The sequence below is a fragment of the Phyllobates terribilis genome, unplaced genomic scaffold (genome assembly GCF_046119375.1).
Source record: "Phyllobates terribilis strain yellow unplaced genomic scaffold, ASM4611937v1 Scaffold_3__8_contigs__length_932513732, whole genome shotgun sequence".
NCBI classification, from domain to species: Eukaryota; Metazoa; Chordata; class Amphibia; order Anura; family Dendrobatidae; genus Phyllobates; species Phyllobates terribilis.
Window position 1 is genome coordinate 455,138,135 of NW_027362763.1, and position 72,089 is coordinate 455,210,223.

A 72,089-nucleotide genomic window follows, 5' to 3' on the forward strand; every position below is an offset into this window, starting at 1 on the left:
GTCACCTTGCCGCTGGTGGGACGGCTTGTATACTTTTTTTGATCAAAAATAGTTCACTAAGTACCCTATATTTATTATGCAACTTTGCTTTACATTTATATATAATGATGGTAGGGTATGAGATATATTTTTGTCTTTTGTCTTTTGCAGGTTTTGCTTCTTTTTGCTAGTGTGAACATGCTCCTAATTCTTGCATGTCTACCATCTTAGACCTCAGTTCACATTGCTTGGTTTTTTATCTTGTTTGCATTCTGTGCAATTTAAGGGTGTGTCATTCCCTTTTGTTGAGCTGACTGGTATATATGTAGCTTACCACGGGCCTGGGTGGTCTGGAGTTGGGACCCGGTCCTATTTGTCTACCCTTTTATATGCATTGCTTCAACTTTGATATACAGTAAGGTTTTTAATATAGGCAGTATAGGTACCGTCCCAATTTAGGGTCACCTTGCCGCTGGTGGGACGGCTTGTATACTTTTTTTGATCAAAAATAGTTCACTAAGTACCCTATATTTATTATGCAACTTTGCTTTACATTTATATATAATGATGGTAGGGTATGAGATATATTTTTGTCTTTTGTCTTTTGCAGGTTTTGCTTCTTTTTGCTAGTGTGAACATGCTCCTAATTCTTGCATGTCTACCATCTTAGACCTCAGTTCACATTGCTTGGTTTTTTATCTTGTTTGCATTCTGTGCAATTTAAGGGTGTGGCATTCCCTTTTGTTGAGCTGACTGGTATATATGTAGCTTACCACGGGCCTGGGTGGTCTGGAGTTGGGACCCGGTCCTATTTGTCTACCCTTTTATATGCATTGCTTCAACTTTGATATACAGTAAGGTTTTTAATATAGGCAGTATAGGTACCGTCCCAATTTAGGGTCACCTTGCCGCTGGTGGGACGGCTTGTATACTTTTTTTGATCAAAAATAGTTCACTAAGTACCCTATATTTATTATGCAACTTTGCTTTACATTTATATATAATGATGGTAGGGTATGAGATATATTTTTGTCTTTTGTCTTTTGCAGGTTTTGCTTCTTTTTGCTAGTGTGAACATGCTCCTAATTCTTGCATGTCTACCATCTTAGACCTCAGTTCACATTGCTTGGTTTTTTATCTTGTTTGCATTCTGTGCAATTTAAGGGTGTGGCATTCCCTTTTGTTGAGCTGACTGGTATATATGTAGCTTACCACGGGCCTGGGTGGTCTGGAGTTGGGACCCGGTCCTATTTGTCTACCCTTTTATATGCATTGCTTCAACTTTGATATACAGTAAGGTTTTTAATATAGGCAGTATAGGTACCGTCCCAATTTAGGGTCACCTTGCCGCTGGTGGGACGGCTTGTATACTTTTTTTGATCAAAAATAGTTCACTAAGTACCCTATATTTATTATGCAACTTTGCTTTACATTTATATATAATGATGGTAGGGTATGAGATATATTTTTGTCTTTTGTCTTTTGTCTTTTGCAGGTTTTGCTTCTTTTTGCTAGTGTGAACATGCTCCTAATTCTTGCATGTCTACCATCTTAGACCTCAGTTCACATTGCTTGGTTTTTTATCTTGTTTGCATTCTGTGCAATTTAAGGGTGTGGCATTCCCTTTTGTTGAGCTGACTGGTATATATGTAGCTTACCACGGGCCTGGGTGGTCTGGAGTTGGGACCCGGTCCTATTTGTCTACCCTTTTATATGCATTGCTTCAACTTTGATATACAGTAAGGTTTTTAATATAGGCAGTATAGGTACCATCCCAATTTAGGGTCACCTTGCCGCTGGTGGGACGGCTTGTATACTTTTTTTGATCAAAAATAGTTAACTAAGTACCCTATATTTATTATGCAACTTTGCTTTACATTTATATATAATGATGGTAGGGTATGAGATATATTTTTGTCTTTTGTCTTTTGCAGGTTTTGCTTCTTTTTGCTAGTGTGAACATGCTCCTAATTCTTGCATGTCTACCATCTTAGACCTCAGTTCACATTGCTTGGTTTTTTATCTTGTTTGCATTCTGTGCAATTTAAGGGTGTGGCATTCCCTTTTGTTGAGCTGACTGGTATATATGTAGCTTACCACGGGCCTGGGTGGTCTGGAGTTGGGACCCGGTCCTATTTGTCTACCCTTTTATATGCATTGCTTCAACTTTGATATACAGTAAGGTTTTTAATATAGGCAGTATAGGTACCGTCCCAATTTAGGGTCACCTTGCCGCTGGTGGGACGGCTTGTATACTTTTTTTGATCAAAAATAGTTCACTAAGTACCCTATATTTATTATGCAACTTTGCTTTACATTTATATATAATGATGGTAGGGTATGAGATATATTTTTGTCTTTTGTCTTTTGCAGGTTTTGCTTCTTTTTGCTAGTGTGAACATGCTCCTAATTCTTGCATGTCTACCATCTTAGACCTCAGTTCACATTGCTTGGTTTTTTATCTTGTTTGCATTCTGTGCAATTTAAGGGTGTGGCATTCCCTTTTGTTGAGCTGACTGGTATATATGTAGCTTACCACGGGCCTGGGTGGTCTGGAGTTGGGACCCGGTCCTATTTGTCTACCCTTTTATATGCATTGCTTCAACTTTGATATACAGTAAGGTTTTTAATATAGGCAGTATAGGTACCGTCCCAATTTAGGGTCACCTTGCCGCTGGTGGGACGGCTTGTATACTTTTTTTGATCAAAAATAGTTCACTAAGTACCCTATATTTATTATGCAACTTTGCTTTACATTTATATATAATGATGGTAGGGTATGAGATATATTTTTGTCTTTTGTCTTCCAATATCAGGAAATATCGTATCGGATTGGATCGAACCGATACCCAAAAAGTATCGGATATCGCCGATTCAGATACCGGAAACCAATGCAGGTCAATGGGAAAAAAATATCGGAATGAAAATAAACCCTTTCTTTCCTTGTAGGTTAATTCTACATGAAGTAAAACAACTAAGAATAATGTAGAATGTATTACATGAAAAGCCGGCAATTCATCAGCGGCATACACCGGTACCCGACAATTTACAACAGAAAGAATAGAGCTTCACACATAGATTAGATAGATAGAAACATGTCAGTCACATATATATGAAGTACAGTGACAGTGTAGGTTACTGTACTTGTCATTTAGTGTAAAGGATTTATTTAAAAAAATAATAGTGTTTTCATGCACCGTCTCTTTAAAAAAGCCGGCCGGCAATTCAGCAGCGGTACCCGACAATTTATAACAGACAGAATAGAGCTTCACACATAGATTAGATAGATAGAAACATGTCAGTCACATATATATGAAGTACAGTGACAGTGTTGCTTACTGTACTTGTCATTTAGTGTTAAAAAAAGGATTTATTTAAAAAAAAATTGGCGTGGGGTTCCCCGTAATTTTAGTCTCTAGCGGAGGTTAAGCAGACGGCTGGGGCAGATGTTTGAAGCCTGGGAAGGGGGTAATACCCACGGAGCTTCCCAGGCTACTAATATCAGCCCCCAGCTGAATACCTAGCCTTTACTAGCTATTAAAATGGGGGACCCCCTCAAAAAAATGACGTGGGGTCCCCCCTAATTTAATAGCTAGCAAAGGCTAGGCAGACAGCTGGGGGCTGACATTAATATCCCAGGAAGGGTGCCATGAATATTGGCCCCCTCCCAGGCTAGAAACACCAGTCGTCAGCCGCCCCAGAAATGGCGCATCCATAGGATGCGCCAATTCTGGCACTTAGCCTCGCTCTTCCCACTGCCCTGTAGCGATGGCAGTGGGGTAATAGGGCTGGGGTTGATGTCAGCTTATAATGCCAGCTGACATCAAGCCCAGGTTAGTAATGGAGAGGCGTCTATAAGACACCCCCATTACTAACCCCATAGTCAAAGTTAAAAAAAAAACACAAACACCTAGAATAAAGTCCTTTAATTGAAATAAACACACAATTCTTTATTGTTCTAAATTAAACTCTACTTACCATCACGCCCATTCCAGCTGAAGCCAACGATCTCCTGCAATAAAAGAAAAATAATAAAGCAACCTCATCCTTACCTTTCCATGGTTCCCAGGACAGCTTCAGCTCTGCTACATCGAGATGACAGGCTGGACCGCAGCAGAACGCTGCCATCCAGCCTGTCATCCCGCAGACACTGAGAAGCGCAGGCATGCTTGCGCTCCTCAGTGTCTCTCTGTGACGGCATCCAGATGAGCCGAGTTCATGTCCAATGAACTCAGCTCACCTCATGCACGTCACTGACAGCGTGGGAGAATTCTCCTGCACTCAGCGCTTCAGAGTGAGAATTTTCCCACGCTGTCAGTGACGTGCATGAGGTGAGCTGAGTTCATTGGACATGACCTCACCTCATTCACGTCACTGACAGCGTGGGAAAATTCTCACGCTGAAGCGCTGAGTGCAGGAGAATTTTCCCACGCTGTCAGTGACGTGCATGAGGTGAGCCGAGTTCATTGGACATGACCTCGACTCCTCTTTATGCCGTCACAGAGAGACACTGAGGAGCGCAAGCATGCCTGCGCTTCTCAGTGTCTGCGGGATGACAGGCTGGATGGCAGCGTTCTGCTGCGGTCCAGCCTGTCATCTCGATGTAGCAGAGCTGAAGCTGTCGTGGGAACCATGGAAAGGTAAGGATGAGGTTGGTTTATTATTTTACTTTTATTGCAGGAGATTGTTGGCTTCAGCTGGAATGGGCGTGATGGTAAGTAGAGTTTAATTTAGAACAATAAAGAATTGTGTGTTTATTTCAATTAAAGGACTTTTTTCTGGGTGTTGTGTTTTTTTTAAATACTTTACTAGAAATTCATGGTGGTCATGTCTAATATTGGCGTGACCCCATGAATTTTGGGCTTAGGGCCAGCTGATAATGCCAAGCTGGCCTTAACCCCTTTATTACCCAGTGAGCCACCGCACCAGGGCCCTGGATGAGTTGGGTACAGCGCCAGAAGATGGCGCTTCTATGAACGCGCCATTTTCCGGGGTGGCTGCGGACTGCAATTTGCAGCGGGTGGGGCCCAGAAAGCTTGGGCCTCCCTGCGCTGCGGATTCCAGCCCCCATCTGTCTAGTTGTACCTGGCTGGACACAAAAATAGGGCGAAGCCCCACGTATTTTTTTTTTAATTATTTCATAAAATTCATGAAATAATTAAGAAAAAAAGGGCTTCCCTATATTGTTGTGTCCAACCAGGTACAAATAGGCAGCTGGTGGTTGGGGGCAGCCCGTTCCTGCCTGCTGTACCTGGCTGGACACAAATATAGTGCGAAGCCCCACGTCAATTTTTTTAAAATTATTTCATGAAATAATTTTTTAAAAAAAGGGCTTCCCTATATTGTTGTGTCCGGCCAGGTACAAATAGGCAGCTGGTGGTTGGGCGCAGCCCGTTCCTGCCTGCTGTACCTGGCTGGACACAAATATAGTGCGAAGCCCCACATCAATTTTTTTTTAATTATTTCATGAATTTCCTGAAATAATTAAAAAAAAATTGACGTGGGGCTTCGCACTATATTTGTGTCCAGCCAGGTACAGCAGGCAGGAACGGGCTGCGCCCAACCACCAGCTGCCTATTTGTACCTGGCATAGGATGCGCCAACTCTGGCACTTAGCCTCGCTCTTCCATGCTGCCCTGGTGCGGTGGCAGGGGGTAATAGTGGTGGGGTTCATGTCAGCGCCAGCTGCCATGAAGCCCTGGTTAGTAATGATGGGCGTCTATAAGACACCCCCATTACTAACCTACAAAGTGTTAAAAAGAAAAAACACACTACACCCAGAAAAAAATAATTTATTTGAAATAAAACACACAATTTTATTTAATTCTTAGTTTACTAAAAAAAAATAGTTACCTGTCCACGTTCCTGCGCTGATCTCCCATGCACAGCTGTCACATCTGGAGATGGTGACAGCTGTGCATGGCTGCTGTAAGCTCACACTGCCGGGAACACGTCCGCTCCCGGCAGCAGGAGCCACTGACTGAGGTCACCGGAGTGCATTCAGGCAGCGCAGCTCCGGAGACCTCCTATACGGCACTGCTGTACCATGGGAATTTCTCACGATACAGCAGGGCCGTAAAGGAGTTAACCGGAGCAGCGCTGCCTGAACTCCGGCGAACCCGCTTATGCAATGACAGGGCTGCTTTACGGCCCCGTCATTCTAGCGGCGGCAGCGGTTCAGAGTGGTCACATTCTATGTGGCTGCTCTAAACTGGAGATCATCGTGGGACACTCGTGGACTACTACGGAGGGGTAAGGATAAGGTTGTGGTTTATTGTTTTATATTTTATTACAGGAGATCGATGGCTTCGGGGAATTAGGTGTCTAGGTGAGTATAGGTGTAGTTTTTTATTTTTTACTTTATTTTAGGTGGCGGTCGGCGGGGACAGGTAATGTATAAACTAATTTATTTTAGGTAACCACTGGCCACCAATGACATGTATTTAAAATTTATTGGGGATACAGTAGGGCAATTTAAATAGCAGGATCAGGCTGATAGGAACTACTGCTCCCATCGAGCTGATCCTGCTGGCACGAGTGGACGGGGGACAGACATAGGCCGATGGGAGTAGTAGTGTCACATCGGCCTATGTCTGCCTGCACGCACACACCCGCAGACATCGCACAGACACCGCACACACTCGCAGACACACGCACAGACACCCCGCACACTCTCGCAGACACCGCGCACAGACACCCACACACATCAATCATGATAGGTCTGATGGTCTGGGAGGTGAGGCTGACCTGTGCGGCCGTGGGAAAGTTCATGTGAGTTCATGCAATGCAGTCAAGCATGAACTCACGTGAACCCTCTGAGGGCACCACGGCGACTTCAAATGAACAGCTTATCAGCATCACCTGATACCTCAGCTGTTCATTTGAAATAACCGGCGGGAAAGCCGGCAGTGAAGTCTTTTCACTGCCAGCTTCCCCGCCCGGGTCCTTCGCTCCCCGCTCCTTGGTGCTGCGCTCCCCGCCCGGTCCTAACTTACGATCGGGATGGGAGGTGGCGAGGGGAGCGGAGGATCGGGGTGGGAGGCTGCGGGGAAGCAGTATGGGGCTGAGTGATTGTTTAAAAGCCGGCGGCTTTTTACCGCCCGCCAGCTTTTAAACGATCAGGAGAATTCTCCCACGCTGGGATGGCATTCTGATGACAGGCTGGATCTCAGCTGAGCGCTGCCATCCAGCTTGTCATCCTTCAGAGACACTGCAGAGCGCAGGCATTATGGGAACTTCCGATTCCGGTATTCGATATTGTAAAAGTATCGGAATTAAGTATCGGAATTCCGATACCGCGAATATCGGCCTATACCCGATATTTCAGTATCGGAATGCTCAACACTAGTCATTAGTGTAAAAGTGAGTAAAAAACTGGGGAAGGTTTTCTAGAAGTGATCAGCTACAGATGCCTGTGTGTTTCATTCTGCAGAGACAAGTCATAGCTGGAAGAACTCATAGTGGTCTGCATCGGATGAAGAAGAGTGAAGAAAAATTACTTTAATTTGAGATGCCATTGTTAAGTCACTAGATTTACCTATACAATTACAGTACATTATACACTAAAGTATATACTATCTTCAGGGCTCTAGTGTATAATTCCACGGCTGGTAATAATAGTGTTAGCACTGTGGTCTTAATGATAAGCACACCATTGAACATGTCAATAGAATCAATCCACGAAGAATCAACTTTGAGTTGAACGTTCTGAAGTTGGCAGGTCCTCCTCGAACTCGAATAGTTTGCAATTCAATTTGTGCTGATCGGACAAAAAAAAAGAAATGTCTGCCACCATTTCACATACTGCAGGGCCATAATTCACTGCAGCTTTCACTTCACATGATCTAGAACAACCAATCAGCACAGTGCCATTCTATGCTTTTACAATGTAGGGATAGACAGTTAGAATGCACAGCTCAATTTTACATAGCGACAGAAAAAGGCCAAAACTGCATTGTGTTGTACAATCTGCACAAGTGTTGTCAAATCACATTAAAAATGGGAGTGGTAGTCATTCTGTGAATAATAATCCAAAGATTCTTATAGCCATATCATAAGTAGGAGTGCTATTCATGAAAAACACAGATAGCATTTGTACAAGAAAAACTAATGTTTAAATGAGCCCAAAGGCTCCAACAATGAATATTTGTTGAGTTTTTGATGTTACAGACAATTGGCAGCATTTCTGCAATCGTTAGGTAAATTATGCTATTTGCATTTTTTCATTGCAGTTTTGAGTGTATTTTTTAACATGCATTATTATCGCCTTTTTGACGCTTTGATTTTTGCCTCTTTTCAATATGTTGTATTGTAAATTAAGCTGCTATGTTTTTTATGCTTGCTGGTACTTGGCTTTGACAAAACTTTATTGATACAGTCATGTGTGGCTCACTTGCATTTTTAGTGAAATTTCCACAGTGGAACGCATTAAAAATGCATATGTGTCTTTTTCCACATCAAATGCAATTCTATGGAAAAATTTGCACATAAAACTTAGCATACGTGCAAAAGAGACTTGACATATAGTAGATTTAAAAAATGCAGGTCACTTTACACTGCCTAACAAAAAATCCCACAGGAATGAGATTTCTATAAATCCAATTCATTTTGATGGGACTGTAAGACGCTGCAATTTTTTGCTCAGTGAACATATGCATTGTCAAAAGCTCACAAAAAACTCATCGTGAAAATTTAAAGAAGAATACTGAAACCTAGGCTTGGGTATCACAAACAAGGAAGCCATAATTTTTTTTTAAAAAAATCACAAATCTACAGAATTTAAAATTTTATAATCAACTGTCCACCTCACAAAGTGTGCATGCTGTTAAATATGTATATTTTTTTTGCATACTTCTTTGTAGTAGAAGTCAAACATTAGACTTGAGTACATCATCAAAATAAAGTGATCTCTTTCATGTGCTTGCTTTTTGGAGGCAAAATTAACCAGTTTTTCTTGTCCCATTATTTTTTGGGGAAATTACCAAGGATGGTTTTTTTTTGCAACATTGCATTTTTGGTTCCGTTGAATTTTTGTTCAAGGTATAAAAGGAAAAATAAGAGAAATAAATACATACAAAAAGGTTACGTTCATACAAATGTTTTAAAGGTTGAATTTAACAACCATACTTGCCAGAACAAAACTTCTTGTTGGCATAAATTATATTACCGTGCGTGTACCTAACCTACCTAATAACATTAAGTATTTTAAGGGCTACGTACGTTGCATTTTTTTTGCAGGGTGATAAATTTAAAAAAACAAAAAAACAACAAGATTCTGGTTTTACAACTGCATTATTAGTCAAATTTAACAACTGCACATGCCACAGCAATACTTCTGTCTGTTGCAGCAAATAACTTTCTGTGCTTACACCTACCTAGTAACATAGTGTTTTTGCAATTTCACTGCACTTTCAATTGTTTTCCCATTTTCCAGTCCAACATATGGTAAAAGCAATGGTGTCGTTCAAAAGTACAACTTGTCCCGCAAAAAACAAGCCCTTACATGGCCACGTTGACAGAAAACCAAAAAAGTTAGGTCTTTGGGAAGACAGGGAGCAAAAAAACAAAAATGCAAAAATCGAAAAACCCAAGGAGGAAAAAGGGTTAATTGTCTGTGAGTCGCTGGAGTCAAAGTAAACAGAGTCTGGCAGAATAAGTGAATATCACTTCATTTTTTACCATTTCTTCCAAATAGAAACAATTCTGAGATCATGGACAACCCCTTACATGGTTGATTGGTAGAAACTGCTCTTTTTGAAATGTATTAGTATAGCTTTTTTTCCCTAAAAAGAATGCACAATTATTGTACACATTTTATGATATTATTATTTAATTATTATATATTTTTTTTTTTCGTATTTCTACTTTGATTTCCCATGAATGTTCTCGGTTTCTCGAGCTCTAAGCTTGAAAATTGAAAACAAATTGTGTGTGACTTTACTGCAGGAAGGTGAAGATGTCATCGTTACGGCTCAAAGTGCAGTAGGTTACAATTACGGTAATATATTCTACTGCTATTTATTTTCCATATTTAATCAACACTTTTACTCGATGTAGTTTTGAGATGTAAAGCATTTTTTGTACATTTCTCTTGTGTGAATATTTTTCCTGCACATAACAAACAGGAACATTTACTCTTAGAGCAGGCAACGAATAAAATATGTTCCTGCACCTAAGGTTTGCTGTCTACATAGACATGAGACATAAACCAGACATAGTGCAGCACTTCTCTAATGTCTATTTATTGATTAGAGATCTTGTTTTTTTACCTGGAAAGAGTGCTTTTCAATATGATGGAAATAGTTTTATTTTCCCACTGCATGGCAACCACAGTGTGAGCACAGAATACTTAACAAGACACAAATTGAAGCAAAGCATTCATTATTCCCTGTTTCCTGTTTCAGCAAGTGAGGTGCTTCATTTTAATCAAAGCATGTGTTTTTCTATATAGTAAAGTCTTCATTTGATAACTTACCTATGACAAATGTGACATTTTAACTTATTTTTTACAAAAACATCAATTGTGTGCATTTTGCTGTGTAAATATCCAGTACATATAGCTACATCTTCCCATACATATACTGTAGAAATAATACATCTCAGAAATGGGCTATTATCAGGAGAAAAGTGTAGTTATATTAAATAAAAAAAAAAGAACAGAAATAGAAAAGGTCTACCTACATTTTTCCAAAGGAATGAAGAAAGCATTGATGTAAATAACTAGGTAAAATAATTTTTGCCATAACATTTCAATACTTGAATAGATCATTTCCATTGGTGTAAGGGGTCTACATGATTCTACATATTATTTGTTTAGTCATATTATTCATTAGAAATATGTACTCTATTAAACTACATTTATTCAAAAAAAAATCCCTCCTCAGTCTGTGCGCCGAAAGCATTTCTTCGTTGTTGTCACTTCATATTCTGAAACAAGAATATAGCCTCATTGGAGAAGCTCTTAATGCAGACCAATGGTCAATAAGCCAAGTAAAGAATAGAAGGGATGATTTCAAGTTCTGTGGATGCCAAAGGGATATAATAAGTGGAAAAGGAATTGAGGAACAATTTTAATTCAAATTTAACTCCTTACCGACATCCGCTGTACATATACAGTGCAAGTCGTAAGCGGGTGTATGGAGCAGGCTCACTGGGTGAGCTCACCCCACATTTGGCAAATAATGGCAGGACCTGCCTCTATTAACCGTGGATGGTTTAAAAAAAAAAAATGAAAAAATAAAAAAAAAACTAAAAATTTAAATCACCATCCATTCCCCCCATTAAAAATAAAGCTAATGAAAAGATACACATATGTGGTATCGCCGTATTCATAAAAATCTGATCTATCAAAATATAAAAATAATTAACCCAATGGGTAAACATCATAAACGCAAAAAATTAAATAATGCCAAAATGATGTTTTTTTGGTCACTGCAATAACACAAAAAAATAAAATGTCATATCTATCATAAAATGGTATCAATAAAAATGCTATGTTGCCCCGCAAAAAATATGCCATAACACAGCTCCATCGATCAAAAAATGAAAACGTTACAGGTCTCAGAAAATGGCAACACAACCATAATAACTCCACAATCATGGGGAAGACTGCTGACTTAACAGATGTCCAGAAGGCAGTCATTGACACAATCAACAAGGAGGGTAAGTCACTAAAGGTCATTGCTAAAGAAGCTGGCTGTTCACAGAGTGCTGTATCCAAGCATATTAATGGAAAGTTGAGTGGAAGGAAAAAGTGTGGTAGAAAAAGGTGCACAAGCAACCAGGATAACCGCAGTCTTGAAAGGATTGTTAAGAAAAGGCCACTCAAACATTTGGGTGAGATTCACAAGGAATGGACTGCTGCTGGAGTCATTGCTTCAAGAGCCACCACACACAGACATATACAGGACATGGACTACAAGTGTTACATTCCTTGTGTCAAGCCACTCATGACCAATAGACAAAGCCAGAAGCGTCTTACCTGGGCCAAGGAGAAAAAGACCTGGACTGTTGCTCAGTGGTCCAAGGTGTTGTTCAGATGAAAGTAAATTTTGCATTTCATTTGGAAATCAAATCCAGAGTCTATAGGAAGAGTGGAGAGGCACATAATCCATCCTGCTTGAGGTCTAGTGTTAAGTTTCCACAATCAGTGATGGTTTCGGGAGACATGTCATCTGCTGGTGTAGGTCCAGTGTGTTTTATCAAGACCAAAGTCAGCGCAGCCATCTACCAGGAACTTTTAGAGCACTTCATGCTTCCCTCTGCTGACAAGCTTTTTGGAGATGGAAATTTCATTCTCCAGCGGGACTTGGCACCTGACCACACTGCCAAAAATACCAATACCTGGTTTAGAAACAACAGAATCACTGTGCTTGATTGGCCAGAAAACTTTCCTGACCTTAACCCCATAGAGAATCTATGGGGTATTGTCAAGAGGAAGATGAGAGACACCAGACCCAACAATGCAGATGAGCTGAAGCCTGCTATCAAAACAACCTGGGCTTCCACAACACCTCAGCAATGCCACAGGCTGATCGCCTCCATGTCACGCCGCATTGATGCAGTAATTGATGCAAAAGGAGCCCCGACCAAGTATTGAGGGCATTTACTGAACATACATTTCAGTAGGCCAACATTTCGGATTTTAAAATCATTTTTCAAGCTGGTGTTATAAAGTATTTTAATTTACTGAGATAATGACTTTTGTGTTTTCATTGGCTGTAAGCCATAATCATCAACATTAATAGAAATAAACACTTGAAATAGATCACTCTGTTTGTAATGACTCTATATAATATATGAGTTTCACTTTTTGCATTGAAGAACTGAAATAAATTAACTTTTTGATGACATTCTAATTTTGTGAGAAGCACCTGTACTAGGAAACTGGTGTGAAAAGGCACCATTCTGTGTACAACAAGTAGTTTGTGATTATTGCTGTTTTTTAGTGATGAGTGAACCTGCTCGCCACTGTTCGGTATTCACCCGAGCATCACTGTGCTCGACAAGCTAGGCGCTCGGCGAGTATTTCCGGGTTGCTCGAACGGGAACTCGGGTACCTTCCCTGCATATTTGGCCCTCTTTAGAGAGCCAAGGAATACGCAGGGTTTGCCTATCATGCACTGTAATGCCGTAGCCATGTTGGTTGTGGGAATTACAGTGATTGGCTGGCCGCACAGCATCATCAGGTCTATATGAGACCTGGCGCCGCCATGCTCGTCACAGTCATTCCAGAATCAGGCAGAGTAGGGAGAGCTGCTGCTGCGTCAGGGAGAGCTTTGCTTGGTTATAGTTAGTATTGGTATTCCACAATATATATCTACAGGGTGGGCCATTTATATGGATACACCTAAATTAAATGGGAATGGTTGGTGATATTAACTTCCTGTTTGTGGCACATTAGTATATGGGAGGGGGAAAACTTTTCCAGATGGGTGGTGACCATGGCAGCCATTTTGAAGTTGGCCATTTTGGATCCAAATTTATGTTTTTCAATGGGAAGAGGGTCATATGACGCATCAAACTTATTGAGAATTTCATAAGAAAAACAATGGTTTTCTTGGTTTTAACGTAACTTTATTCTTTCATGAGTTTTTTACAAGTTTATTACCACTTATAAAATGTGTTCAAAGTGCTACTCATTGTGTTGGATTGTCATCAATGCAACCCTCTTCTCCCACTCTGGACACACTGATAGCAACATCGCATAAGAAATGCTAGCACAGGCTTCCAGTATCTGTTGTTTCAGATGCTGCACATCTCGTGTCTTCACAGCATAGACAATTGCCTTCAGATGACCCCAAAGATAAAAATCTAAGGGGGTCAGATCGGGAGACCTTGGTGGCAATTCAACTGGCCCACGATGACCAATCCACTTTCCAGGAAACTGTTCATGTAGGAATGCTCGGACCTGACACCCATAATGTGGTGGTGCACCATCCTGTTGGAAAAACTCAGGGAACGTGCCATCTTCAGTGCATAAAGAGGGCAACACATCATCATGTAGCAATTTCAGATATCCAGTGGCATTGAGGTTTCCATTGATGAAGAATGGCCCCACTATCTTTGTACCCCATATACCACACCATACCATCAAGATACTAGATGTGCAGCATCTGAAACAATGGATACTGGAAGCCTGCTATTTAAAACCGTGGTTCTCTGTCAGACATATTACCTATAAGACTGTTCAAAAATCATACATTTCTTCCATTTTCATTCCGTTGCAGTGTGTCGGTCAAGCTATTCACACTAGGTCTCTGTGTAGAATAATATTAGTAAATTACAGCCCTACTATTTAAAACCATGGTTCTCTGCCAGTCATATCACCTATAAGATTGTTCAAAAATCATACATTTCTTCCATTTTCATTCTGTTGCAGTGTGTCGGTGAAGCTATTCACAATAGTTGTCTGTGAAGAATAGTATTAGTAAATTACAGGCCTGCTATTTAAAATGTGGGTCTCTGTCAGACATATCACCTATAAGAGTGTTCCAAAATCAGACATTTCTTCCATTTTAATTTTGTTGCAGTGTGTAGGTCAAGCTATTCACACTAGGTGTCTGTGAAGAATAGTGTTAGGAAATTACAGGCCTGCTATTTAAAATTGTGGTTCTCTGTCAAAAGTAACATATAACTGCGTTGCAAAATCACCCATTTCTCGTGAACGTGGAAAATATTGTCCTCCATTAAAAATGGGCAAGGTGAGTGGCAAGGGACTGGGAAGTGGACATGATGGTAATGGTGCATGCAGAGGCCGAGGCCGAGGACGTGGCCGTGGGCTAGCTGAAATTGTTCTGCAACAAACACCCACATGTTGTCGCTAGTGGTTCAGCAGTTTCTCAAAACCTACCCGGATCTGCCAGATCTGCTTGTCAAAGTAAGCCTCTTGTGTGCCCATTTTGGAAAGTCAGCTACAGCTTCCGCCGCCCTTGCCGTGCTTCAGAAGCATTTGCAGCTTCCAGCTCACAAACTGATCTGCGATGTCCCCACACATTGGAACTCTACATTGCTGATAAAACAATGTTAAACACAATTTTCGCCCTTGTAGCTGACAACCATTTGCTTCTGGTTTACTAAAATCACCAGGAAAATGTTGGGAAGGATTTGTGAGCAGAAGAGGGCAGTTGTTGACTACCAGCATCAACAAGGGCATTGGTATTCAGGTCAGACTCCACAAATAAAACCTCAGCAGTGGACATGTCAGACATTTGTACCATCCTCCAAAACTTTGAGGACTCCACCAAGATGGTGAGCGGCGATGATGCCATAATTAATGTCACCATCCCGCTTCTCTGTCTTCTGAAATGCTCTCTGCTCGCAATTAAAGAGGATGCATTGCAAGCTGAGCATGATGAGATGGAGGAAGGAACCATACAGGGTGATTCCACACAGCCCAGCCTCATCTCATCCCATGATGACAGGATGGCCTGAGGACAGGGAGGAGGAGGAAGAGGAGGAGGAGGATAAGGAGGAGAGCATGGTCAGTCATCCTCTTGGTGAGGACACGGGAGTCTTGCCTCTTTGCAGTCTGGCACACATGGCTGAGTTTATGTTATACTGCCTTTCCCATAACCCTCGCGTTGTTCAAATTTTGGGTGACAGTCAATATTGGTTTGTGACACTTGTAGACCCACGCTACAAGGAGAACTTTCTGTCTCTTATTCCTGCGCAGGGTAGGCCTAATAAAATGGGGCAGTACGAGAAGGCCCTTGTTGTGGAATTATTAAAAAATTCTCTCCTGAAAACGTTTGCGGCAGAGGTCACAGTTTGTTCGACAACGAAGAAGTACAGGCGAGAGAGAAATAAATGCAATCCAGCAGAGGCAGAGGAACAGTGTCAAAGTTCTGGGACAGTTTTCTCAGACGCTCTCATCACACAAGCCCTTATGCGCGGGGTACTCTCCCAAGAAGGGAAAAGTTGTGTAAGATGCTGAGGGAGTACCTTGCCGACTGACTCTTCTAAAAATGAACAAGGGCTGGATTGGGCCAGTGTCTTTTTTTTTGGAGGTCTAACTCTATTCCCATGCACCTCTGTCTTCACACCCAGACATGGGTATACGCTTCCTGATTTTGCCTATTTGCTCTTGTCTTCCTCCTTCAACGCATCCTCATCCTCCACCACCATATCACCACCATATGTACCATATCAACATATCTACGTCTCTTGCTAGGTACATTGGAGTTACTCCAAATTTTTGGCAGCCGTTGCTTCACTGAATAGGTAAAAAGTATGGGAGACCCATTTCCTAATAATGGGAGCATTGTTTTCAGTAGGCCCTCCGACCTCTACGTCTCTTGCAAGGGGCATTGGAGTTCCTCCAAATTTTTGGCAACTCTGGCCTCACTGCATAGACAAACAGTATGGGAGACCCACTTCCTAATAATTGGAACATTGTTTTCAGGAGGTCCTCCGACCTTTACATCTCTTGCAAGGGGCATTGGAGTTCCTCCAAATTTTTGGCAGCCGTTGCATTCACTGCATACCCTTTAACTTTATAGCAGACCCTCTCCTTTCTAATGGGAACATGTCGTTACTGTGGCCAAGCTCTATGTGTCTTTAAATTGTTAGTAGGGTTTTTCCTAAATTTTGGCAGCCGTTGCACTCACTGCATATTCTATACCTGAATAGAAGACCCTCTCCTTTCTAATGGGAACATGTCGTACTCGTTACTGTGGCCCAGCTCTATGTGTCTTTCAATTGTTAGTGGGGTTTTTTCCAAATTTTGGCAGCCATTGCAGTCACAGCATAAGTATTACCACTATAGGAGATCCGCTCCTTCATAATGGGAACATTTTTTTTACTGAGTCCCTCCTCTATGTCTCTTTAAAGGGGTATTGGGTTGCGTCCAAATTTTTGGCAGCTCTTGCATTCACTGCATATGCAATAACAGTATAAGAGACCCACTCGTTAATAATGGGAACAACAAAGCATAACCGGCTGATGGCTCTCTAACAAAAGCGAGGGCTGACTGCTGGCCCTTTAAGAATAGTAAGGGCTGTCTGATGGCCCTATAAAATTAGGCTTTGTGACGTTCAGAGTCCCTCCATCATAAATGAAACAGGATGTGTCTGATGATGTGTCACACACCACATGGCCAGATAAGGTTGTAAAATGTTAAAATGACTTTTCTCGGTTAATGCATTTGTCTTAAAAAATAACATAAAAAATAAATAAATAAAAACACAGTAGGAACTTTCTTTAGTATAAAAACCAGACTCGCCAATGTAACCTCAATGTAATCACATTGTTCAGCTCCTGTACCTCCTCCTTCAGTTCAGCCTCCATCTCCGAAATGACCATATCAGTCACAAGCTGAAAGCACTGCAGCACTGCCTTGGCCAAGCGGCAACAGGCTGTGCTGAATAGTTGTTGAAAGCTGTAACACAGCAGCTTGATCTGTAGCTCTCACCGCTGAACATACAGCCAGGCATGGTTGTGTGTGACAATGGGCAGAAACTGGTGATGGAGAAATGACAGTCGAAGTAGATACGGTTTCTCTCTATGTCCTCTCACCGAACTAAAGAATATGACTGTGGTGAAATCCAACTCCCACTGAGATGCATTTTCAGACTGAAAAACATTGGGCCCACCAGTGATTTGATTCTGAGGGCTCACCTTTCTCCCCGGCTCAAGAGCTCCATAGCAGCGGCAAAGTTTGTGCTATCATGAACTCTCCTGATGGAGAAGCCAGGGCCCACCTGAGTATTCTCTGGTGGGACCATCCTACCCTGCTGAGATGCAGTCCTGGCTAAGAGAAGTGTGTGGGAAGGTTCCCGGACACTCTATGGCTGCTTTTTTTACTGAGGTGGAAATGCACGCAAACACGGGGAGAACATACAAATCCTTGCAGATGTTGTCCTTGCTGGGATTTGAACCCAGGATCCCAGCACTGCAAAGCTTCAGTCCTAACCACTGAGCCAATGTGCTGCCGTTCACCCTCTGGTATCTAACAGGCTGGAGAAACTTGTACCTACTGCCACTCTATCTTCAGCTCCTTTGTGAGAAACTAATGTATTTGTGCAGCCACTCAGTCTACCAATTAAAATTCCTGAGAAGAAAATTGGGGATGGCTTTGCTACTGGTACTGGGGGCAGTGCTAATACCATGGCATCATACCTTAGTTTACTGGAAATATTCCAGGCTGGTTGGAGTCAAGCAGATTCCCACAGAAAAGTACCAGCAGTAATGTTCAGGGACCCGCGCTTGTGGAAGGCGGAGGCGATACCTGGAGAAATAGTGGGGGCTGGGGACCAAGTATGGACACCCGGCTGCCGCCATGATATTGTGGACAGCTTCTGCCTCCACGAACCTAACAGGCAACATTTCAAGTGCAAGCAGCTGCCCAGAAATCTGACAGTTTAGTATTTCAGCCTATGGGTGGGTGGCTGGCTGCATACTTGCGCTTGCATTCCAAGGAATGGGGTAGGGTCAACTGAATGCTGCCGCTGGGACAAGGATGTGGACGGTGATTGTTGCAAGTCTGCAATGACAGGTGCATGGTGGGAGGCATCGTCGCATGCGCTAAGGATCAATTATGATGGGCACACTATTAGGCAGTGACCTGGGAGTCAGAGATGCTTTCAAGGGTCTTCCCCATGCTGTTCCCATGTCTTTTCAGCACTGTATGCATTTGTCTGATGATGTGTCACACACCACATGGCCAGATAAGGTTGTAAAATGTTAAAATTACATTTCCTAGTGAATGCTTGAAAGCAATGCAAAAGAGCAAAAACGCATCAAAAATGTTACGTGTGACCATAGCCCAAGGTGTGGAGGAGCATTTTTGTTTTTTTATATTTATTTTGCCTTATATACAAGTCATTACCTTGGAAAATCCATTTTGGTTTTGTTTTTGCATGTTTTATTGTGAGTCTGTAAAAGTGGCGTAATACCTCTGACAACATTGGGGCAAGGTTAATGCAATAGCCACAAGCTTGCAGTCTACATAATCCGCCACCATAAGAAAATATGTAAACCTGATAGTTAGGGGAGAGGTGGAATAATTGTCATTAAGAAGGTTGAGTATGAACCTTAATTAAACCTTAGCAGTTGCCTGAGTGTCATACATGGTAACATAGTAATGTAGGTTGAATAAAGACCTAGGTCCATCAAGTTCAACCTTTCTCCCCCAATTGCACTCCCTACACTAACACTTCATTAACTTATTGGGACTAGGCCTCATAAATGTATCATTATGATTTTTATTATTGCTGTATTATTACAATTAAAAATGTACCCGGTTATAATTTTTTTAGTTAGTTTTATCTTCTGTATTACTCTTGTGATATTAATAATGGTATTACTAAAATCCCTATGCCTAAATCTGTTGATCCAGAAGAAGGCAAAAACCCCAGGACACATTCAGCCAATGTGGGTCACGGGGAAAAATTCCTTTTTGACCCTGAGAAAAAGGAGTTCAGTCCTAGAACCCTGGATCAAACCTAATTATAATACTAGTTATGTAATTACTATTACAGTATTAAATGTACTACTATAGGTCTAACATTTTGTCTAATTTAACTGTAACCCACAATGTTATGTGCATCGAGGAAATCATCCAGCCCTTTTTTGAAAACTGTTATAGTGTCAGCCATAACTACATCTTTTGGTAGGGCATTCCACAGTCTTAGTGCTCTGACTGTAAAGAACCCTTTGCTGTTTAGGTGCCGGGAATCGCCTTTTTTTCCACCCACAATGAGTGCCTCTGGTACTTAGTATAGTCTTTGGAAGGAATAAGTCATGTGCTAGTCCTTTGTACTGACCACATATATATTTATACATGTAAATGAGATCCCCTCTGAGGTGTTGTTTTCCAAAGCTAAACAATTTCAACTTTTTCAACCTCTCATCATATAAGAGGCCTCCATCCCTTGTAATAATTAGTGTTGAGCCACCCCCGTAGTGTTCGAGTTCGGTTCGGTTCGTCGAACACCCGTGTGTTCGCCGAACTGTTCGTCGAACTGTTCGTCGAACACCTTCGAACACCGTTAAAACCAATGGCAGGCAAACAAAAACACATAGAAACACATAGAAAACACCTTCAAAGGTGTCCAAAAGCTGACAAACTGCTCAGAAGACACAACTAACACATGGAAAAGTGACAAGTACATATAGTCATGCGAAAAGAAAAGAGGTGGAGGAGTAAAAGGAGGGGGAGACACAGATATAGGCATGTCATGCCCTTCTAAAATCCAAAAAGTGAGAAGCCGACACGTTCAGTCCGCTCCTGCCCGTGCCACCTCCGTGTCGCCGGGTTTGTGCCAGAGCCGCGGTGAACCCTGACGGCCAGCCCCCCTCTCCCAATACTGGTGCCTGTCCGCTGGTGGGTCGAGCGAGCCCCCCTGTGGTGGAGGCAGCTCTAAGCTTTTTAATTTAAATTGTCTCTCTAATTTGAATAAATACACTTTAAATCCATTTACAAGGATCTATTGGAGGGCAAGTCTCATGCCAGCAGCCGCGTAATTCCAGCTCCAGTAGCGTCCACTAAAGCTGCTGCAGTTAAAAAGCTTTTATAAGGATCGAGCTCGGCTGTCCACCGCAAGGCATCCTACTGCCAGTCCGAGCCCCTATGCCTTGGGGTGCCTCCTGATGCTCTTCACTGAGTATCCCGTGGTCCCGAAGCATTTCCTTTGAAAAAATGAAGTGTCCAAACTACAGGTGGTGTAGCTTGCTTAACAGCCGGGATAATCCGCTGACTAGCAGACCCTGCTACTAGGCACAAAGTATTTCCTGGGCTAGATGCAGTTAAAAATTTGTAAGTAGATACTCTCGTTGGATGCTGAGAAAGCATTCCATAGAGTCTCCTGGCACGCCATATATGATTCTCTTAAAAAGCTTGGGGTAGGGGTCTAGGGGACCCTTTTATAGCCAAAATCACGGCCCTGTATCGCAATACGTCACCTAGGCTGAAGATAAATGGAACTGTAGCACCCTGAGGGCTCGGTTGCTACAGAGGTATTGCACCTCACCCAGAGGTGTGATATCTCACTCTCAGGTAAGGATGTAGTGTGGATCAGGACCCGACACCTGCATGCATTACACCACATTGCCGTGGGGCAGGGCGACCAATATGCCCCTGAGATGGGCACGACAGTCCCTGTCCCTGGCTGGAGTGGGAGGAGGGAACACTGAGGAAGGGGAACCCTGTAGTGCAGGAGCAGGGAGGAAGCAGTTCCTGGGTGCATTGAGAAGGGAGTATAAAAGGTGGGCACCATCTTAGTTCAGTGCAGAGAAGTCTGAGCAGAAGTGGCAGGGAGCAGGGGCTCTGCATGAGCTCTTCTCCGGAGGCGGGCCTAGTAACAGAGGCCCAGGCCTGGAAGAGGGAGAAGGAAGGAAGAGGAGCAGAGAAGGCTCCAGGAACGAGGAATGAAGGGATCTCAGGGGTGCGGACGGGCGAGTCGCCACCGCACGCCCGAATCCACCTGCGTGGAGGGGTCAGGCCAAAGGGGGAGACCGGTCCCCGAAACTAGTGGAGGCAGGAAACGACCCTCAGCTAGAAACAGGAGGCTGTGACATTTTATGTGGCGCAGCCCCTCGCTACACCCGCTAGGAAGGCACCACATAGGGTCAGGGAAACTGGCGCCAAGTTTACCAAGAGGAGGCCCGAGGCAGCCGGACAGAAGGGTTGGTAAGAAAGGCCAGACAAAGGACACACAAAGGGGGTCCTGTGAAGCGCTCCAAAGTTATCTGGGAGTTGTCTGAGCCCCTCACCTGGTGAGCACAGTACGACGTGGGCAGCCGTTACCTGCAGACGTGGTCTGGATAATAAGAACTGTGAGTAAAGGCCCTGGACTGCATCACTGACTCCGTGTCATTACTGCTGCTGCCCTGCACCATCACCCCCATCCTCCGCATACACTGCCCTGAGGCTATACTCCTCCCGTGGGGAGTTATGCTACGCTCTGCTGCACCCACAACACCAGCCTCAGCGGTCTGCCCTGGAGCGGCGGTTCACTCTGACCGCAATCCACGGGTGGCGTAGTCGGACATTTAAACATCAAAACCACATAAATAGTTCCGCCACTGGTTTGACCGCCCTGAGCCACGGAACCGGGTTGCCGCCATGGAGACTACAACCACCAGCATCCACCAAAAAGGGTCCGGCTCCGGGTGTCCCAAGGCCCAGGGGGCGCGTCAGAACATTTTCATCACCTTTCACAATCACCAATGGGACAAGGCAGGGATGTTCTCTGTCCCCTCTCTTATACATCCTAGTGACGGAGCACCTGCTCTCATCAATTCGCCATAACCCCAATATTAGGTGGATTGAGGTGGGAGGCACCGAGTACAAGTGCTCTCTATTTGCTGATGATGTCCTAGTATATATCACTCAATCACATATATCCATCCATGCTGTTATGGCTGAAATAGATCACTTTGTTACATGGTCAAATTTTAAAATCAATGCAGCGAAGTCTGAGGCCCTCGATGTCTCCCTCCCCAAATCCATATAGGATTCCATCCAGTCCAACTTTCCCTTTGCCTGGCCCTCACAGGGTATCAAATACTTAGGAATTCCTATTCATAGAGACCTCTCCCATCTATGTTATCTTAATTTTGGGCCCTTTATTGAACAACTCCATACAGACCACGGTTGGCAAGTTAGAACTGTAAGATTCACTACGTGAACCACTGGTGTTTTGTGGAAAAGCACATGTACACTGTGTTCCAAATTATTATGCAAAAAGTGTTTAGGAGTGATAAGGGAAGAATTTGTTTGTTTGTCAGTTAAACTCATTGATGGTGATGTGTGTCAGGGCTCTTTATATCACTGTAAGCAATTGCAGACACCTGTGCTAATTAGTTTGGCAGGTGTGTCCAATGAAAGGCAAGACTACTTAAGAATGCTGTCTCACATTATTAAGCAGCCTACATTTTCTGCCAAAATGGGAAAGAAAAAGGATGTGTCGGCTGCTGAGAAGCAACAAATTGTGGAGTGTTTAGGTCAAGGCATGACTACAATCAACATTGTGCGATGATCAGGAAGAAGTGTCTTGGCAATCAAGAAGTATGTAGCTGATTCACAGTACACACGTGTGCGTGCTGATAAGGGCAAATTGAGGACTCTTTCCTAAAGGCAATTACGTCAGGTTGAAAGAGCAGCGGCAAAAAAGCCTTGTCATAGCAGCAGACAAGTTTTTGAAGCTGCTGGTGCCTCCAACGTCCCCCGAACAACAAGATGCAGGGTCTTTCAGAGGTTTGCAGCTGTGCATACGCCATCCTGTCGACCTCCTCTATCCACTTCACACAAGCAGAAACGGCTCCAGTGGGCCAAACATTACATGAAGACTGATTTCAAAACTGTTTTGTTCACGGATGAGTGCCGTGCAGCGCTCGATGGTCCAGATGGATGGAGTGGAGGATGGCTGGTTGATGGACACCCCACGCAAACACGGCTACAGCGCCAACAAGGAGGAGGTGGAGTAATGTTTTGGGCTGGAATCATGGGGAGAGAGATTGTCGGCCCCTTTAGGTTCCCTGAAGGCGCTAAAGATGAACTCCATAATGTATGTGGATTTTCTCAAACAGCACTTCCTGCCATGGTTCAAGAAGAAGAACCGTGTATTTCACAGCAAGATCATTTTTCTGCATGATAATGCACCATCTCATGCTGCACATAAAACATCTGCATCTCTGGCTGATATGGGCATAAAAGGGGACAAACTTATGGTGTGACCCCCATGCTCCCCTGACCTCTACCCCATTCAGAACCTTTGGAGCATCATTAAAAGGAGTGTCTATGATGGCGGGAGGCAGTTCACATCTAAGCAACAGCTCTGGGAGGGTATTCTGTCCTCATGCAAAACAATTGAAGCAGAAACCATCCAAAACCTGACAAATTCAATGGACGAGAGAGTTCAGAAGCTCCTTTCGAACAAGGGGTCCTATGTGAAAATGTAACATCACCTAGAATAACGTTTTGAGTTGAAAACTGTTTGATTTCAGTTTCTAACAACCTGCTAATGCTTATAATTTCAAAAATGACCATTTTTTTGGTCTTTATTAAAATGAAAAGGTTGATCGAAAAGTTTGGGGGATCTAAGAGTGTGGCAACCCAGTAGTCATGATTACTTCGAATTCTGACAATATGAGGGTCATGCTGCAGGTAGTGCAGCAAGAAGGCACTTATGTGTCTTGCGCATCTCGGAGCCCCAAAATTATTTTCCGGGCTAGATGCAGCTAAAAATTATTATTAATTTTAAATCTGGTGAAGCTTTAGTATCGATGGCCTAATAGGATCAGTGCTGCACACTGCTACAAAGCCCAAATTATTTTCCAGTCAAGATACAGATAAACATGATTAGTAATTTTAAATCTGGTGGAGCTTATTATAGATGGCCTAATAGAATCAGTGCTGCACACTGCTACAAAGCCCAAATTATTTTCCAGCCAAGATACAGATAAACATGATTAGTAATTTGAAAGCTTAAAACGGTTGGTAGGGTGATTTTAACCAATCATCAAGCTTTTACTCTCCCCAGGATGACACAGGGGTAGAAAAGTCATTTCGGATCCATGATTTGTTCATCTTTATGAACGTGAGTCTGTCTACATTATCAGTGGAGAGCCGCGTGCGCTTATCTGTCAGCACACCACCAGCAGCGCTGAACACACGTTCAGACAGAACGCTGGCTTCGGGGCATAACAAGATCTCCAAGGCGTAAGTGGCTAGCTCCGGCCATTTATCCAGATTGGAAGCCCAAAAAGAGCAAGGGTCCAGTGACACAGTCGTGGCTTCAATGTTTACTTGGAGATACTCCTGTACCATCGTCTCTAGGCGTTGACTATGTGTCAGACTTCTTGTCTCCTGTGGCCTTGCAAAGGATGGGCTAAAAAAGTGGTGAAATGATTCCGCAAAATTGATGTTACCAGCAGATACTGTGGTTCTGTTACGGTTTGAGTGCTGAACACTTGACGGTCCCACGGTTGGCAAGTTGGAACTGTGAGATTCACTACGTGCACCACTGGTATTTTGTGGAAAAGCACATGTAAGATTCTGCAACAGTCTCTGCTGATACTCCTGCATGCGTGCATCCCTTTCTATGGCAGGAATAATTTCTGCAAATTTACTTTTGTACCAGGGATCTAACAGTGTGGCAACCCAGTAGTCAGGATTATTTCTAATTCTCACAATTCGAGGGTCATGTTGCAGGTAGTGCAGCAAGAAGGCACTCATGTGTGTTGCGCATCCAGGAGCACCAAGTCCCTGTTGTGTTGGTGGCGAGGTAACAATCATGCTTCCTTCCTCTGTCCTCTCCCCCCAACCTCGCACAATAGAAATGTGATCAAGGTCTCCCTCATCTGATGAGTCTTCCATCAGTTCGTCCTCCACTTCTTCCTGGGCTCCTGCACCTTCCTCACTAGTTTGGCTGCTACCATGCACCCTGGTAAAACCATCTCCCCCACCCTCACATGCCTGCCTCCTTGGTGCTGCCGACCGTCTGGACCTTGCAGATGTTAGCCCTTCCGCATACAACTCCTCCTCCTCTACTTCCTCCACCTCCTCTTGTGCCACCACCTGACTCCGAATTCTGTTTAACATGTGCTCCAGCATGTAAATCACCGGAATAGTCATGCTGATAATGGCATCGTCAGCACTAAACATCTTCGTCGCCGTTTCAAAACTGTGCAGAAGGGTGCATAGGTCCCTGATCTGAGACCACTCCTCCAGCGTGATTTGCCCCACCTCTGGATCTCGTTGGCCCAGGCTATACGTCAGAACGTATTGCACCAGGGCTTGTCGGTGCTGCCACAGTCGCTGCAACATGTGCAGAGTTGAATTCCACCGGGTAGGCACATCGCATTTTAGCCGGTGAAGTGGCAGACCCAACGACTTCTGTAGAGATGTAAGTCGCTGAGCTGCGGGATGCGAACAGCAAAAGTGAGCACACAGCGACCGTGCCCTCTGCAGAAGGCCATCTAGTCTGGGATAGTGGGCTAAAAATTGCTGGACAACCAGGTTCAACACGTGAGCCATACAAGGCACGTGTGTGACATTGCCCCGGCGAAGGGCCGCACCCAGGTTTGCAGCATTGTCGCACACGGCCTTCCCTGGTTTCAGGTCCAGTGGAGACAACCATTCATGAAATTGGTTCTCCAGAGCTGACCACAACTCCTCAGCTGTGTGACTCACATTTCCCAGACATTTCAATGTAAAAACCGCCTGATGACGTTGAGCCCTACTGCCAGCATAGTAAGGAGGTGTGCAGGATCCCTTCTGCGCAGTTAGAAAGCTTGTGGCATGATCAGACAGGCTTTGGGTGCAGGTGGAAGACCGAGAGGAGGTTGAGGAGGCAGAAGCAGTGGAGGAATTTTGACATAAAGAGGATTGACGCACAACTCGTGGGGACGGCAAGACTTGGACAGCAGCCCCTTGTCCTGCTGTCACCATATTTACCCAGTGCCCAGTCAGCGACATGTAACGCCCCTGTCCATGCCTACTCGTCCAAGTGTCTGTGGTGAAATGCACCCTGTCACACACAGAGTTTCTCAAAGAAGCGGTGATGTTGTGTGCGACATGCTGGTGGAGTGCAGGCACACCTTTCTTTGAGAAGTAGTGCCGACTGGGCATCTGGTACTGGGGCACTGCGACGGACATAAGGTCTCGAAAATCCTCTGTGTCCACCAGGCGGAAAGACAGCATTTCTGTAGCCAAGAACTTGCAGATGGTGAAATTCAACCTCTTAGCTTTCTCATGGCTAGGAGGAAATGGTCTTTTACTTGTCCACATCTGAGGGACCGAGGGCTGGCTATTGTGCTTAGACGGGGTTGATAAGGGTGTCCCCGGAAAACTGCCGGTCTGTGAGGAAGATGCAGGCGGACATGTTAGGTTGCCTTGATCTAAAGGTGGTGCTATCGATGTCGGACAGCGCTCAACACCAGCTGGTGTTACCACCTCCAAAGAAAATGATGACCTGCCAATCACGCTGGCTGTTGCGGGTAAAGAGGTGGCAGGTCTGCGCCCCAAAACAGGTGTGACTGCTGTCCCCCCAGTCACAGAGGATGAAGAGGCCGTGGATGCACAAGATATGGCAGACGGTGGTTGGCCCAGCCGGCTAGGCCGCATTGTAGCACACTGAGCTTCCCACTGCAACTTATGCTTCATGTCCATGTGCCGGTTCATGCATGAAGTACTCAAACTATGTATTTTTTGGCCTCTACTTAGCTTTTGCTGACAAATGTTACAGATAACACGAGTTGGGTCATCTTTATCGATCTGAAAAAATGCCCAGGCTATGCAAGGCTTAGAACCCATGCGACCTGAAGAGCCACCACGACTTGTGGTGAGAGGCAGAGTTGTGTTTGAGGATGCAGTTGTTGACGTGCTTCCAGTACTACGTCTCTGTCCAGGAAGGCGCAACCTGACCTCGTCGTCACTAGCATCTTCCTCCACCTCCTCTGCTGACCTCATCTCTTGGCTGACTGTGGGTTGACAGTAAGTGGGATCTCCAACCTCATCATCATCACCCTGTGCGTTATCACACCCGTCGTCCTCAGAGCCAACCTGTTCCTGCCCTGACAAAAAACTAAAGTTGTCGCTTCAATCAGGTAATTGAGTCTTATCATCATCTTCCTCATTGTCTCCACCAACAGGAGTTACAGTTTGGGAATGAGGGTCTACATTATGGTCAGAACCTTCTGCGTCTGGTCCTGGATCCGACTCATAAAGATTCTGGGCATCAGTGCAGATCATTTCCTCGTCTGGATTCACAGAAGCGCTGGAGTCGACCTCTGATTCCCAGGCTATAGTATGAGTAAACAGCTCTGCAGACTCAACCATCTGTTCTACCTCATACTCAGACGGGCAGCTGGAGATTTGGGAGCTGTGAGGAAGCAAGTGCGATTGGGGTGACACCTTTGAGGACTGGAGTATTTGTGATGTTGAAGTTGATGTGGAGGAGAGCCCACTTAAAGGAGCACTTGATATCCGTTGAAGCACCTGCTGTTTTTGTGCCTCATCTGGAATTTGTAGCGATTGGCGTGGCCGTAAGAAAGTGATCTTATCACATTGTCCGCTAAAAGAAGTAGACATTTTAGTTTGGCTGGAAGATGGTCTTTCTTCTGCAGATGTTACTGTTGCTTTAACACCTACCCCACGGACACAACCTTTTTTCCCCTTCCCAACACGCCTATTCCCCTTTCCACCAGCAGCAGGCCTTTTTCCACTCATTTTGGTGGTTAACTAATTAACAAGTCTGGAGTTGTTTGCACAAAAAAACAATGGATGGGAACCGAGCAGAGCTGAGTGGCCAAACTGTGGTATTAGGCCAAAACTATTGGCTGGGTTAGATGCAGAAAAAAATTATATTCAATTTGCAACCTGATGGAGGTCAGTATAGATGGACTAATAGAGAAAGTCCCACACACTGCTAGAAGGCCAAATATTTTTTCACAGCTAGATGCAGATAAAAATTATTTTTAATTTGCAACCTGATGGAGGTCAGTATAGATGGACTAATAGAGAAAGTCCCACACACTGCTAGAAGGCCAAATATTTTTTCAGAGGTAGATGCAGAAAAAAATATATTCAGTTTGCAACCTGATGGAGGTCTGTATAGATGGATTAATAGAACAAGTCCCACACACAGCTAGAAGCCCAATATTTTTTCAGAGGTAGATGCAGAAAAAAATATATTCAGTTTGCAACCTGATGGAGGTCAGTATAGATGGACTAATACAACAAGTCCCACACACAGCTAGAAGCCCAATATTTTTTCAGAGGTAGATGCAGAAAAAAATATATTCAGTTTGCAACCTGATGGAGGTCTGTATAGATGGATTAATAGAACAAGTCCCACACACCGCTAGAAGCCCAATATTTTTTCAGAGGTAGATGCAGAAAAAAATATATTCAGTTTGCAACCTGATGGAGGTCAGTTTAGATGGACTAATACAACAAGTCCCACACACAGCTAGAAGCCCAATATTTTTTCAGAGGTAGATGCAGAAAAAAATATATTCAGTTTGCAACCTGATGGAGGTCTGTATAGATGGATTAATAGAACAAGTCCCACACACAGCTAGAAGCCCAATATTTTTTCAGAGGTAGATGCAGAAAAAAATATATTCAGTTTGCAACCTGATGGAGGTCAGTATAGATGAACTAATACAACAAGTCCCACACACAGCTAGAAGCCCAATATTTTTTCAGAGGTAGATGCAGAAAAAAATATATTCAGTTTGCAACCTGATGGAGGTCTGTATAGATGGATTAATAGAACAAGTCCCACACACAGCTAGAAGCCCAATATTTTTTCAGTGGTAGATGCAGAAAAAAATATATTCAGTTTGCAACCTGATGGAGGTCAGTATAGATGGACTAATACAACAAGTCCCACACACAGCTAGTAGCCCAATATTTTTTCAGAGGTAGATGCAGAAAAAAATATATTCAATTTGCAACCTGATGGAGGTCTGTATAGATGGATTAATAGAACAAGTCCCACACACAGCTAGAAGCCCAATATTTTTTCAGAGGCAGATGCAGAAAAAAATATATTCAGTTTGCAACCTGATGGAGGTCAGTATAGATGGACTAATACAACAAGTCCCACACACAGCTAGAAGCCCAATATTTTTTCAGAGGTAGATGCAGAAAAAAATATATTCAGTTTGCAACCTGATGGAGGTCTGTATAGATGGATTAATAGAACAAGTCCCACACACAGCTAGAAGCCCAATATTTTTTCAGAGGTAGATGCAGAAAAAAATATATTCAGTTTGCAACCTGATGGAGGTCAGTATAGATGGACTAATACAACAAGTCCCACACACAGCTAGAAGCCCAATATTTTTTCAGAGGTAGATGCAGAAAAAAATATATTCAGTTTGCAACCTGATGGAGGTCTGTATAGATGGATTAATAGGACAAGTCCCACACACAGCTAGAAGCACAATATTTTTTCAGAGGTAGATGAAGAAAAAAATATATGCAGTTTGCAACCTGATGGAGGTCAGTATAGATGGACTAATACAACAAGTCCCACACACAGCTAGAAGCCCAATATTTTTTCAGAGCTAGATGCAGAAAAAAATTATATTCAATTTGCAACCTGATGGAGGTCAGTATAGATGGACTAATACAACAAGTCCCACACACAGCTAGAAGCCCAATATTTTTTCAGAGGTAGATGCAGAAAAAAACATATTCAGTTTGCAACCTGATGGAGGTCTGTATAGATGGATTAATAGAACAAGTACCACACACAGCTAGAAGCCCAATATTTTTTCAGAGCTAGATGCAGAAAAAATTTATATTCAATTTGCAACCTGATGGAGGTCAGTATAGATGGACTAATAGAATGATGCTATGCCCAAAAGATTTTACTTCACTAGGTGCAGTAAAAAAATTGGTATTCTATACACAGGTGTTATATCTTGCAACACAGATAGGCTACTCCACTGACTAACACACTCTGCAATAGGCCAAAAAGGATTAGCTTTGCTAGATTCAGCCAAATGCTGTGAAAAAAACTTGCACAGCACTGGCAAAGACCTGCATGGCAAAAACTGATAGGAACTGATGTAACCTAGTCCTGAAAAGGACTCCAATTACAATTAGTCTTTACTCCCACAATCTATCTATTTAAGAGCACAGACCTGCCTGATAAAAGTCGTAAGAAATGCTGTAACCTAGTCCTTAAAAGGACTGCAATCACAACTATTCCCTACTCCCAAGCTATCTGTAGATTTGTGCGAAAATTGGCTTGAAATTAACAAGGTATAGCGCACACAGCAACAGCGGTGCCGTCTAACACGCAGCTGCAGCAGTGAGAAAATGGTGGCGACGGGGAAAATGGCTTGGTCTTATAGGGCAAGGACATGTGACATACACTGCCAATGACACATGCCCTTGCTTGTGTGAAAAACAGCACTTCGCTCCGTGTGTGCGCTGCTGATAGGCTGACAGATTGCACCTCCCCACTGTAAATGCGGGAAAGAGAAAAAAAAATGGAGATCTTCATTATTCCTGCAGAGATCCATCCCCTGCCCCTCCCCCCACCCCGCTGTACACTCAAACTGCGTATTAACATTAATTTTCATCATTACTGAGAAAAAATCCAGTTATGATTTTGGTGCACGAACAGTTATCGAACATAACCTCGATCAGCCGAATTTTTCTCAAATTGTTCGTGTTCGCCGAACGGCTCGAACACCGCCCAAAACAGCTCGAATTTGAGATTGGCGAACAGTTCGAGTAGAACAACGCTCATCTCTAGTAATAATCTAATTGCCCGCCTTTGAACTGACTCTGAAGCTAAGTGGCCACGATACAGAAATTCTCCGGATTTTTCCTGAGCGTTTCTGCTTCTCCCTGGCAGAAAAAACGCATGCGCATTTTACATGCGTTTTTCCTGCCAGGGACAAGCGTAAGTGAAGCGTTCTTCACATGCATTTCCACATGCGGGTTGTCAAGCGATTTCCATGCGATTTTAGCATCACTTGGAAAGTGCTTGATAACTTGGTCACACTATACAAATCCATGCAACCGGCATGGATTTATATAGTGTGACCAAGTTAATATTTGAAAAAAGAGATTAAAAATGGTAAAAAAAAAATTATACTTACCTTCTGATGGCTCCCCGGTCTTTTCTCCGCTGCGTCCGGTCTCTTGTACAGCTCGCGGTGGTGTGAAAGGTCCTTCCATGATGTCATTTAGCAATATGATTACTCCGTTCTAGGTTGATTACTCTACATTTATCAACAATAAACTTCATCTGCCAAGTGTTTGCCCATTCAGTCATCTTATGAAGATTGTTCTGCAATATCGTATGTCAAGATCAGATTTTAATATCCTACATAGTTTGGTGTCGTCAGTAGTGATGAGCGAGCACTAAAATGCTCGGGTACTCGTTGCTCGGGTCGAGCAAATTGGAATACTCGGGTGCTCGACCTGAGCAACGAGCCCAATGTAAGGGCTATAGGAAACTCGGGCATTTTTCAGGTGGCTCCCTCCCGGTGGGTTGCAGAGGGCCTAAAAATTGCCCAAATCGATGGGAACAGTGCTCAAATGACATGGGAACAGCAGGGGGAAGACCCGTGGAAGCATTTCTGACTCCCAGGTCACTGCTGTCAACAACGTTGTCAGAGTATTACGCTACATTTACAGATTCACCATGTGGCCATAACCATAACCTCAAAATGGACCTTTATCCCCTTTCTGACATGAGGCGTAATAACACGCCCCTGTGCCCTCGGCCTTATGGACTAGGTACGTATTATTACTAGTGATGAGCGAGCACTAAAATGCTCGGGTCGAGCAAATCGTAATGTTCGGGTGCTCAACCTGAGCAACGAGCCCATTGTAAGTCAATGGGAAACTCAAGCATTTTTCCGGCGACCCCCTCCAGAGGTCCGCAGGGGGCCTAAAAATTGCCCAGGTCGATGGAAACAGTGCTGAAATTACATGGGAACAGCATGAGAAAGACTCCTGGAAGCATTTCTGACTCCCAGGTCACTGCTGTCAACAACGTTGTCAGAGTATTACGCTACTTTTACAGATTCACAATAAAACATACAAAAACAAAACCAAAATGGAATTTCCTGGGAAATATATTAATGAACATCCTTTCCAGGGTAATGACTTGTATATAAGGCAAAATAAATAACCAAAACCAAAAATACTCCTCCACACCTTGGGCTATGTTCACATGTAGCGTTTTTGATGCGTTTTTGCACTATACTGCAAAATTTTTGACAGCTGCTTGCACTTGAAATGTGGCCTTTTAGGCTCGTGGAGGCGGAAGCTTTTCATAACCTCATGCTGACGGTGGCCAGGTGTCCATACTTGGTCCCCAGCTGCCACTATTTCTCCCGGTATCATCTCTGCCTTCCAAAAGCACGGGTCCCACAACATAACCCGTGCTCTCCCCAGTGCACTTACTGGGAAGGACCGCCTAACCAAAAACATGTGGACAGGTGAATGTGGCCAGGGAGGGTACAGCGCCAGTCCACAGCTTTTTTTGCTGAGAGTTGTATTTAGCTCGGTGAAAGGACTGGCATAGAGGGAAACCGTATCTACACTGGGTCTCATTTCTCCCAGGAAGTCCTCTATTGCAGCTTGTTGCAGAAGCAATGGCAGCCCGTCCAACATCAACTCGCACTTCTCGGTGGTGCTTTGACACACAAACATCTTTCTTTGCGCATTTAATTTCATGAATACAGAGTTGGACAATGGCCTGATCTGCAATGCGGTTTAAGAAATAACTTGCATAAGCATGTCTGATCCACATTAAAAAAGCAGCCAGAGAGTGTCCGGGAACCTTCCCCCACACTTTTCTTAGCCAGGGCTGTTTCTCGGCAGGGTTGGAGGGGCCCACCAGAGAACCGGAGACTCCTCCGGTGGGCCCTGGCTTCTCCTTCAGGAGAGTTCATGGTGCCGAGGTGAGGCGATGATGATGATAGAGTCCACCATCTACTTAGTTTTCTGTTACTTGGAATTCAAGCGCAAGTATGCAACCAGACACCCACCCACCCACAGGCCGCAACACAAAACTGCCATATTTCTGGGCAGCTGCTTGCACTTGAAATATGGCCTGTTAGGCTCGTGGAGGTGGAAGCTGTCCACAATTATTTTTCCCGGTATCGTCTCCGCCTTCCACAAGCACGGGTCCCACAACATTACCCGTGCCCTCCCCAGTGCACTTACTGGGAAGCACTGCCTACCCACAAACACGTGGACAGGTGAATGTTGCCAGGGATGGTACGGAGCCAGTCCACAGCTTTTTTTGCTGAGAGATGTATTTAGCTCGGTGAAAGGACTGGCATAGAGGGAAACTGTATCTACTCCGGCTGTCATTTCTCTGTCACCAGGTTCCGCCCATTGTCACACACGACCATGCCTGGCTGTATGTTCAGCGGTGAGAGCCACAGATCAGGCTGCTGTGTTACAGCTTTCAACAACTCTGCAGCGCTGGGCGTTTTGTCAATTAAGCCTTAAGAATGTTATCTTCAGCACAGCCTGTTGCCGCTTGGCCAAGTCAGTGCTGCAGTGCTGTCAGCTTGTGACTGATGGGGTCATTTTCGGAGATGGAGGAGGAGGTGCAGGAGCTGAGCAATGTGATTACATTGAGGTTAAATTGGTGACGGTGACGCTGTTTTTTATACTAAAGAAACTATTGTTTTGTTTTTTTTACGTTATTTTTTAAGGCAAATGCATTCACCGGGAAATGTCATTTTAACATTTTACAAGCTTATCTGGCAATGTGGTGTGTAACACATCATCAGACACATCCTGTTTTATTTATGATGGAGGGACTCTGAAAGTCATAAAACCTATTTTTATAGGGACATCAGACGACCCTTATTTTTCTTAAAAGGCCAGCAGTCAGCCCTCGCTATTGTTAGAGATCCATCAGCCGGCTATGCTTTGTTGTTCCCATTATTAACAAGTGGATCTCCTATACTGTTATTGCGTATCCAATGACTGCTAGGGCTGCCAAAAATTTGGACTCAACCCAATACCGCTTTGAAGAGACATAGAGGAGGGTCTCAGTAAAAAAAATGTTCCCATTATAAAGGAGCGGGTCTCCTATATTGGTAATGCCCATGCTGTGACTGAAAGGGATGCCAACATTTGGGAGAAACCACACTAAGAATTTAAAGACACATAGAGCAGGGCCACAGTAACGACAAATTCCATTTAGAAAGGAGAGAATCTGCTATACAGTTTTAGGGTATGCAGTGAGTCCAACGGCTGACCAATTTTAGGAAAAACCCCACTAAGAATTTAAAAACACATAGAGCAGGGCCACAGTAACAAGGTACGACATGTTCCCATTAGAAAGGAGAGGGTCTGCTATACATTTATAGGGTATGCAGTGAGTCTAACGGCTGACCATTTTTAGGAAAAACCCCACTAAGAATTTAAAGACACATAGAGCAGGGCCATAGTAACTACAAATTCCATTTAGAAAGGAGAGAGTCTGCTATACAGTTATAGGGTATGCAGTGAGTCCAACGGCTGACCAATTTTAGGAAAAAACCCCACTGAGAATTTAAAGACACACAGAGCAGTGCCACAGTAACAAGTACGACATGTTCCCATTAGAAAGGAGAGGGTCTGCTATACAGTTATATGGTATGCAGTGAGTCCAAAGGCTGACCAATTTTAGGAAAAACCCTGCTAAGAATTTAAAGACACATAGAGCAGGGCCACAGTAACGACAAATTCCCATTAGAAAGGAGAGAGTCTCCCATAGTGTTGGCCTATGCAGTGAATGCAACGGCTGCCAAAAATTTGGAGGCACTTCAATGTCCCTTGGAAGAGACGTGGAAGAGGGCCTCATAAAAAAATGTTCCCATTAGAAAGGAGCGGGCCTCCTATACTTGTAATGCCCATGCACTAAGTGTATGGGCTGACAAACATTTACCCCTGGGGGGTATACATGAACATAATGTGTAAAAAAAAATTTTTACGGGCATCATAAACACCCTTTAAGAAAATTATGTGGGTGTTGCATCACAGACCACGGTCACCCTGGTGATATGGTGGTGGAGGATGAGGAGAAGGAGGAGGACAAGAGCAAATAGCCAAAATCAGGAATCGTATACCCATGTGTTGGTGTGAAAAGGTGGATGGGAATACACCTTCCAAGGAAAGTTTCTGGATTTGAGTTTATGTTACGCTGCTATCATTTGGTGGTGTTGAGAAGTCTGGCCCAATCCAGCCCTTGTTCATTTTTATAAGAGTCAGCCTTGTCAGCATTTTCAGTTGACAGGCGGATGCGCTTATCAGTTATAATTCCACCAGCGGCACCAAAACCCGCTCTGATAAAACGCTGGCGGCAGGGTAGGCCAGGACCTCCAAGGCATAGAGAGCCAGCTCATTCCACATATCCAGCTTGGATACCCAATAATTATAAGGCACAGAGGAATCACAGAGGACATTGGTATGGTTGGCAAGGTACTCCCTCAGCATCTTCCAAAACATTGCACTCCTTGTGAGAGTACCCCACGCCTCAGGGCCTGTGCGATGAGAGGGTCTGAGAAACTCTCCCAGAACTTTGACAGTGTTCCTCTGCCTCTGCTGCATTGAAGTTGTGTCTCTCTCGCCTGTACTCCTTGGTTGTCCAACAAAGTGTGCCCTCTGCCACCAGCGTTTTCAGAAGGGAATTTTTTTAATAGTTCCGCAAAAAGGGCCTTCTGGTACAGCCCCATTTTTGTAGACCTGTCCGCCTCAGTAATAAGATATATAAAGTTCTGCTTGTAGCAATGGTCTAGAAGTGTCACCAACCAGTAATGACTGTCACCCAAAATTTTGAGAACACGAGGGTCATGGGAAAGGCAGCGTAACATAAACTCAGCCATGCGTGCCAGACTACTAGCAGGCAAGACTTCCGTGTACTCACCAAGAGGATGACTGACCATGCTCTCCTCCTCCTCCTCTCTGTCCTCTGGCCATCCACGCTGAACACACGGTATGACAGCTGTTCAGGTAGTACCGTTTATAGTGCAAGAAACTAGCTCCTGTCCTTCCTCCTCCTCTTCTTCCTCATTGTCACCCAATCCATGATTGGATGAGATGAGGCTTGACTGTGTGTAATCACCCTGTATGGTTCCTTGCTCCATCTCATCGTGCTCCACCTGCAATGCATCCTCTTTAAATGTGAGCAGAGACCGTTTCAGAAGACAGAGTAACCGGGATGGTGACGCTAAAAATGGCGTCATCGCCACTCACCATCTTGGTGGAGTCCTCAAAGTTTTGGAGGATGCTACATATGTCTGACATCCATGTCCACTCCTGAGGTCTTATGTGTGGAGTCTGAACTGAATACAGACGGCCTTTTTGATGCTGGTACTCAACAACTGCCCTCTTCTGCTCACAAATCCTTCCCAACATCTGCAGTGTAGAGTTCCAATGCGTGGGGACATCACACACCAGTCTGTGAGCCGGAAGCTACAAATGCTGCTGAAACACGGCAAGGGCGGCGGATACTGTAGCTGACTTTCTAAAATGGGCACACAGATGGCATACTTTAACAAGCAGATCCGGCAGCTCTGAGTAGGATTTGAGAAACCACTGAACAACGAGGTTAAGCAGATGGGCCAGGCATGGTACGTGTCTGAGCTCGCCTCTCTTCAGAGCCGCCACCAGGTTCCGGCCATTGTCACATACGACCATGCCTGGCTGTAGGTTCAGTGGTGTGAGCCACAGATCTGCCTGCTCTTTCAGAGCTGTCCACAACTCTTCAGCATTGTGAGGTTTGTCACCTAAGCATATTAGCTTCAGCACAGCCTGTTGCCGCTTGGCCAAGGCAATGCTGCAGTACTTCCAGCTTGTGACTGATGTGGTCATTTTGGAGATGGAGGCTGGAGAGGAGCAGGATGCTGAGGAGGATGAGGTGCAGGAGCTATAGACCGTAGGGGCAACCCTGATTGACCTAGGGCCCACAATCCTTGGCATCGGGAGGACATGTTCCGTCCCAAGGTCCAACTGGGCCCTGGCTTCCACTATGCTAACCCAGTGCGCCATCAGGGAGATGTACCGTCCCTGCCCACAAGCACTTGTCCACGTGTCCGTGGTAAGGTGGACTTTTCCGGTAACTGCATTGTTGAGGGCACTGCTAATGTTTTGGGACACGTGCTTATGCTATGCGGGGACGGCAAACCGGGAGAAATAGTGGCGGCTGGGGACCGAGGACCAAGGGATGGCCACCACCATCAGGTTGCGGAATGCTTCCGTCTCCACGAGCCTAAAAGGCAACATTTCGAGCGCAAGCAGTCGTGAAATGTGAGAATTTAGTAGTGTGGCCTGTGGGGCGTTGGCTGCATATTTGTGCTTGCGTTCCAAGGACTGGGGTATGGAGAACTGAACGCTGTGCTGGGACAAGGACATGGACGTGCTTCCTGATGCTGCTACTTGAGAGTGTGCAACAACATGTGCAGGGCAGGAGGCATCTTCGCATGCACCATGGACAGGGGATTGCCTTGCATGCACAACAGCGGAAGAAGCAATGGTGGCACCCGCAGACACTGTTCCTGGACCCTGGGGTTCGGCCCACAAAGTCGGGTGCTTTGCTGCCATGTGCCTGATCATGCTGGTGGTGGTCAGGCTGGTCATTTTTGCCACCCCTGTTGATGCTGGCCTGGCAGGTGTGGTAATGGCCTTTTTGGGGTTATCAGCAGAGTCTTTAAAAAACAACCAGACTCGGGAAGACCTAACAGTTGTACTGGCAACTTCCTTTGTGCTGGTGTTACGGAGAACGGTTGCCTGCCTTCTGTCTGCAGCCACCACACTGCTTCTTCCTGCCTGTTGCGGTGCTCTTCCTCCCTCCCCCTGTGTGCTGCTGTCTTCGCTCTGCATGTCCTCCTGCCAGTTTGGGTCAGTTACTATATCATCCACCACCTCGTCTTCCACTTCTGCACCCTGGTCCTCCTCCTTTCTGGCAATTGTGTCTCATCATCGTCCACCTCTTGTGAAACTTTCCCACCATCTCCTTCGTGTGACCGTAGCTGCTCAAATATTTGGGCATCGCTACATGCAATCTCCTCTTGCCTCGCTTCAAGTGGACCAGGAGAAAGGCCTGAATCTATAAATGGAAAAGTGAACAGCTCTTCAGAGTGTCCAAGTGTGGGATCAGTTGTCTCTGGGCACTCGGCATGGTGGGAGGAAGGAGGATCAGGGTGAGGAATATGTGGTCCAGACTCACGGCTACTGAGACTTGACCGTGTGGAAGACAGGGTGGTGGTGGTGGCTAATTGACTGAAAGCATTATCCTCTATCCAACCAACAACCCTTTGACACTGCTCTGGGTTCAATAGTGGTGTGCTGCGGTCCTCTCGAAATTGGGACAGGATGGTAAGGCGAGAAGATGTGGGTGTTTGGTGTGGCACAATTTCAGCTTGCCAACGGCCTTGTCCTCGACCTCTGCATGCACCATTACCATCACGTCCAGTTCCCCGTCCCTTGCCACATACCTTGCCCATTTTAAATGGAGGACAGTATCTTCCACGCTCACTACAAATGACTGATTTTGGACTTATATGTGATCCGTGTGATGGAGAAAACAGAGTTTTTTTAATACCTGGCCTGTAGGTAAGTAGTTTGAACAGCAAACTGCTGTGAATTGCTTCACTGATACACTAAAGGAAATTTTTAATGGAAGTCAGAAATGGCAGTATTTTCTGACAACGTATATGTGATCTGTGTGACAGAGAAAACAGGGTTTTAAATACCTGGCCTGTAGGTAAGTAGTTTGAACAGCAAACTGCTGTGAATTGCTTCACTGACACACTAAAATAAATTTTTAATGGAAGCCAGAAATGGCAGTATTTTCTGACAACGTATATGTGATCCGTGTGATGGAGACAACAGAGTTTTAAATACCTGGCCTGTAGGTAAGTAGTTTGAATAGCAAACTGGTGTGAATTGCTTCACTGACACACTAAAGGAAATTTTTAATGGAGGCCAGAAATGGCAGTATTTTCTGACAACGTATATGTGATCCGTTTGATGGAGAAAACACAGTTTTAAATAGCTGGATTTCTAGTGCTGTGTTATGGAAAGGACCTGGCTGTATTCTGCAGTGCCAACAAGCAAATGGCGAAGAAAAACTGTGTTTTCTGGATTGCTTTTTAAGCAAATAATGAGGATTAAGATCCAAAGAAAAGTATTCTTGGCCCCTGAGATCTGGGCCTTTGTATAGAAATATCTAACAGCAGCAGAAGGCAGAATTGGAATGGAGTCTCTTGTGCTATAAGCGCTGCAGTCTGCTATATACCCTGCCTGCCTATATTCAATGCCTGCCTGATATCTCTGCAGATGGATTAGTTAGTCCTCAAAAGGACTGTTTGTTAAGATGGATATGTGTAATGTACGATTTTTCCTTTCAGTGAGATGCTCGGGCGAGCACCGAGCAGTAGCGAGCATGCTCGCTCATCACTAGTCGTCAGCAAAAACTGACACTTTACTCTCAATCCCATCCCCAAGGTCATTAATAAAGAGAATAAAAAGAATCGGTCCTAGCACAGAACCCTGCGGCACCCCACTGCTGACTATATCCCATTTATAGAACGCACCATTTATGACAATTTTGTTTCCTGTCATTTAGCCAAGTCCTTACCCATCTCCATATAGTTCCCCCAAGTCCTTGCTTCTGGAGCTTCAGTATAAGGCTGCTATGTGGTAGAGTATCAAATGCCTTTGCAAAGTCCAGATAATTCACATCAGCCACTTTACCAACATCCAAATTTGCACTTACCTCCTCATAGAACCCCAAAATTTTGGTCAGACACGACCTATTTTTCATAAATCCGTGCTGATTATCATTTATTATATTATTTTCTGCAATATAACTCTGCAGGTCATCTCTTATGATGCCCTCAAAAACTTTGCGCACTACTGATGTCAAACTTACCGGACAGTAGTTACCTGGATCCACCTTTTTACCTTTCTTAAAGGGAATTTGTCACCCCCCTGTGACCTATCAGATCTCTAATATGGGCAAACAGGTGATAGAAATGTGAATCTATACTTACCTGTATGGCCCATATTAGAGGTCTACTTGCTTTGTAATAGCTTTTAATTAAATCTGATAGGCCCCAGGGGGGTGACAGATTCCCATTAAATATTGGTACCACATCAGCTATCCTTCAATCCTGTGGTACTAACCCTATTAGAAGGGAATCTAAGAAAATGAGATTCAGCGGTTTGTTAATTACTGAGCTCAATTCCCTCAGTATCTGTGGAGGAATACCATCTGGGCCGGGGGATTTGTCAATGTTTAATTTGCTGAGACGCAGGCTTACTTCTTTTTGTGTTAAACTAGTTATTTCAGGTGGTGAACTTTTAATTTTTGCCCTATTGAAAGACCCTTGAAACAGACAGTTTGCTGGTGAACATGGATGAAAAGTGTCTCAGCCTTTTCTTTTGTCCTCTATAATTTTCTTGTTATTATCGTCTTTTAAGGGCCGATACCATCTGTTTTTTTCTTTTTGGCATTGATGTATTTATAAAAAATTTTTGGATTAATTTTAATGTCACTGGCGATTTGTTTCTCTGTAGATAATTTTGCTACCTTGATTTCTTTTTTACATTTCTTATTTAGACCTTAAGGGCGCCATTTTCCGAGACTCGTAGTGTCTCCATTTTTCGTGATCTGGGGCCGGGTGAGGGCTTTTTTTTTGCGTGCTGAGCTAACATTTTTATTGATACCATTTTGGTGTAGATCGGATGTTTTGATCTCCCGTTATTGCATTTTATTGCAATTCTGCGGGGAACAAAAAAACCTTAATTCTAGCATTTAGAATTTTTTTTCTCTTTACACTGATTGGATTAATTCTTTTTTTATATTGATAGATCATGCGATTCTGAACATGGCGATACCAAATATGTGTATGTGTGTTTTTTTTTATTGTTTTATTTTGAATGGGGCGAAAGGGGGGTGATTTAAACTTTTATATATTTTTTTATTTTTTTAATATTTTTAAAAACATTTTTTTTTACTTTCTGCTTTCTTCAATAGTCTCCATGGAAGATGAGAAGCAGCACTTGCCTGATCGGCTCTGCCACATACAGGTGATGAGCAGATCATCTTTATGTAGCAGATTTGCTCACTTGCTATGAACGACCCCGATTTGTCATACCCACCCATCCGTGACCCACAATCATGGGACGGGGTCACCGATGGGTGGGGTGAGTGATGTGCTTACAGCGCGGCGCTGTTAAATGCCGCTTTCAGAGATTGACAGTGGTATTTAACTAGTTAACATCCGCGAATGGATCACGATTCTACCTGCGGCTGTTATGGGCACTTGTCAGCTGTATAAATCAGCTGACATGTGCCCGGTTTAGTGCGGGCTGAGCGCCAGAGCCCGCGCTCAACACGGGGTTACGACGTGGTGCATAGTATTATGTACCACGTTGTAAAAGGGTTAAGCCACATTGTGGTGGGCTCTTTTGAACCTTCTAAACCTTAGACTATGAGAGTTTACACAACAGTAAACATTGTATACTGTGCATGCCTGATACAAATAATAACCCAGACCCCATACCAACATGGCCAAAAGCCATGTAAAACTCAAGCTAAGCCTATGAATAATAAATGATTATCCCAGGATTATTCTGCAAGCTTTACAATTATTTTTACTTCTATGATTATAATTTTACTATTTCAATTGCTAGATTTTAATAGTAAACAATTCATCAATGAAATAGAAAAAAAATTAAAAAAGTGAACAAATGAAAAAATATGATAAGCAAAATAAAAAAGAATAATGAAGCTTTAAAGGAACGGAATTCAAAACTTTAGAAAGCTGCAAGTACAAATAATGGCCAATATTATTAAAGCATCTGTAAAGTTATTGCAAACTAAAACAATGAAACCAAGAAATGATTTTCTAAAGATCTTTGAGATAAAAAGCCTAAGTTGTACAAGTTGAACAATGTCAAATCATAACTGATGAAACAAAGATCAAGAAAAGATGGAAGAGAGGCATTGAAGAAACATCAATAACCAAGACACTTTTAATTATATCAGCTCTAGTGAAGATCTTTCGGTTCTGAAAACTGGAGTCAAATTAGCCCTGCGATCTTTTGCTGAAAGTAAGACTTGGGAATCAATAGCAATGTAATTAAAATATTACACACAACTGAAGAAAAAGTCATCAAAATGTTGACCAAATTATGTCAACAAAAGTGAAAAACTGCTCAGTGGTCAACATGTAGTGGGTTATGTACTAATACTAGGGGTAGCAAAGCAGAGAGCCCAGAGCAAGTCTTTTATGAAGATAAGACTTAAAGGGATTATTAAAGGAAAAAAATACATTTCAATTTACATTCGCTAATAAACTATAAGATCCTTCTGCCTGTTGTAATATGTAACTTAATATGATTTTACTATTGCTCACTATGACCTCACGCCGCAGCCGTGCATCTACTCCTAAGTGCTTCCCCTTCCTTCTGGGACATTATGTCAGAGATCTGGGGGCGTTGCTTGTATCTTGCTGCTTATTACGTAAGCCACCTCCCTGACCAAGGATTATCTCAGTCTGTATTTATGTTTGCTCTTTTAACTCACCCTCACTCTTGTTCTGCACTGCCAGCTGCACCTTCACAACTTTTATATGACCTGTCAAGAAGTATGGAGTGAAAGCTGCAGAAATGGAGAGGGAAATGATAACTCACATATATAAGAGCTGCGAAGGTGCAGGAAGGCAATGCTGAAAGCGATTGAGGGGGACCTCAAACCCGAATACAGACCATAATAAACCTTGGTTAGGGGTCTGACTTGCATAAGCAGAAGGACAAAATGCATTTTTCTAGTCTCTGATGCATTGTTCTTAGATGTAAGGAGAGGACTTAATAGCAGCAGTTTTGTGGCATGAGGTCAAAGGGAGAAATATTAAAATAATAGTGAAATTACATATAAGAACAGGAAAAGGGGGTATTAACCTCCATAGTTTTAAATAGAATGTAGATTCAGATGCAATTTTATCTCTCTGCAGTACCATTTCCAATTAATAAGAATTTTTTTAAAAAAGGTTGATTATGGAGAGGCTAAGCAACAAGAGATAAACTTATTCATTTACATTTTTATTTAATAAATCAATAGTACACATGAATATAAGAAACTTTATAATATAAGTTATCAGAGAAATGTGCTTCTTTTTCTGCCAGTACTGATCAGTCATTCACAAAATTCTCAAATCCCGGGTAAAATCTGTATTCAGTCAAACAGACTTTCCCATTATTGAGATAAGAGATGATATTTGCAACTGATAAGATTTACAGTCCCTTAAGAAAGCGGTAATCAAACACGTAAAACGCACGTCGGGTTTGCTGCCATCCACCTCATCTGTCATCCTGTACCTGCAGTTCCACCTTGGTAACCTTAACCTCTCCAAGCTATATTTCACTAATAATTATCAGTTCTCAGTCTGTCTTTGAATTGTTAAAAATAATGTTTACAGTTTATCCTGATTTGTTTTTTTTTCTTGCCTGAACTGCACTTGCCATGTACATCTTACATAATACAGTGTGGTTTTGGAGGTACTACTTCTTACACATCGTTAATCTGATTTGATATTTATATAACAATTTTTAACTAATGATTAATAAATATTATTAATTTTTATACCAGCAAACTCTGTTTCCTCCTGCTTGTTACATGATTTTCCCTGAGTTGGTTTCTTTAGGTGACCCATGGTGTTATGATCTGCAGCATGTACTAAGGAAAGATAAGGGAAAACTGTCCCTACAGTAAAACTAAGCTGAATCCCTACAATGTAGCGGGCTGCTTGTTCCTAGCAAACAGACCTGCCTTAGTCCTCGGCTAGTCTGAACGAAGACCTATAGCATAAGGGGAGGGGTCCCTAAAAGAACTAAGGACTGGGACAAAAATGGGACACCTCCTAAACAGAGAAGTTGTTGCAGAACACAAAAAGACAGACAAAAAAAGTACTAGAGGTCCCAGAAGGACAAAACGAACTGACAAAGAAAGGCACAGAAGCACCTGGCTAGAGAAACAGTTAAACACTGAAGTCCAGCACAGCCAAAAGGGCTGAGCTGGAATATTAAGGCAGATGGTCACGTGACCGCAAAACACAAGATGGAAAAAACAAACAGGAGGGTTCTAACAGTACCCCCTCTTTAATGAGGATCCTCCGGATCCTCCAGGCCCAGGCCTACCCGGAAACCTCTTGTGGAAAACTTTAACAAGCCTAGGAGCAGAGACATCATCCGTCCTTACCCAGGAGTTGTCTTCGGGACCGAAACCCTTCCAGGAGACAAGATACTGTAATCTCCCTCTATGTCACCTAGAATTAAAGATACGAGAAATTTCATATTCGCCGTCTTCCACCACAGGAGGAACTGAGACAGTGGCATCCCTATCTGATACGTCCGCCTTTTTCAACAAGGAAACATGAAACACAGGATTAATCTTCCAGGAAGTAGGGACATCCAACCTAACAGCAGACGGGTTATCAACCTGAAGCACTTTAAATGGACCCACAAACTTAGGACCCAGTTTTTTAGAGGGAATCCTCAACCGCAGGTTCTTTGAGGACAACCAAACCATGTCACCCACAGTAAACAAAACCTCCTTATGTTTCCTGTCAAAATACTTCTTGGACTTCTCGTTAGCCTCTTGCAGGTTGCAACGTACATTAGTCCAAACTCTCTCCAAATCACTGGAAAAAGTCTCCTCCGGCACCACCGACCCCAATTTGGAGAAAAGACGGATGTCTCCCAGTACAACAAAAAAAAGGAGAACACCCAGCAGAGGAGGATGTATGATTGTTAAGAGCAAATTCTGCAAGAGGCAAAAACTCAGACAACACCTCTTGATTGTCCGCCACAAAACAACGCAAAAACTGTTCAACATCCAGGTTCTTTCTTTCAGTCTGTCCATTAGACTCAGGATGATACCCAGACGAAAATGACATATGGACTCCCAACCTGTCACAAAAAGCGCGCCAAAGCGAGCCACAAACTGAGGTCCTCTATCAGAAACAATATCCGTGGGAACGCCATGGAGCTTGACAATCTCCTTAACAAACGCCTTAGCGAGTGTCTTGGTGCAGGGCAACTTAATGAATGGAACCAAATGACACATCTTACTAAAACGGTCCACGACCACCCAGATGACAGTAAAACCCTCGGACACAGGAAGATCAGTAATAAAATCCTTTGTGAGATGCGTCCAAGGCGCACTAGGAACCTCCAGAGGGCAAAGCAAACCCGCAGCAGGAGTATGTGAAGCCTTTGACCTAGCACACACAGTACATTGAAACACCCACTTGATGACTTCCTTCTTCCATCCAGGCCAACAAAAACTGAGACTGATAAGTCTCTTAGTCTCTGAAATTCCTGGATGACCTGCCAACTGAGACTCATGACACTACACAAACAAATCTCTCCTAAAGGTTTTAGGCACGAACAACCTCCCATGGGGAGTGTTAGATGCAGCATCATCTTGAGCTTTCAGAATCCCATTCTCCAAAACGGAGTCCAATGCCGCCACCACAACTCTTTTCTGTAAAATGCTCTCCTCCTCCTCGGCACCGACCGTAGGAGAGAAGCTGCGAGATAAAGAATTGGCTTTAACATTCTTAGTACCAGGGATATAGGTAACAGAAAAATGAAACCGAGAAAAAAAAGTGCCCACCTAGCTTGACAGGCATTCAAGCGCTTGGCAGCATCCAGATAGATCAAATTCTTATGATCTGTGAAAACCTGAATAGGAAATCTAGCGCCTTCCAAAAAATGACGCCAATGTTCAAACGCGAGTTTTATAGCCAGCAACTCCCGATTTCCAACATCATAATTCAGTTTGGTTTCCGAAAATTTTTTCGAAAAGAAGGGACAAGGATGTACTCCATCCTTGTTCTCCTGAGACAAAACTGCTCCGAAACCCACCGATGAAGCATCGACCTCGACCAAAAAAGGCTTGGTCTCATCAGGATGCATGAGGATAGGGGCAGAACTGAACCTCTCTTTGAGATACTCAAACGCTTCAATGGCCTCAGTAGTCCACTGGACTGTATTCGCACCTTTCCTGGTGAGATCGGTCAGAGGCTTAACAATTACAGAAAAATTCTTAATTAATTTCCTGTAATAATTGGCAAACCCCAAAAATCTCTGTATAAATTTCAAACCACTAGGCCTAGGCCATTCCTGCACAGCCTGAACCTTCACCGGGTCCATCTCAAAGCCTTCGCTGGAGACAATGTAGCCCAAAAAACTAATTTTCTGCACAGCGAACTCACATTTCTCCAGCTTAGCAAAGAGTGAATTATCACTCAATAACTGCAAAACTTCACGTACACTCTGCCAATGGGACTCTAGATCTGGCGAATAAATCAAAATGTCATCCAAATACATAACCACAAACCACATTCTTACCAATCAAAGGTCTCAGGATGTCATTAATAAGGCTCTGAAAAAATGCAGGTGCATTGGTAAGACCAAAAGGCATCACCAGATTCTCAAAATGACCTACCAGAGTGTAAAAAGCAGTTTTCCATTCATCACCCTCCTTCACTCGTAACAAATTGTATGACCCCCGGAGATCAATTTTAGAGAACCACTTGGCCCCCACCAACTGGTTAAACAAGTCAGGAATTAACGGCAATGGGTAGGAATTGCGTACGGTAATCTTATTAATTTCACGAAAATCCTGACATGGACGTAAACCCCCGTCCTTTATTTTAACAAAGAAAAATCCAACTGTCACAGGCGACTTAGAAGGTCTAATGTGACCAGCAGCCAGGCTAGTCTGTATGTACTCCTCCAAGGCCTTTCTTTCAGGTATAGTCAGATTAAACAAGCGACTCTTGGGAAGAGTAGCTCCAGGAACAAACTCAATGGCGCAATCATAGTCCCTATGAGGAGGTAAAACTTGTGACTCCTCCTCTGAAAAAACCCTCCAAAAATCTTGAATAGGTACAGGTAATTCCCCTTTTTCCACAGCTGCAATGCGACCATTACAACATTTATCATAGCACTTTGGACTCCAAGACTTAATCACATTAGTAGACCAGTCCAGCAAAGGATTGTGCAATTTTAACCAAGGCAATCCTAGAACGACCGGAGAAGGTAAATTATCTAATACAACCAAGTCCAAAATTTCTTGGTGGACTCCATTGATAGTGAGGGGAAATGGAGCAACCTTGTGAGTAATACATTTCAAGGGAGTGTTATCAATTGCAATCACAGAAATAGATGATGACAAAGGTTTTGATTTCAATTTAAGGTCTTCCAAAAACCCTTTATCAATCACATTAAGTGTTGAACCACAATCCACAAATACCTGAAATTCGATCAAATTTTCCTGCAAAGTAGTACTCCCAGAAAGAAATACTCTTGCAGAGCATAAACAAGCTATACAGGGGTAACTGACCTTTTTTTTTTCTTTACTTAAACAAAGCTCACAATACTTAATCAAATGGTCAGCTTTACCACAATAAAGACACAATCCCTCGGCGAACCTCCGGTCTCTTTCCTGAGAGGGGAGCGACTTTGCTCCAACCTTGATTGGTTCTCTGCCATCAGAGCAGATTTTCTGGGGATTAGGACCTGGCATTACAGGAGTCTTTACCTCATTCTGTCTAAATCTCAGTCTCCTATTCACAGGAACAGCTAATTGCATGGCCTCCTGCAGAGTCTCAGGTGTGGGGAATGCAATTAGCAAATCCTTAACCCTTTCACTCAGACAGCAAGAAATAGACATTTCAGAGCTGGATCATTCCATTTAACTTCTGATGCCCATCTTCTGAAGTGTGTGCAATAATTTTCAACATCACCTGACCCCTGATTCAAACGCCTGAGTTCTGCCTCAGCAGATGAGATTCGATCAGGATCATCATATAATAGCCCCATAGCTTAAAAAAATTATTCTACAGACTTTAAACATGGATCATTAGGTTGGAGAGAAAAGGCCCACCCCTGTGGTTCTTTGCGCAAAAGTGACATAATAAAACCTATGCGCTGTGATTCATTCCCAGAGGACATTGGTCTCAAACGAAAATATAACAAACAAGCATTTTTAGAGGAAAAAAAATCTTGCTGTTTACCATAAAAAACATCAGGCAGTCCAACCTTGGGTTCCACAAAATGCTCTTCAGAACAGCTACTCACGTGTTGCTGGAACTTGGCTACCTCCAGAAACAATCCCTGCAGGCGTTGAGGCAAATCCTGGACGGAAACCATACTGATCCCCGAATTTCATTCCTTTTAGTTTCTTTGGGCTGGACTTACTGTTATGATCTGCAACATGTACTAAGGAAAGATAAGGGAAAACTGTCCCTACAGTAAAACTAAGCTGAATCCCTATGATGTACAGTACAGACCAAAAGTTTGGACACACTTTCTCATTTAAAGATTTTTCTGTATCTTCATGACTTTAAAAATTGTACATTCACACTGAAGGCATCAAAACTATGAATTAACACATGTGGAATTATATACTTAACAAAAAAGTGTGAAACAACTGAAAATATCTCTTATATTCTTGGTTCTTCAAAGTAGTCACCTTTTGCTTTGATGACTGTTTTGCACACTCTTGGCATTATCTTGATGAGCTTCAAGAGGTAGTCACTGGAAATGGTCTTCCAACAGTCTTGAAGGAGTTCCCAGAGATGCTTTGCACTTGTTGGCCCTTTTGCCTTCACTCTGCGGTCCAGCTCACCCCAAACCATCTCGATTGCGTTCAGGTATGGTGACTGTGGAGGCCATGTCATCTGGCGTAGCACCCCATCACTCTCCTTGTGCAGAAGTCAAGTGGATAGACAGCTGATAGTCCTACTGAATGGACTGTTAGAATTTGCATTATGGCAAGAAAAAAGCAGCTAAGTAAAGAAAAACGAGTGGCCATCATTACTTTAAGAAATGAAGGTCAGTCAGTCCGAAAAATTGGGCAAACTTTGAAAGTGTCCCCAAGTGCAGTTGCAAAAACCATCAAGCGCTACAAAGAAACTGGCTCACATGAGGACCGCCCCAGGAAAGGAAGACCAAGAGTCACCTCTGCTTCTGAGGATAAGTTTATCCGAGTCACCAGCCTCAGAAATTGCAGGTTAACAGCAGCTCTGATTAGAGACCAGGTCAATGCCACACAGAGATCTAACAGCAGACGCATCTCAACAACAACTGTTAAGAGGAGACTTTGTGCAGCAGGCCTTCATGGTAAAATAGCAGCTAGGAAACCACTGCTAAGGACAGGCAACAAGCAGAAGAGACTTGTTTGGGCCAAAGAACACAAGGAATGGACATTAGACCAGTGGAAATCTGTGCTTTGGTCTGATGAGTCCAAATTTGAGATCTTTGGTTCCAACCACCGGGTCTTTGTGTGATGCAGAAAAGGTGAACGGATGGACTCTACATGCCTGGTTCCCACCGTGAAGCATGGAGGAGGAGGTGTGATGGTGTGGGGGTGCTTTGCTGGTGACACTGTTGGGGATTTATTCAAAATTGAAGGCATACTGAACCAGCATGGCTACCACAGCATCTTGCAGCGGCATGCTATTTCATACGGTTTGCGCTTAGTTGGACCATCATTTATTTTTCAACAGGACAATGACTCCAAACACACCTTCAGGCTGTTTAAGGGCTATTTGACCAAGAAGGAGAGTGATGGGGTGCTACGCCAGATGACATGGCCTCCACAGTCACCATACCTGAACGCAATCGAGATGGTTTGGGGTGAGCTGGACCGCAGAGTGAAGGCAAAAGGGCCAACAAGTGCAAAGCATCTCTGGGAACTCCTTCAAGACTGTTGGAAGACCATTTCCAGTGACTACCTCTTGAAGCTCATCAAGAGAATGCCAAGAGTGTGCAAAGCAGTCATCAAAGCAAAGGGTGGCTACTTTGAAGAACCTAGAATATAAGACATATTTTCAGCTGTTTCACACTTTTTTGTTAATTATATAATTCCACATGTGTTAATTCATAGTTTTGATGCCTTCAGTGTGACTGTACAATTTTCAAAGTCATCAAAATACAGAAAAATCTTGAGAAGGTGTGTCCAAACTTTTGGTCTGTACTGTAGCAGGCTGCCTGTTCCTAGCAAAGTTCTCGCCTTCTGTAAATGAAGACCTATAGCATAAGGGGAGGGGTCCCTAAAAGAACTAAGGACTGGGTCAAAAATGGGACACCTCCTAAACAGAGAAGTTGTTGCAGAACACAAAAAGACAAACAGACAAAAAAGTACTAGAGGTCCCAGAAGGACAAAATGAACTGACAAAGAAAGTCACAGAAGCACCTGGCTAGAGAAACAGTCAAACACTGAAGTCCAGCACAGCCAAAAGGGCGGAGCTGGAATATTAAGGCAGATGGTCACACCACCGCAAAACACAAGATGGAGAAAACAAACAGGAGGGTTCTAACACATGGCACCACAATTGGCTCGGAGTCTCACAGTCAGTCTAATATTTGACTGGTTTATGTTTATTGATACCATTCTGTGTAGAAGGAGGGAGTAGCTCTGCAACTATCTCCTCCTTCCCCTTTCCCATCTACGTAGAACTGTCATCTCCTATCTCAGTTATGTAAAAATTACACGGGAATTGAGAATTGAGAATTTTGAAAATGAAAGATCAGTTCTGGCAGAGAAAAAAGTGGATTTCTCTGATAAGATATATCATAAAGTTTCTTAATTTCATGAGTACTATTGATTTATTACATTATACAATGGATACTTTTTAATGATCTGGGTAGTGATAAAAAAAATGATAAAAAGAAGTTGACATTTGCACTAATGACTGGAAAAGCCTTTAGTTGGAGTCATGAAATGACCTAAGGACAGTGTTTAACCTTAAGAAAAGAAACATTTTAAAATTATATTGGCTGTTGATTGACATAAAATATAGAAATGTGCAAATATTATGATCCAGGTCCAAGTTGTCATAAGGTCTCCATACACAAAAACTTAAAGGGGTAGTCCAGTCAAAACCGATAAGCCTGCAGTAACTGTGTGACTGCAGACTTAGGAATTCCCTCAGCACACACACTGTGCACTACGGAGATTCACTGGTTTCAGACCTTGGACCGGAGGGTATGTATGGGTTATACATACCCCGGCCAGTGGGTGTGACCTCGCTCTCCATACACTGCGCCCTCTAGTTGGACACGCTCACTGGCCATCCGCGTCACTAGACGGGGAGTGGCTTTGCTCAATACAAGTGTATGGAGTGAGGCCGCGCACACTGGCCGCGGGTATGTATAATTCATACATACTCTCCGGTCCCGGGTCTGTAACGGGCAAATCCAAAAGTGCATTCGCTGGGGGTATTCATATGTCTGCAATCACACAGAGTGACTGCAGACTTATTGATTTTGACCGGACAACCCCTTTAATGTTGGCTGAATCCATAAATTTTGGCAGTGCTAGTCAAAGATCTAAGGTAAATGGGGTAATGTTGTATTACAACACCCAATCCTTTTATTCCCACAGGAATGATGGATAAACACTATGAGCCCCTTCCCACATTGTGCTGTACATGTGTGACAAAGGCAGTAGTGGTTTAACGCACAGTATCATACATTTGATGAAACCACAAGCTTGGTTTTTACCTATGTAATTTATACTTGTGTGAGTTAGCGAGTTGGCTGTGAATTTCTGTTTGTCTGCAATGGGCAGCGGTAATTGACTCTTCAAGCGGAGGTGAACTGGGAATCTTTGCTAACTGCCGGTTATAAGACAATATTGTCCTTTCCATACAGAAGGTAAATAAATATTAGGGGTAGGTTTATTATGTTTTTCAGTTTTTGGTTGCTTAATTTGCTTTATTACTAATGTTTGAAAACAGATTTGCTGTTTTAAAACCTATCCACTTTAACTAAACTAAATATTTCTTAAAGGTGTAGAAAAATTTTGTTTAATTGTTTGAAAAGATGCAAAAAATAATGGACCGAGGTGGGCTGCAGTCAGGCTAAGCGTGGGCACATATAATGAATGATAAATTATATGCAAAATGACAGTGTGACTGTTTAAACACTATTTGCACAGCTTCTGCCTGTGTCTTTCGTTGAATCACTGTTTTTATATCTTCATACTGAAGAGAATAATTATTGTGTATATCTCTTCATGTGGAACCAGCAATTCTCTGCAGTGATAGTAAAGTTTAAGGAACACGTATGCCACATTCATCTACACCTCAAAAACATTAATATTTAACTCTATAGGATATCATTATTAAGAGTAACTGCATATCTTTTTACTCTCAATGTGTTATTGCAAGCATTCATACATATAAAAATGTAAAAGTGAGACAAATGTAAAAAAAATAATGGCAAAAATCAAGCAGCATGATCAAAATCTTTGAGAAACAACAGATGTGATTATTAGGTTATCAAAATGTTATATGACAGTCATATCAAAATCCTATATACTCTATATACAATAACATATATATTATATTGTGCAGAATTTATATCCTGTACATTGAAGACATCATTATTTTTATTTCATATAACTGTTCTATTCATCACAACTTACACTAAAAAATCCATTATTTGCAGCAATTACACTTTTTAAAATTCTGTTGGATTGCAATGTTTGGAATAAATGTCTACATATGGTCTCTGTAGCTATTCACAGAGGTATGACATGTTTAAGTGGTATTTTGTTTTGATGGTCATCCCACAGGAACTTAACAGGGTTTACAGGCTAGAGAATTCGAGCCCAACTTCCCTTCACTATACAGTTTTTGCATTGCTTAGAGGTATTGCATACATTAGAACATTGTTTTGCTCCATTTTCCTAGCACTAATCAATGACTGACGGCAGGGGGTGGCATGAAGCTGTGAAATAGAGTCATAACCTTTCTAGTTCTCTGTATAAATCTCTCACCTAACCAGCATCAAAGCAACCCCATACCATTATGTATCCTAATTAGTGTTGAGCGAGTATGTTCTATTAACCCTTTCGCCGAGTATGCTCGGGCCGAGCTCCGAGTATTTACAGCTGCTCGGTGATATGTTTGAATCGCTCCCGTGTGCATGATTTGCAACTGTTTGACAGCTTTATTACATGTGAGGAATGTCTATTTCTTACACATTCCTCACATGTAATAAAGCTGTCAAGCAGTTGCAAATCATGCACACGGGAGCGATTCAACCATAACACCGAGCAGCTGTAAATACTCGGAGCTCGGCCCGAGCATACTCGGACAGAACATACTCGCTCAGCCCTAATCCTAATCCATTTTTGACAAAAGTAATTAAGTATTCTTCCTGCTAAGAGGTGGCAAGGTTCATAAGGTATCTACTTTTCATGAAGTAGTCCAAATATTTCCATTTTTCTGTTTGTCATAGGAACTGAAAAACTAAAATAACAAATGTTTCATCTGTTACATGAGGCACATAAATGTGCCATACAAACCCATTTTACTGCAATCAAGTCTGTTACGCTTCCATCATGGTGTTCATAAGTTTTTCAGGAAGAATAGCACTAAAAGAAAAAAAAAAGAGGCGCTCACCATAAGTCTTCTGCCATTGCTTACATGCACCAGCTTCCTCCCACTATAACCTAGCTGCTACATTTTTATTCCAAATAAAGATACAATGCAAAAATAGGGAAAGCACTCCTTGGGTAAATCTATGGATCTTGTTTCAATACCAGATTGTGCACTGCTCACCTGGAGAGGTTGTGAATAGCAGGCACAACATTGGAGAAGGTGTATGAGTCCACTAGAGATGGCTGCAGCTCCAACCACTGGTCCAAGGCTTATACTGCTTGAACTGGAATAAACAAGTTTGAGAGTCAGAAAAAACTTGCTGATATTCCAGGCGCTGCCAGTGGATAAAGGATGTCCAAAGTCAGATAGACAAAGAGTTTTTATGGTATTATGCGTTTCCTCAGATATCTGAGGGAGGAGTTGGATCAACTCCAATATGCGTAATACCATAAAAACTCTTCATCTACCCGACTTTAGACATTGTTCATCCACTGGTAGCACTTAGAATATCCTGCAAGTTTTTTTCTGACTCTCAAAAATATAGTTACAAGACACTAATGGTGAGTGCATCTTTTTCTTTCTTTCAAGAAATTTTACTGAACTATTCTTTGTCGGGTTGAGCACCACCTGTACATCATCCTTGCAGAGTGGATGGCATTATTTGCTGCATGTCTGGTTATATTTGAGCTGTTCAGTAGTTCACAACCTTCATACACAGAGTAGCTCTGTCTGATGCGTTATTTTTTTCCGCCTTTTTTCATTTCCAGAATCAGCTAAGATGGAAATTATTGGAGGCTTAGAGACATATATTAAAACAGCCTTAAAGGTAAATTGTGAGCACTTTTTAACATATATGGTATGCTATAGTATGGTATGGCTGTATATGCACTTGTCCAATAAATATAATTTTAGAATAGAAGCAATATGCACATAAGGATGGAAATACGCTGGGGCATGTCAATGCATTTGAAGTAAGCAGTCCAAGTGTAAGGGTTAATCCCAGTTTACTGTATGGTTGAAGATTTATGATGTAATATATGATCTAGCCAGTAGAGAACAGTGGAGAGGCCAGAGTTGCAGCACAGGGGTTTGGCAGTTGGCAACTGTTGCTAGGGGAGTTCAAGGACAGTGAAGCTACGCATCACTGGAAAAAGGTCTGGATATAGCGGTGCGACTCTGTATCTGTTTTTGGTGACTCTGGGTTGCGTTGTTCAGCTTGACATGAGCCAAATCGATGAGGACAACCAAGGACACAGCATCTTGGGCTAGGCCACATGAAGCCTTATTTTGAAGGACTTAGAAAAGCCCTGAATTAGAGAGATCAGCATTCTCTAAGAGATTCCAGTCAGTGTTTCTGATTATTCGGGACTCAGCCCAGCAAGGAACCATCCACTTTAGTCTCAGGACGTACCGGTACCATCTTACATCTGAATATATATATGTGCATATATAAATAATTTTATGGAGGTCTAGTTAGTTAGGTTAAAAGGCCTCTTCTGTAAGAGACACTTCAAAAACTGCTCCAAGTAGGCGATTACTAGAGTACTGGCACAACACTGTCATTTTATGGCTTTATGCATAGAAAGGGTTAATCGCATGTATTTTTGCTGGCATATAACTGTTACTTCCGTTAACTGTGCCTGTGTATACTCTTATTTGGTGTTATTGAGAGGAATTGCTGTCAACGTATTTGTCATTTATTCACTGTTTACCTATTATCCTTTCCTTTATTTTTTTTTTTATAAACTGTTTTGTAAATATTTATACTATATTATTTAATATTTGTGCGTGTATGCTTATTGTTGCTGTACCCATCATCCTGTGACCATCATTTGACACTGTGAGCAGGGTACAGAATCACAATGCAGAACACAACCGGAGATGGCGGTGCGATACAGGCCGCATGGTCTGCAGGATCACCTGTCCCTGTTGTTCTCCCGCTGACTTTAAATGCTCCAAGCCTGGGCTTGTCAGCAGGGTCCATACTGAGACTACTTGCAAAATTTGACAGCAATAACATGTTAATCGAAGAATGGACCGATTGAATACGAAATACACTGCTCAAAAAAATAAAGGGAACACTCAAATAACACATCCTAGATCTTAATGAATGAAATATTCTCATTGAATACTTTGTTCTGTACAAAGTTGAATGTGCTGACAACAAAATCACACAAAAGTCATCAATGGAAATCAAATTTATTAACCAATGGAGGCCTGGATTTGGAGTCACCCCCAAAATTCAAGTGGAAAAACACACTACAGGCTGATCCAAATTTGATGTAATGTCCTTAAAACTAGTTAAAATGAGGCTCAGTATTATGTGTGGCCTCCACGTGCCTGTATGACCTCCCTACAATGCTCCTGATGTGGTTGCGGATAGTCTCCTGTGGGATCCCCTCCCAGACCTGGACTAAAGCATCCGCCAAGTCCTGGACAGTCTGTGGTGCAATGTGACGTTGGTGGATGAAGCGAGACATGATGTCCCAGATGTGCTCAATCGGATTCAAGTCTGGGGAACGGGCGGGCCAGTCCATAGCTTCAATGCCTTGCAGGAACTGCTGATACACTCCAGCCACATGAGGTCTGGCATTGTCCTGCATTAGGAGGAACCCAGGGCCAACCGCACCAGCATAAAGTCTCACAAGGGGTCTGAGGATCTCATCTCGGTACCTAATGGCAGTCAGACTACCTCTGGCGAGCACATGGAGGGCTGTGCGGCCCTCCAAACAAATGCCACCCCACACCATTACTGACCCACTGCCAAACCGGTCATGCTGAAGGATGTTGCAGGCAGCAGATCGCTCTCCATGGCGTCTCCAGACTCTGTCACGTCTGTCACATGAGCCCAGTGTGAACCTGCTTTCATCTGTGAAGAGCACAGGGCGCCAGTGGCGACTTTGCCAATCCTGGTGTTCTGTGGCAAATGCCAAGCGTCCTGCATGGTGTTGGGCTGTGAGTACAACCCCCATCTGTGGACGTTGGGCCCTCATACCACCCTCATGGAGACGGTTTCTAACCGTTTGTGCAGAAACGTGGAAGTTTGTGGCCTGTTGGAGGTCATTTTGCAGGGCTCTTGCAGTGCTCCTCCTGTTCCTCCTTGCACAAATGAGGAGGTAACGGTCCTGCTTCTGGGTTGTTGCCCTCCTATGGCTCCCTCCACATCTCCTGGTATCTGCTCCATGCTCTGGACACTGTGCTGACAGACATAGCTACCCTTCTTGCCACAGCTCGCACTGATGTGCCATCCTGGATGAACTGCACTACCTGAGCAACTTCTATGGGTTGTACTGTAGGCACCGCCTCATGCTACTGTACCTCTAGGGGTGAGAGCAATGGCAAAATGAAAAAGTGACCAAACAAGAGCCAAAAAGGATGAGAACAGAGAAATGGTCTGTGGTAACCACCTGCAGAACCACTCCTTTATAGGGGGTATCTTGCTAATTGCCTATCATTTCTACCAGTTGTCTGTTCCATTTGCACAACAGCAGGAGAAATTGATTCTCAATCAGTGTTGCTTCATAACTGGACAGGTAGATTTCACAGAAGTGTTATTGACTTGGAGTTACATTGTGTTGTTTAGCTGCACTCTCATGTCATGCTATAGAGGGAGAAGCCTGGGAAAGCCTGGTACCATCCCAGCATGGACTGACCCACCCCCAAGAACAATCTCATCCAAACCAGAGAACACTTTAACACTCTCTACCCCGGGGCTCAATATGCTGGAGGTGGCTAGAAAGAGGGCAAGTCTCCAGGAACTGCCCCCAGATTAGACATGGTAGTGAGGAAGCCAGGACATTTAAACGAGGATCAACTCAAATGGTAGGGCACACTGGAGGGAATGACCAAAGTAGGCAAGGCCTGAAATGCCCTAAGAACCTGGTGTCACAAAGTCCAGTGATGGACGTACTGAATAAAGACAAAACCGTGCGTTGCCTAGTGGATACAGGAGCTGAAGTCTACACAATGCCACTGGAGTACTTCGAAACCCATTTCGGTCACTTTATCAAAGCCGAGCGATGAAAACTGATTAAGCTGACGGCCATTAACCAAATGAAGATTCCAGTCCACGGGATAGCATGTACTGTATGTACTCTGAGCCCTGGACTCCGAACTCTCCTTCAAACCACATATCCAAGCCCTTTCCACTTCCTGCCGACTCCAACTCAAAAATATCTCCCGGATCCGCACATTCCTCAACCATGAATCTCACTAGTGCATGCCCTCATCATCTCCCGCCTTGACTACTGCAACCTCCTGCTCTGTGGCCTCCCCTCTAACACTCTCACATCCCTCCAATCTATCCTAAACTCTGCTGCCACCTGTCCCCCCACTATTCCCCGGCCTCTCCTCTCTGTCAATCTCTCCACGGGTCCCCATTGCTCTGAGACTCCAGTTCAAAACCCTAACCATGACATACAAAGCCATTCACAACCTATCTCCTCCATATATCTCTAACCTAGTCTCCCGTTACCTACCCGCACGCAACCTCCGATCCTCACAAGATCTTCTTCTCTACTCCCCTCTTATCTCCTCCTCCCACAACCGTATACAAGATTTCTCCCGTGCTTCCCCCCTACTCTGGAACTCTCTACCCCAACGTATCAGACTCTCGCCTACCGTGGAAACCTTCAAAAGAAACCTGAAGACCCATCTCTTCCGACAAGCCTACAACCTGCAGTAACCACCACTCCACCATACCACTGCACGACCAGCTCTACCCTCACCTACTGTATCCTCACCCATCCCTTGTAGTTTGTGAGCCCTCGCGGGCAGGGTCCTCGCTCCTCCTGTACTAGTCGCTGTCACATTGTGTTCAAGACTATTGTAATTGTTCTTGTATTATACCCCTTTTTCACATGTAAAGTGCCATGGAATAAATGGAGCTATAATAATAAATAATAATAATAATAATGTACGTGAAGATTGGAGACCTAGATGTGGGTGTGGGTCAAAAAGGGATTGTGCTGATGGATGAGGATTCACGGTCAGGAACCTCAATTATATTAGGAATGAATATCCTTCGTGATCTGGATCGGTTTATGTTCCACAAAGATGGCCCGGGATACTGGCAGAGAGTCACCTAATATCGACCTACACAGAAGGCATTCCAGAGACGGGTATGTTGAATTCGCTACAGTGTTCCCGAGATGAAATGATGAGTATTGCGACCATCCCCCCAGGGCATAAAAATATTATCTCGCCTCGTCAGGAGCAGATCGTTCAGATGTATGTGGGTAGCCACCAAAGACTCATTGAGTCTTTGGTGATTGAGTCCCAGAAGCCAACAGGAACCGGACAAGGTCTGATGGCTGCACGTACTATGGCGACAGTAGTGGATGGACAGGTGGCCATCCAGTGTGCCAATGTACATGATTATCCTGTTGTGCTTCGTGCAGACGAAAAAGTTGCAGATTTGTACTTGTATGGAGGAAAGACAGTCCACGAAGTCCAATTGGCCCTGATTCCTGAGGAACAGCATCATGGACTTTGTCTGAGTCCGAAGATCCGAGGACAGAGCCATCTCCGGAGTGGAATGGCTGGAAGATCCTCAAAATATTACAATGGGACACCAGTCAGTTCTCCGACGAACAAATTCAACTGATAGAAGATCTGTTTTGGGACTTTTAAGCTGCTTTCTCCAGAAATGAAGATGATTTTGGATGTACAACCCGCATTGAACACGAGATTCTGACGGGAGACACACCTCCAATCCGTAAGCGATATATCAATAAATTCCCCCTAATCTATACCAGGAAGTAAAAGCCAATCTATCACAGATGCTGAGTAGTGGAATAGTGCGGGAGAGTGAGAGTCCATGGGCCGCACCAATAGTGTAAGTCCAAAAGAAGGACGGAAGCCTGAGATTCTGTGTCGAGTATTGCAAGTTGAATAGTGTCACCATATGAAATGCTTACCCTTTGCCTAGAGTGGAACAGTCCCTGACAGTGCTTTGACAGGCCAAGAATTTCTCCACGTTAGATCTGGCAAGAGGCTAAGCGGCTGAACGATACAAGCCCAAGGCAACTTTCATTTTACCAATGGGCCTGTATGAGTTTAATAGAATGGCTTTCGAAATCACCAATGCACCTGGGACATTTCAGTGGTTAATGGAACACTGTTTAGGTGAGCTGAATTTTGAATCTATCTTGATCTATCTGGACGACGTCATCGTTCATGCACCCATATTTGAGCAACATATACGAAGACTATGACAAATGCTGACCCGTCTACAAGCCCATGGTCTGAAGTTGAAACCCTGTCAGTTGAAAGTGTCATTTGTTTCAGACAGAAATTGAATATCTAGTTCATGTGGTGTCTTTGGGTGGACTCCGCCTGGCTGGAAGCAAAGTGGAAGCTGTAAGGAACTGGCCTCCACCACAGACCCTTTGAGAGCTGTGAGCCTTCCTGAGACTAACAGGATATTATTGACGTTTCATCTCAAACTTTGCTAAGATAGCCAAGCCTCTTAGCAAGTTCCTGAAGGAGACTGCAAAAGGCCCAAGCAATCAGCCCATTGCCTGGGCACCCTCACAACAATGAACCTTGGATCAGCTGAAAGAAGCCTTGACCAATGCCCCGGTGTTGGCATACACCTAATTTGATTGTCCATTCATTCTATATAAGGACGGAAGTTTTCAAGGATTCAGAATGATGCTGGCCCAGAAGCAAGGGGGCCAGGAAAGAGTAATAGCATATGGCAGTCGGTCCTTGAGAGACTCCGAACAAAATCCAGATAATTACAGTTTCTTTAAGCTGGAGCAGTTGGCGCTCATCTGGACCATGACAAAGAAGTTCACCGAATACCTCAATGGAAAACAGGTCTTGGTTCAGACTGACAATAGTCCCTTAGTTCATATGCAAAGTGCGAAATTGGAGGACCAGAAACAGAAGTGGGTCACCCGAAAGGAAAAGTTTAATTACTCCATCAAGTACCATAGCAGCAAACCTTCCCCTTTTCTTCAGAGAGGTGGATAAAGAAGAAGAAGAGAAGGAGATATGGGACTTGGGTCGAGTGAAACCCGTGGCCTTCGTAGCCAAGACTAAGGGAGTAACAGCAGGCAAGGTGATGTTGCTCAGCAGGACACCGGCAAAATGGGCCCAGACCCAAGATGACGACCCTGTAATCCAGAGCATCAAAGACTGGCTACTAGAAGGGAACTGGCCTTCAGCAATGGCTCCGTCCGAATTATCCTCTGATGGCTGGAAGATTCTGCATCAGTGGGAAAGACTCTGTGTTAAAGATGGTGTAATGTACTTGACAATGCAATTGCAGTCAGAGAGAGAAAAGTGTCAAGTCGTAATTCCTAGCAGCCTAGCTCGGAGTTTGGCTAAGGAGGGCCTTGAGAAAAGTGCCCATTTCGGTCCAGAGAAAACTTACAAATGGATTCAACGATTTGTGTACTGACCTCAGCTGGAGCAGATCGTCAGAAAAGTCTGCTAGCAATGCAGAACTTGCGAGTTGGCGAAGATCCCAGAGCAGAGGCGCCAACTAAAGTCATCTGTCAACTGCACCTCTTAAGATCTTGATGATCGATTATCTACTGGTCGGGCCTCCCGCAGGAGGACTACAGTACTGTTTAGTAATGACGGATCACTTTTCAAAGTTTGCGGTGGTCGTACCGATCCGCAACCCATCTGCAGAGACGGCGGCTAGGGTCATGTGTAGACAGTTCATTCAGGTATACGGATGTCCGAGGACAATTCACTCTGACCAAGAAGCATGCTTTCAAGGAAAAGTAATGGAAAAGGTCTAAGAGATCTATGAGATTCGGAGGTCCTGAACAACACCGTATCACCCAGAGGGAAATGGCACCTGTAAGCGATTTAATCGAACACTGCTGCAGATGTTTCAAACCCTAAAGGGAGACAAGAAATTGCGGTGGCTGGTTTATTTGCCTGAACTGCTCTGGGCCTACAATAACCGAGTACAGTCATGGCCAAAAGTTTTGAGAATGACACCAAAATTATATTTTCACATGATCTGCTGGCCTCTGGTTTTTATTCGTGTTTGTCTGATGTTTATATCACATACAGAAATATAATTGCAATCATATTATGAGTACCAATAGGTTATATTGACAGCTAGAATGATTTAATGCAGCAAGTCAATATTTGCAGTGTTGCCCCTTCTTCTTCAAGACCTCTGTAATTCTCCCTGGCATGCTCTCAATCAACTTTTGGACCAAATCCTGACTGATAGCAGTCCATTCTTGCATAATCAATGCTTGCATTTTGCCAGAATTTGTTGGTTTTTGTTTGTCCACCCGTCTCTTGATGATTGACCACAAGTTCTCAATGGGATTAAGATCTGAGGAGTTTCCAGGCCATGGACCCAAAATTTCTATGTTTTGTTCCATGAGCCATTTTGTTATCACCTTTGCTTTATGGCAAGGTGCTCCATCATGCTGGAAAAGGCATTGTTGGGCGCCAAACTGCTCTTGGACGGTTGGGAGAAGTTGCTCTTGGAGGACATTCTGGTACCATTCTTTATTCATGGCTGTGTTTTTAGGCAAGACTGTGAGTGAGCCGATTCCCTTGGCTGAGAAGCAACCCCACACATGAATGGTTTCAGGATGCTTTACAGTTGGCATGAGACAAGACTGGTGGTAGCGCTCACCTCTTCTTCTCCGAATAAGCTGTTTTCCAGATGTCCCAAACAATCGAAAAGGGGATTCATCAGAGAAAATGACTTTGCCCCAGTCCTCAGCAGTCCACTCCCTGTACCTTTTGCAGAATATCAGTCGGTCCCTGATGTTTTTTCTGGAGAGAAGTGGCTTCTTTGCTGCCCTCCTTGAAACCAGCCCTTGCTCAAAGAGTCTCCACCTCACAGTGCGTGCAGAAGCACTCACACCAGCCTGCTGCCATTCCTGAGCAAGCTCGACACTGCTGGTAGTCCGATCCCGCAGCTGAAACAGTTTTAAGATACGGTCCTGGCGCTTGCTGGTCTTTCTTGAGCGCCCTGGAGCCTTTTTGACAACAATGGAAGCTCTCTCCTTGAAGTTCTTGATGATGCGATAGATTGTTGACTGAGGTGCAATCTTTGTAGCTGCGATACTCTTCCCTGTTAGGCCATTTTTGTGCAGTGCAATGATGGCTACATGTGTTTCTTTAGAGATAACCATGGTTAACTGAAGAGAAACAATGATACCAAGAACCAGCCTCCTTTTAAAGTGTCCAGTGATGTCATTCTTACTTAATCATGACTGATTGATCGCCAGCCCTGTCCTCATCAACACGCACACCTGTGTTAATGGATCAATCACTAAAACGATGTTAGCTGCTCCTTTTAAGGCAGGACTGCAATGATGTTGAAATGTGTTTTGGGGGTTAGAGTTCATTTTCTGGCAAATATTGACTTTGCAAGTACAGTAATTGCTGTTAAACTGATCACTCTTTGACATTCAGGAGTATATGCAAATTGCCATTACAAAAATGAAGCAGTAAACTTTGGAAAAATTACTATTTGTCTCATTCTCAATACTTTTGGCCATGACTGTACACAGTAGTACTACTGTGTACACTCTCTACATGTTATTATTCAGACAGTCAGGAATAGAAGTATCCTAACTTAACTTGAGTACTCCAACCAAAGAAAACACCTCTCTCTAGACTCATGGGTGCAGGAGCACTGAATCAGACTGAAAACTATTCACCAGTTGGTAGGAGACAAGCAACAAAATCAGCTACCCCGAGACCATCGTCCAGTCCAAACTGAACTGTTCAAACCTGAGTCCCACACAGAGTGCTGGTCTGAGTAAAGACTACCATTGGAAGTCAGATGTTCACTGGGAGTCAGAACCCTGCAAGGTGTTGAAGCAGGTAATTCTGAATGGATCAGTGTACGAAGTGAAATAAGAAGATGGATCCGGTCCGGTATGCCGACTACATTGGAACATGTTTTGCCCCTGTCATTCCATGGAATCCAGCAGAAACAACATACCCCTAGTGGAAGATTATGACAATGACGAATGGTGGACTGTACAGGTCACATCGAACTTAAAAGACAGTACAGGTTTAACCCTCGAACTTGAACCGCAACTACAGAGGAAGGGAGAAGCTGAGGGCCCTATAGTGTCCTTGGACCCTTTTTTCTTGTGTAGGTCGGAGTGTCCCACACCGGGCATCCCCCCCACAAAAGTACCTCCAAAACGACTTTGACTGGGGCCATATCTCAGTTGGTGATGTTTTTGCCGAGATGTCAAAATGTTAGTGGGGTGCAATCTAAGGGTTAATCAAAGTTTACTATATTGTTGAAAATTTGTGATGTAATATATGATCTGGCCACTAGAGGGCAGCAGAAGGCCAGAGTTGCAGTGCAGGGGTTTGGCAGTTGGTGACTGTTGCTAGGGGAGTTCAAGGAAAGTGAAGCTACGCATTGTTGGAAAAAGCGGTGCGACTCTGTATCTATTTTTGGTGACTCTGTGATGCGTTGTTCGGCTTAACATGAGCCGAATCGGTGAGGACAACCAAGGACACAGCATCTTGGGATAGGCCACATGAATCCTTATTTCTAAGGACTCAGAGAAGCCCTGTGTTAGAGAAATCAGCATTTTTTATGAGATTCCAGTCAGCGTGTCTGATTATTCGGGACTCAGCCCAGCAAGGAACCGTCCACTTCAGTCTCAGGACGTACCGGTACCATCTTACATCTGAATATATATATGTACATATATATATATATATATATATATATATATAAAAATACATTTATATATATATATATATATATATATATATATATATATATATATATGTAACTTTCTGGAGGTCTAATGGGGACAATGATTATGCCTGTAAAACACTGTGAAATTAATGGACTTATATAAGCAAATCAAAATAATAACAATATTATTATGGCATATCTGAGTTCTTTTGGAAACAGAGTTAAAGTCTACGGGGTTACAAAATATAACAGCTCCCCATTTTCACAGAATTTATTATTACTTCATTTATTTTCTACCTGCTCCTCCATTTTTAACAAAATACTCATCTTTTAATAACTCAATTTTTTTAAGATAATTGTATTTCTGAGTACATAAGTTATTCATTTTGAGGACAACAAGTATAATAGTATCACATGTTAAAAAGTTGTTGTGCCATGCAAAATTACATCATGCAGTGCTGACTGGTCAACTGTGCAGTAGTTACAAGTCCGGTTGTGCTGTAGTTTGTAATGACTTATTAATTGAGCAAAACTTTGCTTATTTCAGTAAACATTGCTGCTAGGATCAGCAGTATTTGAGGTCATCTGAAAATGAAATCTAAAATGAAAAAAGTCAATGCTGTCTAATGTGTGTTTGTCATAACATATGCACATATGTATTAGAACTGTATTTGCTGAGATAAGAAATCAAATCTGTCGTCAATATTTTCATAAAAAGGACAGCCCTAGGGCAGATGGGCTCTAGAAGTATAAACTTCGATGTAACACAATTGCTTTCTGGTTTGTCTGGGGATATTATAAGGCAGTTTAAAATAATTATCGCTACATTTGCAAGAAAGCAGTGGCATTTGAAGATTATAAAATTGCTTTTTAAATGGAAGGAATGTTTAGCTCCTTTGATGTTATACGCTGCAGGCACAACTGAGCTAAAACTAATGACAATGCTCAGTGCTTCACCTGACAACTCTGATTCATGGACAAACTTCATTTTAATTAAAACTAAAGTTTTTATAAGTGGAATAACTGCATTTGAAAATAATAGCCTACTGCCGTGCACAGTAATAAAATGGAACAACGGAGAAAAAAATATATATTATTTATTACTTAACAATTCTTATAAGCTGTGAGTATACCAATATATTGTATGTTTTGAATTCATGTGTGAGCTATACTTGTTCCATTATTCCATATATCTGTGTACAAATATAAGTGAAAGTGCAATGGGATACAATTGAAATTGTATTGCTGCTTTATGACACATAACTGATTTCATGCCATCAAATGTGTATGTGGTTCAAGCATCATCAGTCAACCACATGAACGTGTACGGTACTGTGCTCACTGTATCATGAATCAATTATCTCTATTTTTCCTGGGAGATGCAGCCTTCCATGTTCCTTCCATCATTGGCATGCCGTCTAGTTCTATAAATTTGATTATTGTAAGTTGACTAACATGCTAAGTCGTTAAGGAAGAAGAAAAATATTATGAGGGCAGTTTAGTGAAATGAGTACAGATACCCTCAATGTCACAAGTAGTCTTTCTTCTGTAAAAAGTGTCTAAACCAAAAGATTAAAGTACCTCCAACTAGAGATCACCAAATCAATTTGATGCAAATAGAATTCAAGTCCAATTTCCTGAAATCCACAGGTCCCGTCAGATTCAAACAAAGCTTGATTCAATTAATACGAATCTCCTTTAACACATTATAGTAGATTCTCTCTCTTGTGCTCTTTATCCTTCTCTCTTAACACTCTCTTAATGCTCAAAGTGCTAATCACTCAGCCCAAATCACACTAACATCTTTCTTCTTGTTACCTCAATTGACTGGAAATAACAATAAGGTGGGAAGCCAGTCTTAATTCTCTAACATTCTCTAAATCACGGGTTACTAATGGTCAGGAATAAGGACATTGTGCTATTTGATAATTTGTTGTTATCAATGGAACAATTAAAAGTTATATTTTATCTATACAGTCACATTTCTTTACTCTTCTTTGCCCTTCCCTAACATTTTACATAATGCCTGACACAGGGTTCACATATCCATAAGGAGCATCATGACTACCACACTGGTCCTATATCAGAACTGTGCCCTTCTCTTTCTCTGTCTCTCTCTCTTACATCTCACTTCCAATTTACTGAGGCCACTTAAACACATTAAAACAAACAGCATTCACTACTAGGAAAGTTCACACTGTTTCTTATTTTGCTTGTTATATTTTGTCAACTTTTTATTTCCATTTTACTGATGTTTACTTTATAGTTCTAGCAACTGAAATAGTATTCATAATCATAATAATATAGTTAAAATAATTGTAGACTTGCAGAATAATCATGTGGTAATCACCTACTATTCATAGGCTGCATCATTTGCTTAGCTTGAGTATAACATGACTTTGGCCATGTTGGCATGAGGTTCAGGTTATTATTTGCTGCAGGCATGCACTGTAGACACAGGCTTGGGTTACTGTCTTGTAAGATTTCATAGCCTCACATTAAGGCCATGGCCCCACTATCAGTATTCGATCGGTATTTTTTCTCAGGAGTGGGAGCCAAAACTAGATGAGGAACTATCAGAGAAAAGGTATAATAGAAACAAGTCACCAATTGTGCATTTATCATCCACTCCTGGTTTTGGCTCCCACGCCTGAGAAAAAATACTAACCAAATAGTGATCAAATACTGATAGGATAAAGTGGCCTTAGAAGGTACATAAGAACCCATGACAAAGTGGCTAAAACTGGTTATAACCAAATTGCATGCAAATCCACTAGAAAGGATAATAAACACTTCAGTGACCGTATATGAACTATATTTAGGGCTTTCATTTAGAGATACAATTGATTCTACGAAAATAGAATATGAGTTGAATTTCCAGAAATCCGAGGGTCCCATCAAATTTGAACTATGTGCAACTTCAGCCAATCATTGCTGTGGCTGCCAAGTGTCCCTACTGCCAAAGGAAAATGTATGGAATGAAGCCTAAAGAAGATCTTTCATAACGAGGACCATTTTTCATGTTGAACTAGACACACAATGAAATAGAGACTGCAGAGCAGATTTTTTTTTTTTAACTTCGCCTCTCCATTGTGGAGATATTAGCAATCCAAAAATTTGGAACTTAATGAGTTAATTTTAGGAAAGTCCAAGTAAGTATTATCAGGTGGCATCTCATACTAGAAGTTCATGCCTCAGTGCAAACACTCTGTTTTATCATACTCTGCAGCCACTCATCCTGCTCAACGTGTAAAATTTGGTGAAAGGTTCTCTTTAATGAATCCAAACCAATGGCTGCAACTCTTAGGCTTACATTTTTTCTTTATAGATTCTCTGGTATGATGACTATATTTTATTTTTTTGAGAGATGACCTTGCTGCTATCCTAATTAATTTTCTCATGTTTTTTACCTTGCAGGTCTATCAGAGTTTTACTTCCCAAACCAGGGAAGCAGTTTTTTGTCATAATGGATAAATATTTCGATAGCCCCATCATGATACAGTTAAGATTTTTTATCCAATAATTTTTTAGTAACTGCAATAACTTACAGTATTTTCTTGCTGAAGGTACTATTTAATGTATCAGGAATTACTGTTTTATTCTTAAGGATAACTATGGATTATAAGTACAAGAAAACTGTCAACCTGCATGCCAGCTGCCGGTAAAAATCCATCCCATAGGACTTTGGGCAAGATGTGAATTAAGCCAGCTGCTTCAATAAACTAAAAATCTATTATTCAATTTCATAGAATATCATTAGAAAATGATATATTATTTCCAAGTTGGATTTTATTTGTTGTAGTTGTTACTTACATTATAAGGTCATTAGATGCCACAAAGGAATTCCTTGACCACAGAAAAGTGAAAGACTTCTTTCCAAGTGTTATTAGTTGTGGGATTTTCATGTGAGAATAACTTATAATCTAATAAGTGTAATACATATTGATTTCACTGCCGTAGGGAAAAATCTTATTCTTTTAGCTTTCTTTTTCTCAAATTTCTTTTCAATGCATAATCCAAGCAAAATAAAGAAAGACATGACAATTACATTTTTATTTTTTGGAAATGTTCCCTTTATGTAAGTTCTCACCACTTTATTCTCTTAGATGGGAAAAAATTGAGAGCAGAGGTCCCCCATTGTAGCTAGTGATGGTGGGTCCACAGTCAGACAGTCGATGAGGTCAGCAGAGGAGGTGGAGGAGGATGTGACTAGCCCTGGGGATGGGGATGACTCGGTACCCGGGCATTTGCCTGGCCTTGGGGATGTCGCGGTGGTCGGCTCCCTGGCCCGTACCCTGGGGTCTCTCTTTAAAAGGGTGGATAATTGTTAATTTTATAAGAGTTCATGACGCCACCTGTGGTATCTGGTGACAAGCACCAGCGCTGCAGCAGTCCACTGAGGCCGGTGATAAGGCAGCTCGATGGTATAGCTCCCCACAGGTGGAGCTAGGTCTCAGGGCAGCGTATGCAGGGGGAATGCAGGACAGGCGAGACCCAGCTGGGTCAGAGCAAGAACGGGAACGGACACGGTAGTCACTTCAGTACCTTTTACTGGTGGAAATTCAGGCACATCCCGGAGCACTGTAGGGTGAAGGGTGCATATCAGGATCCTCCCCAATGAGCGTGTGTAGGGCCTCCTGTTTCTTGCCTCTGCGTAGTAAGTTTCTGACCTGCCTGGAGCTAGGCCTAACTTTGTCTCTGTCCTGCGCTGGCTGACCTTGTGGTAGGGCCTTCTCTTGGAGTTCACGCTCCCAGTATGCGGGGCCTAAGTGTCTCCTGGCTCTGTTACATATCAGCACCTTAGCGATCCTGGGACTTGTAGTTCTCCATGGATTCCGGTTATGCCTTACTGGGTCATAGAGATACCGGTAAGCTCGGATCCTGTGTCCGGTAAATGCTTCGGGGTGAGCTGGTTAAGCTCCTCTGCCCCTTATGTACTAACTCGCCACTCGCCTTCGGCCTACTCGGGCCCTCACTAGGCTATACACTAACGGCAGCTTGCCGCGCTTCACTGATCTTATGGCACCGGCACACCTTAAGCTCTATCTGGGCTCCCTGAATCTAGCAAGCAGGAGCCTCGTGCTCCACTGCTGAACTATTAACTGCGTTCTCTAGACTAGACTGAGCTCCACTGCAGACTGACCTCTCTTAGGCTTCTCTACTGCAGGAACTCTTCAGAGGAACTGAACTGCCTAGTTCCACCTTCCCTATTTATATCCCTAACGGGCTCCCTCTGCTGGTCTGAGGTGGAAGGTGGAGATGTGTGAATGTTTATGGGGGCCTCTTGTGGAGGATTCCATCAATGCACTCTTGTAGGATCTGTGATACCAAGCGCAGCGGGGCATCACAGATGCTATTGATGACGAGGTTAGGTTGCGCCTTCCTGAACAGAGACGGAGTACTGGAAGCACGTCAACAACTGCATCCTCAACCACAACTCTGCCTCTGACCACAAGTCGTAGTGGCTCTTCAGGTCACATGGGCTCTAAGCCTTGCATAGCCTGGGCATTTATTCAGATCGATAAGGATGACCCAACTCGTGTTATCTGTAATATTTGTCAGCAAAAGCTAAGTAGAGGCCAAAAAATACATAGTTTCAGTACTTCATGCATGTACCGTCACATGGATATGAAGCATAAGTTGCAGTGGGAAGCTCACTGTGCTACAATGCGGCCTAGCCGGCTGGGCCAACCACCGTCTGCCCCATCTTGTGCATGCGCAGCCTCTTCATCCTCTGTGACTGGGGGTACAGCAGTCACACATGTTTTTGGACGCAGACCTGCCACCTCTTTACCCGCAACAGCCAGTGTGATTGGCAGGTCGTCAGTTCATTGGGAAGTGGAAACACCTGCTAGTGTTGAGCGCTCTCCGACATCGAGAGCACCACCTTTGGTTCAAGGCAACCTAACATGTCTGCCTGCATCTTCCTCACAGACCGGCAGTTGCCGGGGACACCCTACTCAACACCGTCTAAGCACAACAGCCAGCCCTCGGTCCCTCAGATGTGGAAAAGTAAAAGACCATTTCCTCCTAGCCATGAGAAAGCTAAGAGGTTGAATTTCACCATCTGCAAGCTGTTGGCTACAGAAATGCTGCCTTTCCACCTGGAGGACACAGAGGATTTTCAAGACCTTATGTCCGTCACAGTGCCCCAGTACCAGATGCCCAGTCGGCACTACTTCTCAAAGAAAGGTGTGCCTGCGCTCCACTAGCATGTCGCACACAACATCACCGCTTCTTTGAGAAACTCTGTGTGTGACAGGGTGCACTTCACCACAGACACTTGGACGAGAAGGCATGGACAGGGGCGTTACATGTCGCTGACTGGGCACTGGGTAACTATGGTGACAGCAGGACAAGGGGCTGCTGTCCAAGTCTTACCGTCCCCACGAGTTGTGTGTTAATCCTCTTTATCTCGAACTTCCTCCACTGCTTCTGCCTCCTCAACCTCCTCTCGGTCCTCCACCTGCACCCAAAGCCTGTCTGGTAATGCCACCTGCTTTCTAACTGCGCAGAAGGAATCCTGCACACCTCCTTACTATGCTGGCAGCAGGGCTCAACGCATCAGTGTTTACTTTGAAATGTCTGGGAAATGTGAGTCACACAGCTGAGGAGTTTTGGTCAGCTCTGGAGACCCAGTTTCATGAAAGGTTGTCTCCACTGGACCTGCAACCAGGGAAGGCCATGTGCGACAATGCTGCAAACCTGGGTGCGGCACTTCGCCAGGGCAATGTCACACACGTGCCTTGTATGGCTCACGTGTTGAACCTGGTTGTCCAGCAATTTTTAGCCCACTATCCCGGACTAGATGGCCTTCTGCAGAGTGCACGGTCGCTGTGTGCTCACTTCCGCCGTTCGCATCCCGCAGTTCAACGACTTACATCTCTACAGAAGTCGTTGGGCCTGCCAGTTCACCGCCTGAAATGCGATGTGCCGACACGGTGGAATTCAACTCTGCACATGTTGCAGCGACTGTGGCAGCACCGACAAGCCCTGGTGCAATACGTTCTGACGTATAGCCTGGGCCAACGAGATCCAGAGGTGGGGCAAATCACACTGGAGGAGTGGTCTCAGATCAGGGACCTATGCACCCTTCTGCACAGTCTTGAAATGGCGACGAAGATGTTTAGTGCTGAAGATGCCATTATCAGCATGACTATTACGGTGATTTACATGCTGGAGCACATGTTAAACAGAATTCGGAGTCAGGTGGTGGGACAAGAGGAGGTGGAGGAAGTAGAGGAGGAGTCGTATGCGGAAGGGATAACATCTCCAAGGTCCAGACGGTTGGCAGCACCAAGGCGGCAGGCATGGGAGGGTGGGGGAGAGGGATTAACCAGGGCGCATGGTAGCAGCCAAACTGTTGAGGAAGGTGCAGGAGCCGAGGAAGAAGTGGAGGACGAACTGGCAATGGGCATGGAAGACTCATCAGATGAGGGAGACCTTGATCACATTTCTGTTGTGCGAGGTTGGAGGGAGAGGGCAGAGGAAGGAAGCATGATTCTTACCTCGCTACCAACACAACAAGGACTTGGTCCTACTGGATACG